Source organism: Stegodyphus dumicola, chromosome 7 (assembly GCF_044657685.1).
Source record: "Stegodyphus dumicola isolate Sdum_Otavi_A_Nest chromosome 7, ASM4465768v1".
Lineage (NCBI taxonomy): Eukaryota > Metazoa > Arthropoda > Arachnida > Araneae > Eresidae > Stegodyphus > Stegodyphus dumicola.
In genome coordinates, this window is record NC_140774.1 from 107,797,071 (window position 1) to 107,869,159 (window position 72,089).

General features: G+C 32.7%; 1 protein-coding gene and 1 non-coding gene across 2 annotated transcripts; one reads left to right on the forward strand and one right to left on the reverse strand.

Moving 5' to 3' along the window:
* Positions 1-22,119: 22,119 nt before the first annotated feature.
* LOC118190435 (uncharacterized) lies at positions 22,120-49,985 on the forward strand. The gene is made up of 2 exons (XM_035361144.2): positions 22,120-22,276; positions 47,067-49,985. The coding sequence occupies exons 1-2, from the start codon at positions 22,265-22,267 to the stop codon at positions 48,969-48,971; spliced, it is 1,917 nt and encodes a 638-aa protein (XP_035217035.2). The 5' UTR covers positions 22,120-22,264; the 3' UTR covers positions 48,972-49,985.
* TRNAI-UAU (transfer RNA isoleucine (anticodon UAU)) lies at positions 41,014-41,105 on the reverse strand. Its single transcript is given in 2 exon segments — positions 41,014-41,049; positions 41,068-41,105. It is a non-coding gene; the product is annotated as a tRNA-Ile (tRNA).
* Positions 49,986-72,089: the final 22,104 nt, after the last annotated feature.

Here is a 72,089-nt window from a genome sequence, read left to right on the forward strand (position 1 = left end):
AGTACTTTAAGCTATCTAAGAATCCACGAAAAATATGTTTTTACATCTTCATCAATTTCGTCTTCTGAAGATGACCACGTAGATTTTGTTTTAGTTTAAAAAATAGCCAAGGTCACGCAAAATCAAGAGAATAAGGTGGACGCGGTACCAGTTTGACGTGGTTTTGTTAAAAACTTTCAACTTTCAGTCTTGATGATGCATTATGATGTTGAAACTTGAGTATTCTAATATGAAGTTTGTGAAACGTTTCTATAAGACACCTAGCTGTGCCAGTTAGCTTTAACTATCCTCCGTCCCTTAAAATTGATAGCTTTAACCAGCCCTAAAGGTTAACCTTGAAGTTTTAAAGAAGACGGAATACATTGCGTTTTTCATTGCTCGTTGTCTTTTCTTCTTCGTTGGTTAGGGATTAACTTCAAAGACCTGAGGCGAAACACACAAAGAAAAGAAATTCGTGTGTGCGATTCCTTCAAGAGTCGTAGCTTTCGAGCTGTTACGAGGCGTGGGACGGCGTGCTCTAACACTGCATGAGCAATAACGTTTTCAGTAAAGCCTTCATTTGACATTACAAAAGCCAAAGTTTCTCGGCCAGTATCCGGAGATTTTAGCGATCTGCACCGGGACTGTCATCGAAGTTTCTCGATTTGAGTGTATCTGATGGACCCATGATCCTGTAGATCAAGATCAGGGATGTCAAACTCATAGGTACACTTGGGCCAAACAAACAAAGTTTAACTTTTGGTGGGCCGCAAAAACAAAATCAATATTCATAGAAACGTAGATTTATTTCGAATAATACAATAATAAACATATATATATATATATATATATATATATATATATATATATATATATATATATATAGAAAAGAACAAGAAAAATTTAGTGTTTACGTCCTGATACTTGACATCTCTTCTCTGCTATTATCTTTCCTATTTCGGGAGAAATTTTGTTTGCAGTGATAACTTTCAACGCTGATCCAAGGTGAGCATCATTAATACGGTTTCTAATAGGAGACTTATTACCTTTCATGACTAAAAATAACTGCTCGCACCGATAAGTGCTACCAAACATGGAAATAATTTCATATGCGAATTTTCGAGTATTTTCAAACCTGGCTGGTAAATATTTGTAAAATTCAGGCACGCCCACTTCAATGAATTTTGCTTTCAAATTTGAGTTGCATTGAATCTCGATCACCTCCTTTTGCATATGGCTGGGTACTGAGTCAATACTTATTGAGAAAATCGAAGAAAACAAAAAAAAAATTTGTCTTCGAGGGAACTAAAATCATTAAACCTCGTTTCAAATTCAGTTGTTAAATTTGAAATTTTTTCTGCGCATTTTTGGATACGAACAAGTATCATCTAAACTTGATTTGTTCATGCTGCACGTCGGGAAGTGCGTCAAATCTTCATTTTTAAGTTGCTTTTCCCAAAGAACTAGTTGACATTTGAATACTTTAATTATGTCAAACATGTTCGTAATGATATGATCTTTTCCTTGTAACGATAAATTTAAATCGGTTAAGTGTTTGGTTATATCAACCAAGAAAGATAAATCTTGTAACCATATTGGATCGTAAAACAAACTTACGTTTTGATTTTTCGTTTTTAAAAACTGACATATTTCTTCTTTCAAATCCCAGAATTGTTTGAGAATCTTGGAGCATGATAACCAAAGTACCTCGGTAGAGTAGGACAAACCCGAATATTCACTATCTAACTCACTTAAGAAAGCAGTGAATTGACGCTGATTTAAACCTCGAGATCTTATAAAATTTATAACTTTTTTATATATGATAAAACATTCTCCATATTTATTACTTTCGTGCATAGAACTTCTTGATGTATAATGCAATGCATATGATGAATGTTTGAACCGTTAATTTCACTAAGTTTTTTTCTTAGTAATGCTACGAAGCCCTTGTTTTTCCCGGTCATTGATGGAGCGCCATCTGTAGCTACAGAATTTAATTTTGCCAAAGGTAGATTGTATTTCTGCAGAAGTCCAAAAACACAAGTAAATATATCTTCTCCTGTGGTAGTACCAGGCATCGGTATTAGTTCCAGTAATTCCTCAAAAATGTTAAAATTCTTGTCACAAGAACGAAGATACACTGCTAATTGAGCTTTTGAGCTTTGCCACTAATGTCCGTGCTCTCGTCACGGGCAATGGAGAAACTTTCGAAACTAGATGATTTTGCTTTGATCTGATCACTTAAATTCGCGGCTAAATCAGTAACTCTTTCCGCAACTGTATTTCGAGACAATGAAATTGATGGAAAAGCCTTCACATTTCCAGGACAAACAATTTCTCCAGCTGTCATTAGGCATTCCTTGATGAAATCACCGTCAGTAAAAGGCTTCGAATGTTTAGCTATCAACTCGGACAAGACGTAGCTTGCATGTACCGCAGCTTCACTTTCTTGTAATACTTTGCTAAACATGGACTGTTGCTTTTTCACTCCTAACTTGAGCTCTTTCAACTTTTCTTCTCTCATTGATCCTTCGTAATTGTTATATTTCGATTTGTGTTGTTCGTAATAACGTTTAATATTATATAACTTTGGTACATTAATAGTATTATTACATATCAAGCAGATTATTTTATCTTTTATTTCACAGCAAAAATATTCTAATTCCCATTTTACTTGGAATATTCTATGTTCGTCAGCGATTTTTCGTTTAATTTTACTACCACTTGGTTTTGATATAGACAAACTGAATACAAAGGGCTGGAATAAACACGGTTAACGTTAAAAAGTTAACAAAAACTTATTCTTTCCACAAGAGATAAATAAAAATGCTGAAATATTTCTTCAAAAATATTGTAACAATATCACAAAATGTCAAACGTTTACCAAAATCAATTCAAAACAGAGAAACTAATTCTATCTCACAGCGAAATCGCTACAAATCAATCACAGCATTAAGTAAACCAAGGAGGTTAGAATCTATTTTAACCTCCTTGAAGTAAACAAACAGTTCGCTAGAACTACAGCTACTACTGAGATGAGTTGTTTGTTCTCGGCTTTTATAAGTTTCATAATTAATTTCTGGAATATACTGGAAACATCTATAAATATCTGGATTTTTGTGGATGGCAACAGCAATTACGAGATATTTATTTATTAGGTATTAAATGCACGCGCTGTTCTATTTTTAACCTTCCAACGCAGCTGTCTTTTCAAAAATCGTCTGCGTTGCTAAGGCAGCGTGAAGCAAATCTAATTACAATTCTAAATTAAAAAAAACTAACTAAATAAATAACTATGAAATCCGTAACAATATGAATTAAGTAATAATTAATAATAAAGCAAAGTGCATGCACATGCATGCACCAATATATCGTACAAAACTATGATTGGAAAACTGAGGCCATGAGTTCGGCCACATTCGGCTATCGGGGGATGCGTACAAGTTCTGAGTGCACGTGTCCCCCAAAAGCCGAAGGTAGCTGAACGCAAGCTACTCACACGCATTTGTAATTTAAGAAGTGTGTGTGTCAGCTCGCTGTGAGTAATCTAACAACACTGAACAAATTATCGTTAATTACTTAGCAGTAAACATTTCATTTTTTTCTTCGTCGATATGTTATTTTATTATTATATATTATTATTTGCCGATATATTGGCCGGGCCGCAAAAATATTTGTTGTGGGCCGCATGCGGCCCGCGGGCCTCGAGTTTGACATCCTTGCTGTAGATGTTCTAATATTGGCTTCGACTATAACGAATCAAATGACCTAAAACACAACCAAAATATTAAAAAGGCGTGACTAATTGAGTCTGAAAACCGTTTCATACAAAGGAAAATCACAGAATGCTCTCAACAAGAGAGACTTTGGCCGTTAACAAGATCCTCATATAACGAGGAGAATAACTTAACCTCCAAATGATTTATTCCTGTTCTTTCAATATTAATTGTCAATTGACTAATTGTACTGTTAATTAAGCGTTTCGCAGATTTATAATAAATGTGTGTTTAGTTATATATGCAGTAAGTAATACGGAACCTAAGCAAAACGCAAATCAACCAACTACCAATCATTACTCGGGGCCCTACCACTAGTGCACTATCACGCCCCCAGACTTTCTTGATGTGTTGGAACGTCAAAGAAAAATATATATGTTTCTTCATCAGTTACGATTTTAAAGAGAATGGTAGTGTCCACCATCATTAAACAATTATAGGGTTTCTTTACTGATTCTAACACGTTCAAGGTTTTGGTGTTCTGTTAACTCATGGGATCCAAGACAAAATAATTTTTTCCTATATACTAATAATAAAGAAATAAATTTATGCATACTAGCTGAGGATCCAATGTTGAGATCTTCCTGTTTCATTTGGCAGTTATAGCGATTATCACCGATTAATATTTTTCGTATGACCGACATTTTTCTGTGACTAAAAGTTGGCAAAAGACTTTTTGTATATTCTTCAACAGAAAGAATTTCAACTTCTGTGACATTCTGTAAACTGTAAACCGTCTCAACACAGTGACACTATATGGAGCTTCATTTGTATGTGCTAACTATCTGTATGTGTAGATGTTAAAGACAATCTTGTTGATTTAGTTCAATGTTAAAAATCATAGAAAATCATACCGCGATATCGCTCTCATGTCTCCTCGATTTTTATTTTTTTCAAAATTTATTCTGCGATATATATATTGCAGCTATTATCTTTTGCGGACATAAAAGAGTTCGTATTTACAATATATCATGACAAATTGTTTTTAGCGCATATTGTCAGCTTCTATAGAGACATTAGATTAGTAGGAAAAACCGGAGAAATGAAAAATGAGCAATCGCCTTCGCATGGAATCGAACCACGGAACTCTGGAATACCAGCCCAGCGTGCAGACCATCAAACCAAGAAGGCACACTAGGAAGGCGGGAGAAATGCTTTATACCTCTACTTTCAAAATTTCCGAATTACTTACGTGCTTTTGTTAGAAATGAAGAATCCAATCCACAAGTAAATAAAATAACGGAATACTAATTACATACTCCTAGTATTTATGAATTAATGCTTTATAATGTATTTTATCTATTCCCTTTCGACATTTCTTACTACAGCCTATGAAAAGGGAACTTTTGAAATCCAGTTGCAGCGATGGGCCAATCTTTAATAGGATTTTGGTGGCCTTATCTATAGTGTTCCTTCATAATGAAGGAGGAGATATATTACAACTATCCCACCGAATCATGTTGAAGTAGTCTATTACTTCGAAGTTGAGTTTTGGCGTGGTGAAGTTTCGAATAGCCTTTCCCTTGGAAAAGTGATTGAGCTTTCAGTAACTGGCGCAGCCCTAGTTGTCTGATGTGTCTTCGTTCATTCGGAATCATTACAAGGATCAAATTGTCGGAATGAAGAAAGAAAGCGTTCCTCTGAATTACTGGATGATATTTTCAGTAAATTTTGAGTCAGATATCGTAATGTTCTGATGGTTTAAAAAACTGCCTTTGCACCGTCTTGAAATTTTTGCTGTTTTTGATTTTGAAACACAGAAGCGTGCACCTAGCTATTCACAATTAAATGTATCCACTACCTAATTCCATTAGTTTGTTTTTCTATGCTTACGTAAAGTCTGAGAACTTGATTGGCTGTCATTATAATTGTGAAAGCGGACCTGGAGCTGTGAGTATGGTTGATCTTTGATCAACATATTCCTGTCAACTTGAAGTATAGAAATTCAACACGTTCAGAGAGAACCAATGCGAGGTTTTTCACAGCCAAAGAGTTTTTCCCGATCGGTCCACTGAAGAATTGGGCCTTGTAGGAACACAAGTTATGAAATAGGTGACGGCATTTTTCAAACGAGTATTAATTACAGTTTCATTGCTCTCAGTCACATCAAGGGAAATCTCCCGTGTAGTAAAATGGAAAATGTGGTAGAAGATATTTATTTAGCGAGTCGTGTAGAGGGAGAAATATGGATGATATATTCTGATTTGGTTCTTTTATGGGGAATAATAGCCCTCTTTTTCTGTTCTTGGAAAAAGTTTTTAATCTGTTTCTTTAATTACTATCGTGTCATCTTTTCTTCTATTAAAGTACAGACCACGTAGTATTTCCTTAATAAAATGATTATGCCAATCACTTCTGGTATAATGAGTTTTTCTCTTATTTTGTTTTTATCAATGTGAGAATTGTACTAATCAGTTATCGCATACTTAGTTACATAACATTTACAATTACGCCATATAGTTACAAAATAATTAATAATTAAAGTCACTATTTAAAAAGGTTTGTAGTAAAAATTACGAAATATTGCTGAGTTTACAAAAAATTGTGCTTTCCGAGCTCTTTGCGCAAACAATAAATAATTCGAAGTTACAGGTTTTGAACTTTTTTCGTGTTCCTCATGTCCCAGAATTCACATTATTACCTAAAACATTTCCTTTCGATAGTTGTGTATTTAGTAACTGCAAAAAAGTGACGAAAAGCATAAAATTTCTATATTTTACGAAACTTTGAATACGATGTGAGAAAGACCAATATAATTTTATTTGAAAATTATATTTTTAATTTTGCTTAGATAGGCGATAGACAACTTTTCCCAGGCATAGCGATAGAAAACTTTAAAAAAGTTTTTTTTATCGGCCCAGCATAATGCACATCCTGTTAAAAATTAATATACAAGTAACGTGTCACTACAGCATAAACTCTTCAAGATATATTCTTCTCTTCGAGTTTTATAAAAAGTGATTAAAGAATATTTTATTTTATATTTACATTAAAAAGCGTTCAAAACAATCTATGGCGTCTACATTTGCTGTGAAAATATGAGCCCGTTTTCTTTAAAAGCTTTTTCAGATGTCTTATTCCAGATGGATAATTCTCAAGTACTATACATTACTAGTTTAATAGGTTAAAAAATTCTAAACAAAATTATTTATTATAAACAAAATATATAATTATAAACTGAAGATAGGCAACTATTATATACATTTTAAAATTAATTACTTACAAATTAGTTTAATCGGAACTAAGACTGGAATGTAAAATCATGTGTATATAATAAATATAATTTTTTATAACTATTTCTCGTTATTATGGTGATTAAAAAAGTAACTAATCTGTAACCAGTATACATAAATTTTCTAGTATAAGTTATTTCTCCCGCCTTCTTAGTATGCCTTCGTAGTGTAGTGGTCTGCGTGCTGGGCGCGTATTCCAGAGGTCCGCGGTTCGATTCCCCGCGAGGGTGTTGCTCATTTCTCATCACTCCTGCTATAAAAAATATCCTAATGTCTCTACATTTGTACTAGCCGTATTCCATGTGAAGTGATAATGGAAAAAGATATATTCAAGGAAAACATTCAAATGTAAAATAAATTATTAAGGAGAATTTAATAGCATCTTCATACTACGAAGATCTATACTCAAAGTAAAAATTTCAGAAATAAATTTATTTTAGTGTGGCATCCAAGGTTTATATGTATGTGAAAGCAAATTTTTAGGTTTGTTTCAAATTTGAATAGTAACACATAATTGTATTTTTATCTATGTCCAAAAGAATTTAATAAGAAATTAAAATTCCAAAATTTTAAACAAATACAAATAAATAAAAAAATTTAATAATAAATTCAAATTCAGACTACTCACTAAAACCAAACGAGTATAATTCAAAGTAAATAAATATTTTCCCCCAAAAAAATTTGGTGGATAAAATTTTACTGCTGGTTGCACGAACGCAAAAAAAAAAAAAAAAAAAAAAAAAAAAAAAAATGTTTCTTTATACTTTTTTGCTAATTTCATTATTTTTTTATGCTTCGACACATTGAGGTGATGCTAATACTTACAAATGTATACTCTGTTTCAGATTTTATCTTATAGAAAAGAGATTAATCACATGCAAAAGAGTTTTTATTTGTTTAAAGTCTGCCAAAAATTCAGGTTATGACAATAGGTGTCAGTTTTAACAGAAACGGAACACTTTTTTATCATTTTGAAAAATGCATTTCCTTTGCCTAATTACATATGTATTATGGATACTTACCACTTCGAAATTCTTCTCAGCTGTGGCATGCGAATCGATAAGGATGATTATTCTGTCTTGAAAACCAGATCATAAAGAATAAAGATTCTACTTTTCTCATCATAGATTAAACATTTCCCATTGCTATACTCTTTTAATTCTTCATGCTTCCTTAACATACTGTCAGGGAAGTTTGGCAGAATCTAAAGATGAGAGAACAATATAAATGGATAATTAGCAGGTCCGTTCATTCACAATTGTCTAAGATATGCATGAATTTACATACTGGTGCGTTTTGAAATTTGGCATATTTGTTATAAGCGATAATAACGTCAAATGTGGTTTGAGCACTTTGTTAAAACTACTTGAAAGTATGAACGATAGCTTTTCCCCACTCGTTTGCAATGAAATAAAGGAAGGAAAATTGGTTGCTATAAATTAAGAAGTTCGCCAAGGGAATTATTCTTGGCGAAAACTGAAAAAAAAAAAAAAAAAAAAAAAAAAAAAAAAAAACATTAAGATATATTTTTGAACTCCTTAAACTTGAACCAAATTTTACAAAATTTAATATTTACGCATAATTTGAGTCATAGAATCGAAATATGAAAAAGATTTGGCATGTCATTTCAGAAAAAGCCCTATTTTGTGTCAAAATAGGAAGGAGGAAAATAGAGGAATTAAAATAGGAAATTAGAGGGATGCTATGTATATAATATATATCCTAAGTCGCGCTTTCGATACATGGAAAACCCAATTCGAATTTCGTCAATCGGAGCAGTAGAACAAGAGATATAGAACTGCCCCTTTTTTTGGTTAATAGTGTACTTCCTCCTTTATATGCATTTAAATATATAAGGTTTATCATCCATTTAACACTTGATGGCGCATCTAATTTACAAACAAGCCCACCAGCGGCTGAGCGGTAAAATCGCTGAACACTGGTAGTTCGGTCCGAGATTCGAATCCCGCGAACGGGCTGGCTGCATGGGTGTTTTCGTGGTTTTCCCCATGTGTAACGTGTATACGAGCCAGTTTCCCTTAGAAAGTCCTCCACGAAGGCATCCCTCCCCGTAGGCAGATAGCCCTCGAGGCATTGCCATAATCACACACACACACACTAATTTACAAACATTCAGGCATATTAAAAAATGCTGTTCATCGACTTCAGTAACACAGAAATCGTACCTTATATAATCGCATATTAAATCGTATATATAATCTGCATATAACTACGTTTTGTGTTCAAACTTTCATCGAAACGTGATATAAATATACATCAACGTAGATATCATTCTAGCAATTAACTTTTTATTTCCCTTATGCTCTACAAATTTTAATTAAATTAGAAAGTTTATTTTAGGAATATTCTGTAAGATTTATTCATGTATAGATTATATAACGTCAGAATGTGAAATTTGAAATAAAATGCTTTTAAGGGACTTGACTATTGCTAGAGGTAAAGTATAATATTTTAATACTGAAACAGATTTTTTTGGCAGTAATTTGTTTTTCTTTTGGAAATTAAATTAAGAAAAATATTTAGTAAAACTAGAAAAGTGTGTCTGGATTCAGCTTTAAAAAGAATTTAAAAATAATTTAAACAAAAAGAATGCACAATAATTCCTATTCATCGTAAATAAAACACGATAAGAAATTCACGCTCCTTAGCTCTTACTTTACAATACTCATTTGACCTTAAGATTATTCAACTGCTATTGAATGCGGTTAAAATTCCCCATCAAAAAGTCTAAAGTACCTAGTTACCCATTGGAAGAAAAACAGCCTAATAAGAAAGACGTGAAAGTGTTTGACGGACAATCTTTCAAACTCAATCATAAAATGAAGCTAAGATTGTTCAAGGAAATCTGCTGAGAAATATAAGATAAATTATTAATGTAAAACCTTGGGAATAATCGCTTTGAAAAGAGTGAAACATAGAAAGGACTGAAGAGGTTAATCACCATAATTAGAAATGGATGTTCATGATGTGGAAGATCAATTCAAAGCAGTTGAGAAATCTTACATCCTCCTCGAAGAACAATGTTATTTCTCACCTTGACTAAACACTTTCTTAAAGTAAATCCCTAATCATTTAAACAAGGTCAGATCAATTTCTTTGAGTCTTTTGTAATTTTATTTCCGTTATCATCAAAGAAATATGCGGCACGTTTATCAATGATTCACACTTTTAATCATAGCATAGAAACAATTTACTTATCATAGGTGAGATTAGTTGGTATCTCGAAAACTTACTTTACTAAATAAATGGTAAAAATGTTATCTGAATAAGCACTTAGAATACAAAAAGAATTTTACTGGAAAACCTGGTTAACAAAGTCAAAAAGCAATTATAATTTTATATCTATTATTGTTGCTATTATTTACATAAATTATTGTTTGCTACATATACTGTAAAGACAGCGAATTTTAATGTATTCTATGCCCATGTGGGCAGTTATGCCTAGATTTTCTACGTTGTTGAAACCAGACTACATGGCTAAACGTTCAGAAATCATTGTTCTATCCAAGTCTTTACATCACAAGATCAGTTGTGCATTTTCCATTATGCGCGAATACAAAAGGGGTGCGAGCACTTGAAAAAGAGGTTTCTTTCTCTTCTGGAGATAACTTTACCTTAAAACGAGTTCCCGACGAACTCCGTGATTTGACAGTGTGTGATATGACAGCGTTTCTTTGATGATTTAGATTGCAAATAGATTTTTTTCGTCTGTATTGTAATCCATAATATAGGTTTTTAGGCCTTTAACCTCGCAGCCCTAATTGCAGTCTGTGATACTGCAATACATAACAAATAATAATAATAACACACACAAATATATCTATGTATATGTATATATAATTATACCTAATTGATATGAACAAAATAATTTTTCTTATATTACATAAATGATTGCAAAAAATACATCAAATGATTTTATACTAAATAAGAAACACATATATGAAATAAATTAAAAATATCTATATTTATTTAATACCTATCTGTATGTAATACTTCGTACTTTAATTTTCATTCCGTGATTCGAATGATTTATTTTCACAAATTCACTTTAGTGATAAGGAATCATTCAGAAATGTTCTACTTATCAATTCAATTTATAAGTACTATTTTTCATAAAGGGCTAAATTCAACATAACTAGCACAATTAGTGATAGTATGTGTACATTATTGAGTGGACGAAACTTCCTTAAAAATGTATGAACTGAATTTATTTATCAAAGCTGAAACGGAAAAACACACAAATCTTTCTTAATAATGGAGTGCTAATACAATAAAGACAGTGATGGTTATTCTCGCAGCATATGACCAAACACTCTCCTAGTGACCTACTACCGATGAATTTTGAGATCGAGTCCACCACAGTCAATTGGAATGCCGATTAAATTGTTATACAACATACACACTACATTTCTAATATTCGTCTCTGATAACGATTGGAACAATTCAATCAGCTGTATAATATCTCTTGATTAAAGCAGTCTAATTTCATATTAGTTGATAGTCTATTATATTTCATTGTATTGTATTTTCACAAATAGCGTCCTGATACGTATTTAGCCACCCAACCGGCGTAGTGGTTTGTGACGCTGACTGCCGTACTCATGTGCCTAAGGTCGAATCCCGGAGAATACTTGTAAATGTACATAATCTGCGACAACGGGGCTTCAGAATGTACGGCGGCGAGTCAAAAGTCATTGCTAGCCTCCGAAGAGGCTAGCGGTAAGGCAAAGAGGGGTGAGAGATGCTCCCCGGAGGTGCTCTACGCCAAATCGGGCAGAACTGTACAGTCAGTGCTGTGAGACTATATCTGTACAGCCAAATGGTGAAATTCTGGTGTCACTTCTACCTTACCCATGTGTACCCGTTCAGACCATTTTATTATCCTAGAGAACACCTGTAAAAGCATTTATAAATTAGTATTTGCTCAGTATATGTTCAAAGTATGGATTTCAGATCACTTCATTATCCTAGAGAACACCTGTAAGAATGTTTATAACTCAATATTTTCTCAGTTTCTCTTCAGCGGATTTTAGATCATTTCATTATCCTAATATAAGTCAGGTTGTTTGAATACGCAAAGCTAATGTAGAGTCATTATAATGAGCATCAAAACAACCTATAGGTTGTTCTGATGCTGGATACGTGAAAAATGAGCAATGCCCTCGTCGGAACTAGAGCCTGGACCTCTCGAAAACGCCCTGGAAGACTTTCTGAGGAAACCTGTATCCGTATTCATGTTAAACTCAGGGAAAACCACGAAAACCAAACATGCAGTCAGCCGTTAGTGCCACCCAGATGGTACAGTGGTTACGACTGCAATACCGATCGCGTTCAAATTCCGAAGAAGGCATAATTATAACTGTCTGTCCGTTTATAGGAGGCAACGGCGGCCGCCTATTAGGTGCCTCCACAATAAAATGGTCACACTTCCTGCCTTAGGAGTGGCCAATGTTGAAAAGGCATGCACCCGCCGCTGAAAAAAAAATAAAATCAACCGTTAGTTTACGTTTGGACTCAAACCAAGTCGAACTACCAGTATTCAGCAGTCTTTACCACTCAGCCACCGGTAGGCTTCCTTATACTATAAGACACCTGTAATGAAGTCTATAAATCAACATTTTCTCAGTTTCTGTTCAAGGTTATGATTTCAGATCTGTTAATAATGTTAGGGAATACATGTAAGGACATTTATAACTTAATATTTGCTCAGTTTATCTTTAAAATATAAGTTTTAAACAATTTTTTTTTATCTTAGAGAACACCTGTAAGAACATTTAAAAGTGCTTATTTGTTCAGTTTTCTTCAAAGTATGGATTTTAAATCATTTCATTACCTTAGAGAACACCTGTAAGGACTTTTATAAGTCAATACTTGCTTCGTGTCTCTTCAAAGTATGCCTTTTAGAACATTTAATTACTCTAGAGAATACCACAAGTCAGATTATAACTCAATATTTTCTCCGTTTCCGCTGAAAGTATGGATTTTAGATCATTTCATCATCTTAGAGAACGCCTGCAAAGACGTACATAACTCAATATTTTCTTAGTTTCGGCTTCAAAATATGGTAATGGTCAAAATTGTATTTCGAAGCAGACCATTTAGTAAGAAAAAAGAATAATATCATACTAATATATATGAACTAATTTTAAATATAATATCTTTTCCATAATAAAACATCTTAAGAAGTGATTGCGTTCTTTTAGAAGTGACATCGTTTATATCCAAATTAGGATAGCATTTAGTACGTAGGCTTTCCTATAAGTTCACATGATGTACACTGCGTAAAATGAAAAAAAAAAGGAGGGGGGGGGCAGTTTTATATGTTTCGTTCTACTGGGCCGATCGACGAAATTCAACTTGCGTTTCTCATGTCTTGAAAGCGCGATTTAGGTTATGTATTATATTTATATATAGAATTGTTCTATTTTGTCACAAAATCGGAATTTTTCTGAAATAACATACCATTTTTTTCCATATTTCAATTCTACGACTCAAATTATGCCAGACTGCCAAGTTTTGTAAAAATTACAAGAATAGATTTTAAAGAATTAGCTCTCGAAGTTTTAACTCGTCAATGTTAACTTAATTGGATATATATTTATTAATATATCTTTTTTTATTAAACTTATTCGATGCTTCCTTTCACATTTCGAAATTTAGGTGTATTCCTAAATAAATTCGCCCATTTTTTACGATTTATTTTAAAAATTTGTATTTTAAAATAATTTTTATAAATTTTTCGAAAACAATTTTGAATTATAATCTATAAAATTTTTACCATCATCTTAAAGTTGATGTATTTCTAGGCAGGTAAGGATCTTAAGTTTTACTAACGTTTATTTTATTTTAAATCTTTACTATCACTTCTTATTTTCTACTTCCGGCCAGAATTAAAAGCGTTAACTTATTTATGCAAAATTTGTCTGGCGAACGCCAAGTACTTAAGTTGTGGCTTTTTGCCAAGCGAGAGAGAGGAAGGAATTAGTCGAAGCAGGCCGCTTACCTTAGCAGTTTTACTCGGTTGCTGGTTGCCTTCCAGGCCAGAGGTTTAATCCTCGTGATAATTTTAAACGTATTGTAGTGTTAACAGTTCTCTGTACTACATACGGCTTCCTGTTAATATACGGCCAATCTTCCACGTAGGCCCTTGTTTATTATTCCAAAGTTAAGTTAGAGTTTAGTTAAATATTTTTATATTCTTACGTTCAAACCACAAGTAGTTGGTCTCTGTATTCCGAAGTACGGAAATTATTGTAAAGAGTGAAAAATAGAGGGTTTCGTATACCCTTCCTGTGTATCTTGTCTACTTCCCACATTTATTGAACATAGCTTTAGTAAGCTCCCTGTTCCGAGTCAGGGTATTCGCATGTTCCCAAAGAAAGTAAGGCGGAACATTGAACCTGATAGTGGCGCCTAACTAAACCATGGCCGAGTTTCAAGAAGAACCTGTGCTGCCTGCAGAAGCGGCTCAGAATCCAGAAATGCCAGCTGCCGCCCTGGAAGGATTTGGTTACATCGTCCAGACCATGCGCGCAGCGATGAAACCAGAAGCAACATTTAATGGAAACTCACCGGTTACCAGTTTTTTGGAAAAACTAGATGACCACTTCATGCTCTACCCCGTGCACGAATTTCAGAAAGTGACCTTAGCTACCAGCGCTTTGAGGGGCCAAGCGCTTAACTGGTTCAAATGTATAGACAGAAGTCTCTTGGGTCAAGCAGGAAGTCCCACCTATACTTACGAAAATTTCAAGACTGCCCTAGTAAAAGCCTTCCCTGTCGTAAGGGATCGTGCGAAATTAGAAACGGAACGTTTCAGCATATATCAGCAAAGAATCGAAAATCTCTCAAGCTTTATTTTAAGAAAAATTCACGTCTTCAAACTCTTGTATGGAAACCGTCCGGATCCTGAGATAATTCAAGTGATTTTGCCGAGGTTACTTCCCCAAGTGCAAGACTTTATTGAATTAAGGAATCCGACTACACTGGAAAAGTTATTTGAGCTAGCAATCCAGTTTGAAAGTAGAAGAACGGCGGACATTGAAAGAAGACGCCAATATCAACAACGAAACCAATTTGGTGCGCCAAGACCACAGCAAAGTCAAGCACACGACTACGAAAGCAAAGCGAATCAGTGGGCAAGGAAACCCGAGCATCCAAAAACAGCCGGCGAACGTCGACAGTTCAATAGCAATCCAGAAAAAAAAGTCTCAAGGCCAGTGGAAAAAGAAGGAAAGCATGGAAAGAAAAAAGGATTTAAACCAAAACGGATTTCTGCTGACGGGAGGGTGCGGAAATCCGAAGGCCAAAAAACCCCTCTTCCTTCAAGTTAAATACAGTAATGGTGAAAAATTTGACTCTTCCGAAGATTGAAGTGTTGGTGAATAATATCCCAGCCACCGCACTCCTGGATACAGGCGCGCAGTGTTCCTGTGTGGCAGAAGATTTTTTTAGGAAGTATTTTCGTAAATATCGCATATATAATTCGGATAATACGACAGTGTTAGCTGCGCAAGGAGAAAGATGTAAGTGCATAGGTAAATTACCGCTATACGTCCGTATCAAGGACGAACAAGTAAAGGTTATGTTTTTTATAGTAAAGAATCTGCAAGCACATATTATTTTAGGAATAGATTTTCTTTCAGAGGCACAAGCAACGCTGGATTTTAATGAAGCGTCCCTTAAGCTGACGATGAAACCAGTTCGAGAAGAAAAATCGGAGCCGCCGATGTTAAAACTTGACCACCTGCCTAATGAAGAGCAACAAAGAATCCGACAAGTGGTAAGTGAATTTGCTTCGATATTTAGTGATGTTCCAGGATTTACTCAAGTTACTAACCATAGTATTGACACCGGAGATTCAATGCCAGTTCGCCACCATACCGGTATGATAAGAATAAAGAAGAAATTATAGAATGGCACATCAGCGATATGCTATGTAAAAAGATCATAACGCCCATCTCAAGTAGTTATGCTAGCCCGGTGGTTTTATGTAAGAAAAATAATACTATCCATTGACACATCCAAAAAGGTGGCGATTCGCGATTGACTACCGTAAATTAAACTCCATAACTAAATATCCGGTATATCCGTTACCTATTATTGAAGAAATTCTAAGGAACATAACGTCTACCAAATATATGACGACTTTAGACTTAACGACTGGTTATTTTCAAATAGGGGTTAGACGGGAGGACGTGCCTAAGACTGCTTTTATAATTAAGTCTGGCACTTATGCATTTCTGCGTATGCCCTTTGGCCTTTCAGGGGCACCGGCAACATTTCAGCGATGTATGGACATTGTGTTAAGGCCTGTTCTTGGAGAGTCCACATTTATCTATTTAGACGATATCATTATTACTAGTGATAATCTCGACCAACATGTACAGGATTTAAGACAGGTGTGTTCATTATTAAATGAGGCCGGTCTAAAAGTTAATGTCGAAAAGTGCAAATTTGCAGCCCCTGAATTAAAATATTTATTTTCCAAAATATCTCAGAAAGGAATCGAGACAGACGAATCAAAAATAATCGCTGTGGAAAAGTACCCGCCGCCACACACGGCGAAGAAGCTCTCTTCTTTTCTAGGACTTTGTTCATATTATAGGTCCTGTATAGAAGATTTTGCAGCTATTGCTGAACCATTGTTAAAATTAAAAAGGAAAAAGGCAAGATTCTCGTGGACGCCGAAGCCAATAGTGCTTTCGAAAAATTAAAACAAGCATTAACGCAAGCCCCTGTGTTGAAATTTCCTGAAAAGGATGAAAATTTAGAAATTTCAGCGGATGCTTCTGATTATGCGGTAGGAGCGGTACTTTCGCAAAATCAGCAGCCCGTGGCATTTTTAGTCGAACTTTAAATCAAACAGAAAGAAACTATTCCGCGACTGAGAGAGAGGCACTTGCAGTTCTGTTAGCAGTGCAAAAGTTCCGAGTCTATTTTGGAAAGGCGCCAATAACAGTGTATTCTGATCATGCGGCGGTAACTAGATTGTACTCAGGGAAAAACTTATCCCCAAGGTTAATACGATGGGCACTCAAGCTACAAGAATATAATTTGGTAATCAAGCATACCCCCGGAAAGGAAAATATCGTAGCAGATCCCCTATCCAGAATTAAAATAGATAAAGAAGGTAATACTGTAAAGGTGGCAATGCTCACAGCATGTACAATAAATTCCCGAGAAACTGTAATAACCGAACTGGGTAAGGATCCTGAGTTTGGAAGCATTTATGAGCATTTAAAGGATCTTGAAAATTTTAGCCACCAAGATATTGTGGCGATAAGAAATAGGGCGGCCCATTACGAACTAATAGATGGTCTATTATTTTATACAAAAACTACAAATTCCAACAACGAATTTCGACCTGTTATCCCAGCTAGTCTTAGATTAAATATCCTACAGGAGTTGCATGACAGCCCTTTAGCTTCTCATACTGGTATTCGAAAAACTATCCAACGCGTACGCGAGGCAGTCTATTCCTGAACTGCAAAAGTTAACAAGGGCGTATGTCCAACATGTCAAGCAGTTAATTATATTAATTTCCGCCTGGCCGGGTTTCTAAATAGTATTAAATCCGAATTTCCAAATGAAATAATTGGCATCGATTTATTGGGCCCTTTCCCCAAAAGTCAGTTAAATAAAAGTCGCTATCTCCTTGTTATGGTTGATCATTTTAGTAAGTGGACCAAAATTGTTCCCTTAAAACGAGCCTCCGCGAAATTAGTTACTGATTCTATTTTAAATAAATATATTTTAAAATACGGGGCGCCTCTAAAAGTTATATCGGATAATGGTCCTCAATTTGTAAGTAATATATTTGAAGACATGTGCCAAAAACTGGGCATACGTCATTTAAAAATGGTCCCGTATCGGCCGCAATCAAATATAGCGGAACGGGTCAATAGAAATATAGTGAAAATTATCCGTAGTTATGTTAAAAATTTTCATAAAAGCCGGGATAACTATGTCAATGAATTTGCTTTCGCCCTTAGGACCGCAAAACATGATACAACGGGCAAAACTTCTGCTGAGTTATTTTTAGGCAGAAAGATTATAACGCCGTTAGATAAATTATTTTATGTTCAACAAAGAGCCCCAGAATTTAAAATGGGTGATATAGAAAAATTAATTAAAGAAGCAAAAAAGAATACTAAAGTAGCACAGAGAAAACAGAAGCTGTATTATGATATGAAACGACGGGGAGTAACTTATAAAGTAGGGGATGAAATGTTAAAAATTAAGCATTCACTTTCTTCAGCACCAGAAGATAAAACTGCCAAATGTTTTCCACGATTTGAAGGACCATATGTCATAGAAAAAATAGCTCACGCTGTAGTGGTGTTAAAAGCCAGGAATGGTGAAACATGCTCCGCAAACAATGATCAAATAAAACCATATTATGATCGTAATAAAATGCAAATTTTCAAAGATCTTTTGCAGGATCCGGCACGGCAGGCACAAGCTCCAGAGGTGGAACAACGACAAGTACAAGGGCAAGCCATTAGGAGGCAGGAGCAATTGAAAAGAAAGTTTCCCCGCTGGGAAATTGAAGGTAACAAGAAAAAGAAGCCGTTCCACCGTCCAGAAAAGAGAGCTCACGACCACCCCCAGAATGAAGAAGGGAGAAGTACGACGAATGCAAAGAAAGCCAGGAGAAATAACGGCAACTATAACCCGGCTCCCAAACGGAAGATCTACTCATCGGACAGGACTCTCCGCAGCAAATGTCGCCGAACTGCGGAAGGGCCACTAGCGGCGGAGGAAAAGATACAAGGAAAATTTGAACGGCCAGCAACGAGGTCCAAGCAGGAACGAGAAAGAAGTGTCCCGGTTCCCCCAAGACCAGCTGCTATCAAACGGCCAGGACCACAGGCAGAGGCGAAAAAGAAGGTATTCACGGGTTACCGAACTGGAGGGAAAAGAAAGCTTCTAGAGGAAGGCACTGAAGGGCGAGCCCGCACAAGAAGGAGGGTAAATCAAACTAGAATCTGCGCTACCTTCCAAGACTGAGCTGAGAAAAGAATGTCCGAATATCACAAAGATAAGTAAAATTTTATGTTACTTTGCAAACATAAGTTAATCTTTCATTCTTACTGCAAGTGGCAGATTTCAAGAAGTTTTACCTCATGTGAGGTCTACCTTTATCGCCAAAAAGGTGAGAAATGAGTAGTTACCGATTTTGGTATTATGTTTTTCAATTACTCGCGAGTAAAACTAAAGTTTATGTATAATAGGAATGTGTAAATACTTGAATATTGTAAAAGTTATTGTATAAATTTTATTTAAAACATTCTGGCAAGAAAGAAGTTTTAGTCTGAAAGACTTTTGAAATGTAGTATTTGAATGTAGAAGAATTGGCACTTGCTTGGAAAAGAATAGAAGTTAACAATGTACTACTAATGTATGTTTTAAAATGCGTAAAATTAACGGCATGTTAATATGTTCTTATATACAATGCGAACTGTTATTTTAACTGTTAAGAAATACTGTGATATGGTAAAAGTGAGAGTAATGCAAAAAAATTTTAAACTTATTCGTGTGACTGTAAAAAGACCAAATTATGGTGATTATGTGTTAAAGGTTGAATGAATGTAGTTAGGCTCTCTGACGCTACACTTAACAGTTAGCCACTTTCAGAATAGTACCTCAGGGTTTAGAGTTGAAGATAGGGTGTGTTACGAGGTCTTGTTATGTTGAATTTTAACACGTTAGTGTTTTGATTGTAGGCGGCAATGTTGAACACGTATACATAAACACATTCGTGTTTGGTGTTTTCTTTTACAACACATGTCAGAGAGCACGGGGAGGGATAATTAAAATAAAGTCATGAATGAAATAAGAATGTTAAGAGAAATATAAATATTCATGTTACTTGCCATTTCATTGTGTAACATTTCATTAAACTAGTTTTCCTTCCAGATCTCTGGAAGGAACCAGATTTGAATAAAAGCTCCTGTTTAAATGCAGTACAGATGAAAAATTGGTTGTCCATGGAGCTGATGTTGTAAAAACAATTTTTTTTTTAATTTCTAGTTTCTAGTGAGAAATGTTTGTAAAAGATTGGCCTCGCGTTAGATTCTAGAGCTAAAAGTTTTCAACAAGGTCGTTTTAGACCTCAGTTTCAAACTAATTAACTCTGTCGGGAAGTATGTAAGGATCTTAAGTTTTACTAACGTTTATTTTATTTTAAATCTTTACTATCACTTCTTATTTTCTACTTCCAGAATTAAAAGCGTTAACTTATTTATGCAAAATTTGTCTGGCGAACGCCAAGTACTTAAGTTGTGGCTTTTTGCCAAGCGAGAGAGAGGAAGGAATTAGTCGAAGCAGGCCGCTTACCTTAGCAGTTTTACTCGGTTGCTGGTTGCCTTCCAGGCCAGAGGTTTAATCCTCGTGATAATTTTAAACGTATTGTAGTGTTAACAGTTCTCTGTACTACATACGGCTTCCTGTTAATATACGGCCAATCTTCCACGTAGGCCCTTGTTTATTATTCCAAAGTTAAGTTAGAGTTTAGTTAAATATTTTTATATTCTTACGTTCAAACCACAAGTAGTTGGTCTCTGTATTCCGAAGTACGGAAATTATTGTAAAGAGTGAAAAATAGAGGGTTTCGTATACCCTTCCTGTGTATCTTGTCTACTTCCCACATTTATTGAACATAGCTTTAGTAAGCTCCCTGTTCCGAGTCAGGGTCTTTGCATGTTCACAAAGAAAGTAAGGCGGAACATTGAACCTGATAGGCACACCTGCAAAAAAATACAGTTTTTAATTCAAAATTTCTTAAGAAATACGTGAATTTATATATTGGCGGGTTTTAAAATTTGGCATAATATTTGTTGAAAGCGATAATAATATAAAATGTGGTTAAGGCACTTTTTTAAAATTATTTGAAAGGAGGAACGATATGACATTTTTTCCGCTCATGCACAATGCAAAAAGCTAGGAACATGTATCTTTTTTTCCGGTCCTGCACTATGGAAGGGAAAGGAAAATGGGTTGCCATATATTAAGAAGTTCGCCAAATAAATTAATCTTGGCGAAAACTGAAAAAAGTAATCCAAGATAAATTTGTGAATTTCTCAGTAAATTTTGCACCAAATTTTATATTTAAGCATAATTTGAATCGTAGAATAGAAATATGGAAAAACATGGTATGTTATTTCAGAAAAAATCCGAAAAAGTCGGAAGTCGAATTCAGAAAAAGTCGCGCTTTCGAGAGATAAAAAATGCAATTTGAATTTCGTCAATCAGTCCAGTAGAACAAGAGATTCAGGACTGTCCCAATGTTTTTTTCGCAATGTGCATTCATAACTTTATCCTTTGTAGTGTAAACCTTACGAATAAACTCTTCCATAGTTCATCTGCGTAATAAAATGCATTTTCACCATTTGAAGGAAAAAGCATTTATATACATGTAATAAGCTAAGTAGAACAGAAAGCTGATATTCTGTTAATGTCTTAATTACAAAATAATACAAAGAAAATTATACTTGAACTCGCTAAACAATGCTAAACAATGCATTGTTTACTGGTCTAGATAATAGTAACATGCATTGTGTATTTATTCCTAATGAAAAAAGAATTTAAGGATTTCCTGTTCTTAATAAAAATGTCCCCAGAAAAGCAATTATAAATATAAATAAAACAGTATCAATTTCATTGCAATGATGCATCACAAAGTTCAACTCCATTGCACTCGGAAACAAATGCCATCACGCTTTATAAATATGCATCTAGGAAACCAAAGCAGTTAAATATATCCCTTAGCAGTTACCTCTTGATTGCCTTCTATAAGCGATATAATCCCTTTTTTTAACTTTCGGAATAACCCCTTACACCCAAAATACCTACCTATTCTTCGAAGATGCTCTCAAATAAAAAGTAAAGAAAGAAAGAATGAAAAATCATCTCTACAAGTGATGACTTCGATGATAGTCATTCTTTTCTGCCGCATTAGGAGAGCTACCGATAACGGCCCATCTTTTCCAAAGAGACCACTTTTTCCTCTCTGGCCGATGTAGAACAAAGGTCAAATGAAAAGGTGTCTGGGAAAAAAGGAAGAAAAGCTACTTCTTCGGCTCGTCTCCTTCGCTCAAAAGTCCATTGTTGCTCTTCCAGGTCATCTTCCACGTGACGTCACACGTCGGAGGCGGAAGAAACGGATTTGCTTTTTTAACTTGTTTTCAGTTTTAGTAAAGCACAAATCTGGTCTGAGTTCAGTTACTGGAGGATGCTTCCAAAGGAATTAATATGATGCTAGTGGTGAGTATTTTCCCTTAGCTAATCAGTGATTTGAATGGATTGTTATAATATCCCACTCTTTTTTCCTTTGATTCTCCTAATTACTGCAAATCTACCCAAATAGCGCTCATTGGCACAGTTATATAAAAGTATTGTAAGCGCCTATTTAACGTAAATATTCCTCAGTTATCTGTAATTAATATTTTATGCATAGTTTTGCAATTTATCCCGATTTCATTCTTTACAGTTAAAATTATTAGCATTTATATGAAAATGAAACCATGCTTTGATAGATTTAAAAATTCTGCATTTTCCCTGTAATGTAAGATATTCGTACATTTTTGAAGGTGATCATGAGGGGGAAAAGAGTTTGCACAAAAACGCAGTTTCAGGTTGAAGAACTTCATGTGCAAACTTCTAGAAGAAAGATGGTTAAAATATTTCAGAATTTTGAGGAAAATTCAATAATTTTCTTTTCGTTTAATACACGAAATTTGATCTTTTACAGAGGAAAACTGTTCAAAATTCTGATGATGTGAATTATAGTAATAGAGTTGTAAAAAGTATAACTATTAATTATAGCGTAAGGAATATAGCTATTTTATTTTCTTTATCAATATGAGTGTAGTACTGAAATTATCACAGGTAAAAGTAGATAAGAAATTCTGTGTTTTATTATATGTTGATTAAAAAAACTAATAGCTTAGTTATAAAAATTTTATAAGTAAAGTTTATTGAATTATTTTCTTCCAATATTGCTCCTCTATTAAACACTTAGATAATAAATAACATTGTAAATACTAAAATATTACATATATAACATCAAGTGCTTCATATATCAAACTAGAAAGTAAGTGATAAATTATCCTAATATATTTTATAATGCTAATCAGTGCATATAAAACAGACACTATATTCAAAGAAGCAATTTAAAAGGGAAAATTATTTGCTTATACTCCAGCGTATAAGCTAATACGTAGTAAATTTTATTACTCTTAATTTATTCGGACTTTGCTTTATGTTATTTGCATTACGTGTCTTAATAAGGGCTTTAATTTGATTATCTTCCTTCCTGTTATTGTAATGAACACGTAGTTTGATTTACTGCGGGGTAAAAGGGTTAAAAAGTTTGCTACACTGACAGACGTAAGCAATATATTTATAGGAAATATAAATTTGAATTATAAAACAGCGTAAAGCGGATAAAGGGACCTTTATTAAAATAACAATAACTTAGTTATAGACTATTTTACTAAACCATTTCCCATTAAATTTAGTCAAGGCTTTTGCTTCCAGAATTTCCAGCTGCAAAATTCGCGTTACTTTACCTTACCTAACGTTTATTTTCAATAGCTGAGGGTTTGATTGAATATTTGATTGTTGCAAAGCACACTAGAGCTATCTCTCTGCCTAGTGATGGCTTGGTTGAGAATTATCTAAAAGAAACCGATTCCTATTCAGATTACACTTCGCCATAAAAACGTCTATGCAGTCAGCCAGTTCGTCGGAATTCAATGCTGGATCGAATTATAACTGTCATCTGCTTATCTACTGGTAGAGCCTTCAATGGAGAAAGGAATTCACTCCATAGGATTTCTATATATTGTAAAATTGAATTAGTATTCGTGAGACTAGGGTCCACTAGCGGCCAAATAGTAAATTTATTTGACACTGTAGTAGTTCGCAAATTGAAATCTTGGAGAACAAGCTAACTACATGGGGTTTTTATGGTTTTTCCATAAGACATTTCTTCCGTTAAGCAGGTAAGCCTTGTGTATTTTAGCCTCCTTCAAATAATCCATTCCAATTCATAATACTAGAATGTCCTTTATCAGACAATCCTTGCGAGTATTGCTTTAAGTATTAAATTTTACTTCAATTGTTCATTCCAGCTAAAATAATTTACTTTAATTTTAATAATTAAACTATTACTTTAAAATAGGATTAGAGGTTTCTTTTGCTGTACATTATCTAAAATGTAATTTAAGAAACTGCATTGTTTAGAACTTTTTCGAATGAATTGTGGAATCTTTTAATTTTTGCTTCCAGTTTATTATTAACTTATTCTTTATGTCTTTAGAAAAAGATTTTCTAAAATGATAAAATATATTAAGACACAAAACTGCATGAAGCTTACAAAAAATTCCTTGTTTAAAATATTCACCCAGGAAGTGCTTAACGCAATGGAATATCAGAAATGTACTTTCACTAAGATGCATATTCTTCTTCTCATGAATAATTCTGAGTGTTGGTAATTTCCTCGTGACTGCGAAAAAAAAATGTTTTTTTTTTTAATCCGTATGAAAAGTTTCTAAGCTGCTTAAGCCTTTTCATGCAATCATCACTTTGTAGTACAGATAAGTTAAACAGTCATTTGGAAAACTACAGAAACTTATATCATTACAATGTAAAAGTTGTTTCTATGAACTATACAAACCGTACAAAAAGACAAGAGTGTTGAGAAAATTCCTTAAAACCCCGAAAATATATAAAACTAGATTAGAAAATAATGTTTATTCAAATTTTTATTTATTTATATTCGCACAACATTAAAAGCTTCAACCGCAATCTAGAAACGATTCGGGGCCCTGTAATGGAACGATTCCGAGGCTCTTTAATTAATGTTTAAAATGTAAAGAGTAGTTTTTTAAATGTTCGATCTGAAGGCCTGTTTTCTGGACTATAAATCTGAATCATGATTTACAAGACAGAACGTCCTTTCTCAAAATTGCCGTGAATATTGAATTTCAAGATATCAGAAGCACAACAGTCCATATGAGAAACGTCCGGGGACTTTGTAGGAGTACGTTGAAAATGTGAATATGCAACACTTGTATCAGTCTTCACTTTGGAAGGAATGCACTAGTATTTTTCGCAGCATGAACATTTGCTTTTTTTTTTTTTTTTTTTTTTTTTTGTGTGTGTGTGTGTGTGTGTGTGTGATAAGGTTCCACTCTCTTACACTGAGACGAAGAAATGGACGTTGAATTGATTTTTAATAATTTTCTCCACTCTTCCTATTTTTAATTTCTCAATGAAAGATAATTCTATGACAAATACAAACCGCTTACTGAAACTTTCTTTGCATTGATGCAACCAGCTCTCTAAATTTTTCGTTTCGTTTTCTATAATAAATAGACTTTTCTTGGTTACAGTCCCTTAGGTAATCCCAGGATTTATCAAGAGTCACAATGTATTTTCATTTACCTCCTGTTGAACAGTTTTCATACAGGGTTCTACAAATTGTTCTGAACTGAAGCTTAAGTTGTTAATCTTGTCTTATTATTTTGTTTATTGCTTGTTTACATGTGACATTTTGAAAGCAAAATAAATTTAAAAGTAGCAGAGGATATTTCTCATTTAAAATAATAAGATACTGCCAAAAAAAATTCATTTCAAACATTTCCTTTCTTTTTAATTCTTTATCAAAAGCCTTCTAAAAATATGTATTTCAGATATTTGGGCTTATATTTGTGGGGTTCCGCCCTTTTATCTAACATTTAAATGAGTATGGAGGAACCTCGTGAACAGCTAAGCGAATAATTGCTTAAGTTCAGTAACAGAGGGGAGTAACAGCTTAGAGAGACGTGGCCAAAAGGCAAACGCGCGCTAGTCAGAAACTCCGAGGCTGTCTCTCGAAGTCAGTGGAACTTAAATACTACTTTTACTCATTTGCATTAATCGCGATTCTTAAAACACATTCCGGTAGGAAATTGTGAACTAATATTAAAGGAGCGTTAACTTAAAATAACTGTTAAAATCAGGATAAATCTTACATATTGAGCAAGATAACATACAAAAATGCCTTTCTTCCAATCTTATTGGCAAGTTTCTGTTTCAAGAAAGACATGATGTTATTGAAATTATTACTTTTAGCAAATTGATGCTGAGTTCTTCAACCTATTTCTAACGAGAGCAAGACCTTATGTGTTGGCCTTGTGCAACATGAAAATAGTTTTATCTTCGTATCTTTTATGGGGCATTTACCTATATTATTTCTGTTACGATTATGTTTTGGGTCATTTATTGGAAATGCTGAAATTTTCTTTATCGGGAAAAGTTCTAGAAACCTAAAAGAAAATGTATTAAAAGTCAACACAATATTGTCAAAGGTTACTTCAAAAACTGCGGAAGACGTTCATAAAATATTACTACTCGTTTTATTTACTAAAATAATATGTTAAGTTATAGATTTCCAATAGCAAATTCCTTAAAATGAGGTGCAGAGTTTCATGAAGATTTTCAGGGAGAATGTGGGGAAGTTTCTATTAATATAAAATTAACTTTTTATACTATCCATAAGGAATAAAATTTCTGCTTACCAAATACTCAGTAGGCTCTAATTAGTTAAGAAACAAGAACTTCGGTTTTCCTATACTCTAAACTTTCAATTCGAGAACCATTTTGCAGATACTAGTCATTTACCCGTGCCTGCTACCAGCTTAATATTAAACTAATTTAAAACAATTTTATGCAGCAGCGATATAACAGAATTTTTGGGGTAAGGAAGATAATTGCTCCATCTTAAATAAAGCAGCATTAGTTATTAAAATTATCAAGATTTTCGTGTTTTGATGAAAATTTAAGATTTAACTTATATCTATTAATGTGATACCTAAAAATATCCGGTAATTTAACAGAAAAAATGCAAAAGCGTTGCATTTTATTATTTTATTTATAAATAAATATTTTAATTGCATTTTTATTTTAAGGGGGCGATAAAAATGTTATATAGTTTTTGCAGAGCCCGTCTCACTCTCCGTGTCGATAATTTATTAACAAGAGCGTGGGGTGCCCACGATAAATTTAAAAACGATTTAAACATACGACAATGCAATTAAATAAACAGAAAATTAAAAAAGATAATGCATCATACATTTTACATTATTAATGAATGCTATGAAATTAATTTGTCATTAAATTAATCGATTACGTTATTTAGCTATACCACGCTTTTATTATTAACGATGTAAAATTGTAGGTGAATAGAATTATTATTCCGATTAAAGTATATGATAAATAATGTTCCTTTTTTTAGCAATGCGTTACTTATCATACCGATTAAACAAAAGTAAGAAAATTATGAAATAAAGAAAAACAGCTGAACTTCATTTAAAGAATGAAGGAATCGCTTTTAATATTCTGTTTCGCAAATTGGATGTCATAACAATGTTGCCGCGAGCATTTTACTTGAAGCTAAAATAAAAAAATCTGATGTGTACACCACATGACTTCCTTGCACGGAATATTAAGTTATACGCATTTTTTCTTGCATTTCATTTAAACTTATTGGATTGAATTAAATCTACTTCGCCGACAGCGCATAAACTACAATAGAATAAATGCATTCTTTAAAATTTAGTCTGTTTTTCTACCATAGCGACACTCTGGCGCTAGATTCACTTAACAGTATTATATTGCGTTCATATTATAACTCAGAATGCACAAAATTTATATCATTTAAAGAATTATCTTATCGTTGCCACATGTTCTATTCAAATACTATAATAAAGCTAGAACGATGTATAAAAAAATTAAGCAAACAAAACAAAAAAGAAACAGTTTTTCACAGACGATTGAGTATTTCTCAGTCAATTAATTCAGTTCTCACTTCGCGACAAGGCAAAAATACATAAAAGCTCAAAATATCTGTATTAAAAATTACTAATTATTTAAAATTAAAATATTAAAAATTAAGTAAATCTTAAACAATTATTTTCTCTAAAAAATTCCAGAAAGGATTAAGCATGATTTAATTCGCAATAATAAATAAAGGCGTCATCTTTGTTGTTGCGAAGCTAAGTTTCTCTAGATGGCCAACAAATCCACTATTCCGCTGTTTCAAATGTAAACAAGCAATGGCCGCCATCAAAAAAAATATTAGGCTTAGCGGCACTTAAACAACTTTAAAATTGTTGATAATTCTAAAAATACTGCATACAGATTTACTAAAGGCATAAAAACCTCAACCGGAAGATAAGAACAACATAATTCAATCATTTTTAAAGCAAAAAATGTACAATTTACAAACATATAAGAGTAAAGAAACTGAGATCACTGAGCCGGGTAACAGAGTGGATATATATATAAATATATTTATATACGTTTGGCTCCGCCGATTGCAACCAAAATACAAGGTGCACATCTACATGTTATAGCAGTCCTATATACAAAATTTCAACGTTCTGAGGCTACTCGTTTTTGAGTTATGCGAGATACGTACGTACGTACATACGTTCGTAGAGACGCCACGAAAAATTCTGTTCAGAGTTCATTTTAAACCAGTTTTATAATTTTTTGGAGGGAAAGAGTCTTTTATTCTGGCCTTACGTACAGATATCAGGCAAATACATCGTTAAATTGCATTCGAAACGGTCAAAATGGATATTTTCTTAGAAATATGCTGCCTGAAACTTTTCACGATTACAATACTTCCTTTTTACTTCGTACAAGGAAGTAAAAAAGAACTTTGAAAAGTCTCTTAAAATTACATTTTACATTTCTTTGAAATAAAAAAATATGTTAAAAGTACAAGGCAATAAAAGCTTAATATTTACTGACTATTATAAAACATTTGTTATTAAAATTCAAACGATCATAGCTATGCGGAAAATAATATGTAGAATGAATTACAAATTGGTTTTAAAAGAATTAGTTGTAATAATGTTCTAAATTAAATCCTACAGAATTTAAAAAAAACAGTTTTGAAGGTTAATTATGCTTTAAATGTCATTTCCCCCTATAATGGATTTGAGTTTTTTTAAAGTTCATTTTTCTAATATCTGAATAAAATTTTTTTGTCATGTATTTAAGCAGATTAAGGTTTACTGTATAATATTTTCTTGTCAAAATATTAGCTATATACTATAAGAGAAAATTACACATGATAAACTGAAAAGTTAGAAACAGTTGTAAATAGTTCTGTATTGCAATGTAATTTAACACTTTATATTTTGTAATGCATAATAGATTTATGAAATATTTCATCATATGAGATATTTCATATATTTTATCATCAATAAATGTATTCTTTATGAATTTTATGAATACCTCTTTCACATTTGATGCGGAAAGGAAAAAAGTAAAAAGAGCTAAAATTAATTAATGAAACCTACTGACATTACCGTTTCTTTATTTTTGGTAAAGTCTTTAAATTTGAAGACATCAAAATATTTCTGAAGAAAATATGTAAAGCTAAATGTTCAACAAAATCAGAAATTTTAATTTTTTAACGGAAATGAAAGGGGAGAAAAGTAGGACCATTTTGCGAAATGACAGTTACGTAAAATAACAAAATATGTATTTTTTAGTCCAAAGGGATTTGAATCCCGAAGGACTATTAGTTTCATTTTGGCATTTTGCGTCGGACTCATAAATGTCGGTTCACTTTTCAAACTGTTGCCACAAAATGTTAAAGTCCTGCATTATATTTGAAGAAATTAAATAATGAAAAATCTGCATAAATGTATGTATATTTCTCGTATTGTGATAAAACAACGGTACATAGAGTCATCGAATTTTGAATAACGTAATCCTCCAACGAATATGAGCATGTGGAAGACCAAATTTGAAATTTAAAATTTGTTTTATGATCGATTTCCTATTTTTTAAAACTTTGACGAATTTTTGATTAACAAACTCAAGGATTTCAAAGCGAGCAATGGCAACGTTGTGCAGAAAAAACATTTTTATCTCCAGCGCGTGAGTCTCTGTATCGGAAATTCTAAAGATATGCTCGTTTTAAAACTATTTTGCGATATTGCTGTTGCACTGGATCTTATCTCCAGCGCGTGAGTCTCTGTATCGGAAATTCTAAAGATATGCTCGTTTTAAAACTATTTTGCGATATTGCTGTTGCACTGGATCTTATGGTTTAAGTGCGAGGAACATGATATTTAATAAAGAAAGGTAACACACAAAATGTTAAAAAACGCCCCTTTGGACGTAATTTAAAATCTGAAACATTTCAGATTTTGTTTCTTTTTAAGAAATTTTACCGACCTCATATCTGATACAGTTTTATCGACTCGCAGTTTTTTTTTTAAATTTAATTATACATTTTTAAAGCTAGGTAAAAACAAAATAATTTCGTCAGTATTATCAGTTACCTATCAGTTAAAAAGCTTTCTGTGCTGAACAATGCCGAACTGAATTTCACTTTCTTAAACAATTATTTATAGCACAAAGCCCGGTATTTAATTATTTTGATTAAATGGTACTAAATTATTAAATTATGATAGTAAATTATTTTTTAATTAATTAATTGCACTTAGGATTCAGAATGTTGCAGTTTTAATTTTTTATATGACTAAGTTGCAAAATTATTTTGAATCATCTGAAATTTTTTACATTTATAATGAAGGTTTCAATAATTTCACTTTATTTTCTTTAAATTAGTTTTGATTCTAAAAACTTTTTCGTAACGATTTTTTAATAAAATGAAAAACATCATTCAACTATTATAACTAATATAGTTTAAATTCAATTTATTCTTATGAAATAATATAGTTTAACTTTATTCTATAAAGAATGTAAAAATTAATAATTAAATTTTATAATTGTTTTTTTAAATGTTTCCATCAACAAGGGAATTTGGCATTTCATCAAAACAATTGTAATTCCTAAACCTCTACTAACTAACGCAAAATTAATCTGTCAGTATATTTTGTAATCCTAACTATTTACTCGTTCTTATTGACTTTTTTTGTTAATTTTATCGCTCGAAAATCAGGAGGGGAAAAATTATGGGGATAATTTAATTTCCGAAGAATGCAGTTACAGTAAGAACAAAACAAATGAAAAGTAGTCATAGACAAGTTATAGGTAAATATCACAATATCATTTCTTTGAAAGAAACCTACATTTTAAGAAGAATTCATTGTAATAGTAATACTACAGTACCTAATAAGATATTCTCATTTCTACTTTCCCATTCCATAGGCCTCAAATCCTGCATAAATAGTTAGAGAAAGTCAATATATATGCAGACTCAGAGAAATCGTGGACTGATTATCAGTTCGTGTTTGCTTCACTGTGATGGATCAGTTCTCATATTAGGCTGGCATAAAGTTCAACAGCTAGAAAGGAACAATTCGGCGTGACCTTCCTAGATAATTTGTGAGGATTTGCCTTTATTAATAAGACGAAAATAATCATTAAGTGGACGAATCTATTTTAAAATTTAATTTATGTCTTTCTCTGAATGCTCCGAAAAAATATAAACGAAATTTTTTAAAATTTTCAGAACAGGACGCTAGGGAAAATGTACGTGAGGAAATAAGGTATCTCATAAAATCTAATTTTTTTTAGACCTCCGAAATCTTTGAATACTACCAGTGCATCTATTATGAAACAATCATATTAATAAACTTGTAGATGTTTACCAGCATCTGCTCTCGGTTAATATGTGACTATATTCATAATTTCCTTTATCTCAATAATAATGACTTTCTGGCTTGCATTCATTGTAATGTATGACACAATACATTGCAATATTCCTTCCTATAAGCTATGGCTATGGAGAATGCTTGATATTACTTCGATTGGCAGTTAGCCCACGTTGTTCACAGTGCCTATCGTGCGTAATATCGAATCAAAGTTAAGATACTCTTATTATTACTTTGTTTCTTTTAGCGTGCAATGTTGGTCAGCTTCACGTATTAGGTATTTTTGATACTCTGGACTTTGTTAGTGATAAAATATTGAAACAACAGATGAGCTAGGCCATTCGGAGAATGTCTGATGGGAAACTGTCTAAATCTGAAACAGAATATATATTCTAGTGTTTGAATTTGATGTCTGTTTAAATTAATGTAAAATACTAGTGCGAAACATACTACAACATCATTCATACGAAACCATTTAATATTTCTTTCTTGTTGTAACATTCAAAATTTCAGTCGCATATTCAAATATTACTTACTTTGTTTCATGATATGAGTAATTTGAGAAACTATTAGGATTCCCATTCATACAACCTACTTACTGCAGTCTGAGACGCAGTTTTCTCATGCAGGATTGCTGAATGGAATATATCCAAAATAATAAAATTATACTTGGGGAATAGTTTGTTGTGCACTGATCTGTCACGTCGAGCTCTTCCCAGAATCAATCCTCTCTGAAAATTATTAGTATCTCTGAGAACACAATTAAATAATCACTGATAGTTTATGTTTGCTAACGGGATTGCCTCCACAGGAGACTAGAATCTTTTGAATCTATATGTAGTCACGTGTGCAAAATCGAGACAATTTGCCAGTTATGTCTATTTTTACGAAAAGTATTGAACCAAAGGTACTAATTATGCAAACGTAATGTCGAATACGCAAGCGTATACGTGCGTAGCTTTGGAACTGTGATTATAAAGGGGATATAAGCACAAGAGATATTGTCGTTGATTTATGTGGTCGTGCTCCTTCACGATATTCGGCATGTTTCTCGTAAGAGTTGGGTAAATTTTAAAAGGTATCAGGTAAAATGAGTAGCCACGAACACATGGATGACGCAAAGCGATGAAAAATTGTCGGTAGACTGGAAGCAGGCCAATCACAAGCGCAGTTGGTTACAGAGTTCAATGTAAGGCTCAGTATCGTCTGAAATTTGTAGAAACAGCTTCAGAACACTGGATCTATATCGAGAAAAAATGGGCAAGCTCGACAAAGATCCAAAACGATGAATGAGGATCGTTATTTGACACTTTCCAGGGCCTCGCAGAAGACTGCTATAGTTCTACAACTTTTACGTGAGCTGTATGTTACCATTGAAAGTTTCACAGTCTGCGGTTGCCCTGAGGCTTCATGAGATAGGGCTGTATGCTGGAAGACCTGCTGTTTACGTGTCCCATTCCCTGCAGCACACACGATAGTGATTTTAACGGGGTGCAGACAACATTCGCTTTGAATCAGACTTCACTGGAGTACCGCGCGTTTTGCAGATGAGATGATTCAGCTTAGACACTGATTCTTGACATACCTGCATGTGAAGAGAGCATGGAACACTATACCATTCCCCCTCATCAGAGGAAAGGATCATTACAGTGGCGGAATTGTATTGGTTTGAGCTGGTATTTGGTGCTGGACGGCCACACAACTCTGAATGCGTTTGTCAAAGGCTCCCTGATTGCTACGCGGTATAGAGAAGAGATCTTATAGTATTCGACATTTTAAGGACAGTGTTGGACTTGCGTTCCTGTTAATAGACGGTAACGCTCGTCCACATAGTGCTCAGCTACTCGAAGATTAAATGGAAAGTGAGGATTTTCGCCGCATGGATTGGCCAGCAAGATTTCCTGAACTTAAGCTTAAAAAGCATGTGTAGGATGCTCCTGGGAAAACAATTTCATCTTGTTATTCCCCTCCAAAAACCATTCCGGAGTTGACAGCTGCCTTGAATTAGGAATGGGGTTGGCTTCCACAGGGACTCCTTAGTTTCCTCCTGTCTAGTAAGCCATCAATTCTCTACCTGTCTAGCAGTGAAAGGGGAATATACCCCGTATTAGATTAATTTTATATTTGGATATCACGGAGCGGATTTCAGACTTCCGTGCACTATAATCAGTTGCGCACAAAATGACTTTTGAACGACTCATCTCTTTTTCTGTTATAAATAAATATTCATACCAATTGAACTATAATTTGTCCATTAGCTTTTACGACATAATGTGCAAATTCTCTTAATTTTCCCCCCAAATGTTTATATGTCTGGTTTGTGTTTCTATAGAGGGTTCTAGTTTGAGCTTCTGTTCTCAAGTGCTTCCGATGCTTCACATTTGGGCAAGCGCTAACTGGTATCAGCTCACTGACACACAAGAGCAAGGGTAGTTGACGTAAATAAGCTCAGTAACAATGGTGACACGGTAAAAGATTATGCTGCATTAAAGTATGTTATTGCTGTTAGAGCACATTAAGAAGACAAGCTTTAACAAAGAAAAAAATCCATCTTTGAGACAACAATGTAGATTACAGAAGGTTCTTACGTAAAGGAGCTTCTTGACAGATGTAAACGTTTGAACAACTTTCTCGATTACAGAAGATAAACATGGATTATGGTTGAACGGTTTTATGTCAGTAACATCGTATCACGGAGTGAGGTTGATTATTTTCTGTATGTCCACAATCCCATCAACTATGCTCATATAAACTCATAGAAACAACAAGAATGAGAATAAACTTTGAAAATAATTCTTGATGTATATATATTAATTCAAATTCTTTACAATATATGCATAATTTATTTACTTTGGAAAATTTTCGTCCAAGCATGCTGCATAGGAAATAATCGGTCTGCAGTAACGCTCTGTGATGTGGTTAGCTAAACCAATATTTTTCAGCCGGGTTTCTGAGCGAAGTAATGTATTTAGTAAACCATATATCTAACGAATCTGAAAAAAAATAATGCCCTTTTGGATTAAGAATGTTAACTTGTTAGAACTGCTTTGTAAGATTTCTAGTTTTAGGGAAAATATATAGATACTGGTTGCAAGAAAACAATCTGAGGTTGATATTTGTTATTCTTCACGGTTCAAGTCAACTGACAAGTCAATTCGGTTTTTAAATTCGAGGGAAACTGATTTTCAGTAGTCCGCACTAATTATATAATACAGAAATTTAGGATAAAACGTTCAAACCTTAAACCTATTATAGAGTAAAACTTTAATAATATTAATAGTGGTTTTTAATTTAGGTTAAAGTTAAGTACGAAGGAAAATACGAAAAAGGAACCTGCGCTTCCTGTGCCTACGCAACTGAATAATATTAACCCTTCGAAAACGGGTGTACCTCATAAGGCTACAGCATAAATAGAGCTTTCGAGTCTGATAGTGGTTTATTAAGACATCGTTTTGAAATACGAAAGATTTGCGGGGTTAGGAAACCGATGCTGCCTTGCTTTATTTAAATTTTTCCTTGAGTATAAAAACAGTAATTTTATTCGTACAGCCCAAAATAAGTCATGATTCATTTGAAACAACTGAAAGGTTAAATCGATTGATTTTGTTTATATTTTATTATATTCCAAAAATTTAACGTATTTTGACTATACTTTAATGTACTTAATTATTCTTATTTTTGCAGTGCATTTAGTCATAGAGATAGATAAGAATTTGTTTGTTTGTTGTTGTTGTTGTTGTTACTTACAGCTCACTTGCCTGACGTAGTTAGCATAAGCCCACGAAATTACTCGTGGCAGAGAGCTCAGGACTACGCCTGTCATTCGGCAACAGCCTTGAGCACCAAACAGAGGTAGTTCGGTGTGGGTTCTATCACAGACGAACGGAAAAGCTGTATGAGCGTTTCGTAGTTTCCGTTTATATAACATGGATAAAAGCCGATTTTGCTTAAAGTATTCCACGAAGATCTCATTCCCCTTAGGCAGATAGCTTTCACCTGCTTTTCCGAACCAAAGAAAGAAAACAAAGCTTTGCCTATAAGTTGGTCTAGATACACTGATTAACACAACAATATTCTGTACTCAGTAGAGCATTCACACCGACATTTTTATAATTGAATACGCAATTATTGTACACTGTTGAACTCCAACTGCTGTCATTAAATTATAGCAAATCATAATTAGTATTACAATTTTAAGTATAAGGACTTTCTGATGTCTGAAAATCACTTGTTGTGCTAGAGTAAAAGATGCAGAAAGGTCGCTCGGAAATTGCAGGGGCACAGATATATCACTGCTGATTCGAATTAAGTTTTGTCAAGGAAAACAAAGAATGAGTGTAAAATGTAAAATCTTATAATACTGTAGTAGCATGCGTATGGGTTCGTAATAGATTGAATGCACAATTCTGATGAAAAGTTAATAAAATTTATTCTTGTCACAAGAAGTAAAACAAAGTGCTGAAATGTTTTCTCACAGATATTCGTGCAATATCACAGTAGTTATATTTTAAACTACTGAAACGTTAAATAGAACACAATTCAAAGCGCAGAGAAAGTTAATCCGATCTCACTGCGAATTCCTTACAATCAACAACAAGAACTAAGTAAAAAAGTACAACTTAGTAAACAACTGAACTGAGATGTTTTTCTCCGGCTCTTTAATCCTGCACGAGAACACTCTGGTAAATCTATTTTCTCGAGGTTTCTAGAAAACAAAAGAGTAGAATTACAGATATGGCTAGTACACAATTCCATTTATTCATTTTAAATATAAATTACGAGATATCTATTTATTAAACGCACATGCTCCTGTATTTTTACTTTTTTTGGCGTAGCTTTCTCTTAAACTCATCAGGCGCTGCATTGCACGGGGAAATAAAACAATTTTAATTACAATGCTACTAAAAATAGCTAAAGACAAAATCCGTAACAATGCTTTCTCTTTTCTACTTCCCTGCACGAAGTAAAGGAAGTATTGTAAGCACGAAAAATTCCGGGTATCATATTTCAACGAGAATATCCATTTTGAACATTATCGAATGCGATTTAACGATGTTTTTTCGTGACATCTGTATGTAAGGACAGAATACAGAACTTTGTTTCCCAAACGAATTATAAACTGATTTAAAATGGATTCAGAAGCGATTTTTTTCCGTGCCGTCTGTACGTACGTATGTATGTATGTATCTCGCATAACTCTAAAACGAGTAGTCTCAGAACGTTGAAAATTTGTATATAGGACTGCTATAAAATGTAGTTGTGCACCTCGTTTCTTAATTGCAATCGGCCGCACCAAAAGAAAATATATCTATAGATATATACCCACTCTGTACTCGGCTCAGTGAGTTCAGGATTTTATTAATATATGTTATTAAATTGTGCATATTTGGCTTTTAAAATGATTGTATTATGTTGTTTTATCTTCCGGTTAAGGTTTTTGTGCCTTTAGTAAATTTGTATGCAATATGTTTAGAATTATCAACAATTTTAAAGTTGTCTAAGTGCCGCTAAGCCTTTTTTTTTATGGTGGCCATTGATGTTTACATTTGAAACTTAGCAGAATAGTGAATTAAGTCTTTCTGCACCTTCGGTGTCTTTTTGCTGTGTGGGAACAAAACGAAAATTTCAGTTTTGGGCACCGAAAAATCTGCAATCTCGCCTGCTGGCCGATTTGCTTGTTTTTGCGTAGATTTCAAAGAGAGCAATGGCAAGACTGTGCGGGGAAACAAATATCTCCAACGCGGCGAGAGTCTGTATTGGAAATTCTAAAGGTATGCTCATGTTAAAACTATTTTGCGATATTGCTCTTGAACTGAATTTTATGGTTTAAGTGTGAAGAACGTGATATTTAATAAATAAAGGTAACAGACAATATGTTAAAAAAACGCCCCTTTGGACGTAATATAAAATCTGAAACCTTTCAGGTTTTTTTAATTATTTTTTCTCAGTTTATATTATATCTACCTTTAATTTCTTAACAAGATGACCTGCACATTTTGTTTTCCTTTTTTATCGATAACCTTAAATACCACTTTCTTCGCACAGAAGCCACGTAAAATTTAACAGCAAACTCAGAAAATTTTTAAAAGCAGCTTATGTTTAAAATTCTCGAGACACTATTAAGTGTTGCCCTTCATTTTTTGAAAATTTTCTCAGTTCATCATATCAGTGCTTAGCTTCCTTAATAAGACAACTTACGCAATTTTTTTTTGTCTTTGCACTATTAACATTTTGCCTGTTTAACTGTATTTATTAAACATCATACACAAAATTGAAAGGCAAAATTACGAAATATTTAAAAACCGAGCATCTTTAGCTCTGTCTTTAGTTATTAGAGATTTCAGTGTTGCCTATATACGTACATATATACGTATATACTATATCCCCTATATCATTTCTTTAAAAATAATAACGGCAATAACATTTGGTGGCAACATCGTATTTGTTTTGTCATTCATTTTCTTATACTCGCTGTATTATTTCTTTAAAAATAGTGGCGATATCATTTGGTGATAATATCCTTTTATTTGAGAAATGATACTGTCACAAAGCCGATTCGGAGAAAAAGGTGAGGATCGAGACTAAAAGGCCCTTTTTAATGCTAATAAATAAAAAATTAACAGTCGAAAATTAATTTACAGAGCTTAACAAGTACAAACAATCGATAAAGTATGTAAGAAATCAAATTCCGCTAATTCGAATAATAATTTCTTTGTTTCAGTTGTCAAACATTTAATTTTGTAATAAATAACTTTTTTCGGGATCTGGAAGCTTGTGTAACAAAACTCTGTTAATCTGCAAATGATATTTGCGCGATTTACAATAGAGTATTTTTCTGCTGCAACTAATTTGTAAACTCAGAAACCAGTTTTAATTTCTCTGATCTTTCCACAAACTCAATTATTTCTTAACGAGGGTAAAGAAACAGCGATTGTTTCAAACAAAATCCATCATCTTATTAACATGTACTTCGTTTTATTAATCTGTGAGGCTTATTGCATTTCATTGCATGTGTAACACAATAGATAAAATCTATTTATTGTATCTATTGTGTTACACATGTGCATTTTAAGTATGTTACGAGTTTCCATATTTAAAATGCCTAGCTCGATAGTTTCTGCAACTAAAGCCGTATTCTGTTGTGAAATATGTATTTAATATTATGAGAGTTTTAAAATATAACAGAAATGTCTAGTTTTTCATGTAGTTTATTGTTAAGACGGTAAGCAAAGAATTTTGATAAGCTTTTCGTTTAAGCCAAAGAGGAATATTTATATTATTTAAACTAACATTTACTGAAAAGCATAAACATTTTGGATAATTATGTGGTATGAGATATACCGCTTTTACTTAGTTAATTATTTTTTTAGATGGCGGCCTTAAAATTGGTTGTCGTTTCTTTTAGTAATTTTAGCTCATTTCTTTTAGTAAAAATCAATTAATTAATTTTGTGAAGCTATTTATCACGAAAGTTTTGAGTTTTTTATAAAGCAACTTTGAATGAAAGAATGTTACATGTAATGATGCAATTTTAAAGTTACATAGAGTAAATTTATAACGCTGTAGCTTTTGTTGAAATATTTAACTATTTGATTAACGTTTGTTATTTCTTACAACTGGAACATAAAGTTTATTTCATTTTTCTACGTTGCAGACGCTATCCACTTTACTAATCAGTTACTATCCAGAGGACAATTCGTACCCTGAATTTGTTCACAAAGTGTTACTATGCCCGCTACGCGTATCTTTTAACCATATTCGTGAGATAAGAAGATAACTGTAAGTTCTATCACATAAACAATTAAAAATACTAAAACGAATAAATAATGCATTTTAAATTTTAAATACAGTACAATATAAATAAAAAAAGGATAATTAAATAAATAATTAATTTAGTATACAATATGTAATTGATTTGTCGTCTCTGAGACATTTGTGGTTGAGGTAATGCTGAGGTTAATAATTTTTACATAATTTTACATACAAATCAACGTTTGAATCGCCATCTCAAGATGCATTGATAAGTAAAGGGAAGATTTGTGATGAGGAACCTGTAGGAAAGACGGAAGGAGTTGTTATGTTAGATGGGCCAGCAGCAGCGATTTCTAAAGAGTCTATAGATTCTTGTTATCTTTGGTGGCATCCACTAACCATCTTTAGAAAGTCTATATGAGGACTTATCCTCAGGTCTTATAGAACAACAGACAAATTCCGAGGAAGCGGGTTAGAGAACCTTTTGTTCAATCACATAAAGTTGTACAGACGGCCACTTGGGCTTACATAACACAACACTTTTAGCTTAAATTAAACAAGTAATGCTGAACTTAAAATAAAATGTAATCAAAGTAGCCTAATGGCTCAGAGGATATTTAAACAGGTAGGAAGGCTCTGACTCGTAGAAGCCGGCAGAAACAAACCTAATAACTGGAAGCCCTCAACTCCGTAGAATTCCATCGCTAGTAAGTCAAAGTAACAATGTAGCCTTGAAGGAGGCGTAACGCGCTCTAAAAATCACCACAGATCATAGACCATAATTCGTGTTCAAGGTATTCGACCCTTGCTGGCCTATACCAGTTCCTATATCGTTTCTCTTCTTGGCTTAAAAAAGATGCGAAAAATTCAAATTCCAAACAAGTGGGAAGTCTTTTAGGCATGAGTCTTTGAAGAGTAGGCATAATATAAGTATAACACACATTGTAAGCAATTTTTTTTTTGACTAAAGTAAATCCAAACACACATTGTAGGCAATATTTTGGCAATTATAGGTAAATCTTGCGTAGATAATAATAACTTGAGTACACAGTAAAATAAAAATAAGTGAAGAAAAAATATAATATTTACAAGTACTTGCTGTATTTTTTGTTCGGCTGGGATCGAATCTGCACATCTAGAGTCCTGAGACGGAGCCTTTTTCAGAATCTCTTGGCTGTTGAGCTCTTTTCTTGAAATACGAATTTACCAATCACTATTATGGTGAGTTGTTCGGGGTCTCTTATGAGGTTGTTGAATAGTATAGTTGTAATTACCAATTTGTTTGATGACATCTTGAGTATTATTGTTACCGTTTTTGTAGAATTTACAAAAACGCGTATCTTAAAAATTAAGAGTCGATAGGTTTTATGTTCAAATCATTATGAATAAAAGTGTTTCTTGTAAACCAAGGGCCATTGGTGATAATTCGAAGTGCTTTATTTTGGAATTTGTAAAAGTAATATATTGCTTCTTGCACTAGCTGCAGGTGCTGCGTATAAAAGTTAAGAGAATTCTTTTTGTGTTGAGGTTAAGTTGGGAGTTTCTTCTAAATCATCGTAAATACACATCAGGGCTTTAAAAGCTTTGCCTCTTACATCATATAATATGATAAAATGCAACTTCCCCAGGTGAGGATCGAACTCACAACCTCCGCATTTCTCACATGTACTGTTTTATAAGTACGGCGCGCTAACCTGTTGCGCCACTGGGGACTTATAAGAATCATCTTCCAAATGTTTCGATTAAATAGCACTTCTTTTTCCCTTGAAAATACGCGCGTACTTATGCTACAGTACATGTCAGGAAAGCGTGGGTGAAAAGAAGAGTGGAAGGAAAGTTGCTTTTATTAAAAATTAACTATTAGTCCAAATAAATGAATCTCCACATGTCGTTTTTAAGAAAATAAGTATTTAAACTTGTCTGAACAATTTTTTTTTCATTCGTGAATAAGATTATAGCACTGTATGGCATCATTCAAGAGCAAACCTCTCAGAATTTGAGTTTTAGTTTTCCAAAATAGTGAAGCCTTCTTCAAACTTGGAAAACGCCACTGACATTAAATTTGCATCGAAATTTTTAATTGAGGCAGCCATCTCCTCTGTCCGTTGCTTTTCGAGATGCATCTGATCTGTTGATTGCATTTTTGACAGACAAGTATTGATTGAATTCGCACTGCATCTTCAAAATGTTCAGCTATTCGATTTTTTTTCTTAAGAATTATTCCGCTAGTAGGAAAGATTCATATTATTCGAAAGTGAGACGTTCAACATTATCTCATTACATTTCAGCATTTTCTAACAACTCATTTTATTATAGCAAGTTTCGTTTCAAGTGAAATAGTTTGTCGTCCTTTTGCTCTGCCACAATAGGCGCTTAATTTTTTTCTATTCACCAGCCATTTTTAAATCTATTAATATTCTTTGGAGTTGAAATAAATTTCTGCCTTTGAGAACAAGCTTGTTTCTTAAAGTGGGAAGCGTCTGTATATATTATGTATGAGAAAAAAAAACAGAATAATTTTTTAAAATATAAATCGTCTTTTCTTCTTTATTCTTTATGGAGTTACATTATTTGAAAACAGAAAGCAAGCATAAATTAAGTTTTTATGCTGAAACTCACTCATCTTCTTCTTTACCTTGGCATCTTCTTTACCTTAAGGAGGTCATCCGGTTAAAAGAATAACGGAAGCATCAAAGTGAAAAAAAAATTATAAACCAAATCACGATTTTGCTAGTCAAGCATGCGTAGCTATCGTCGCCACTTTCTTTTCCCGATTATTATATTTGTTATAGCACGAAGCCATCAAAGATAACTCTAAGCGTGACGGATAACCTTAGGGAAAATAACGTATTTTAAGGTTATTTGGGTGAAATAGCAATGATGACCTTGATCCAGGCACAATACTCTGCAAAACAGATATCTTAAAAAGTGAATTTCAGAATTGTTAATATGGCAATCCACATTATCGAGGTTATTCGATTAGGTTCGAATGATTTCTTTGTTTTTAAGGGTTATTTCAGCACTGCTTAAATTTCATCAGAAATATGTTTATGAAATTACGCAATCATTTAAACTGTTCCTGATTTACAGAAATCAGTTTGCAACAGTTTGTTTTATGAATTAAAGTGATTTCGAGATACGCTATTTTTAGAAGGAAGTTGGAAAGAATTCATTGCGTTCCACAGTTTTAGATGTTGAACGGTTTCATTATCAGGCTAAGCGTAAATTCTTTCAGAAACACTTCGATTCTCTGGCTCATACTTTGTTGAATAGCTAAGTTCACCTCTTAAATAAATTTCTGTTATACAAACCAAATAATTATGGAGTTCCAAGGAATAGTACATTTCTAAATGTAAAGCATTCCTATTTGAACACAATAGATATTTTAAAGATGTTTATGTAGTGCATTCTGAGAAATTAACATTTCTTCCTCGAGCATATCTTTCATGTTTATGATGAGAAATGAGTAATTTAAAGCAGTTAGACCGTAAATTCTTTTATATTGTACTGTTGAAACGTGTAACATATTTCCAACATAAAATTTCCTCAAATGCTATATTAAAAAGATATTATAATTAGTTGGTAAATTAATGAAACCATTTTTAATCAGCTTAAAAATATATTTTAATAAATATGAAATATCGCAAATATCATAATGCTAAAAATCCTACTTTTCCTATCTTAATACAATGTCTTACATTAGGCTCAGTTTAAAAAATAAAATGCTTCTATATGTAAAACATCAACAAAAGTCAGGGAAGCTGTTCATATTATGGTTGTGTAGGTCTTTTACGTACAGATTGCAGTATTCACAGCTTGTAGTATCAAAGTAGAAAATCCTCTTAAAATTCTCGCAAGTCAGAAAGATTATTAAAATACTCATTGTGAACTGTAAATAAAGTGCTTAATGCTGATCTTAATCTTCAAAAGGCGGAAAAACGTAATATCCATCGTCTTTCTCCACGACATATCACGGAAAGCAGAACGCGCAGCAGAATTCTCTGTGAGAAACAGTTATTCAGACAAAAATGGCAAAATGTTGCCACAATAGATGAATTTTGGGTATATTTAAGGTATCTGTTTCACTTAAAAGCAATTTTAAGTTGTCCGTTGTGTGCTTGTCTTGAGCGTTAAATTAATCCTTTAACATCCACATCATTGATCCACATCATTTATTAAACGACAGAGCATGTCGTTTAATAAATTATGCTAATTATTAGAATAACATATAGTTATTCTAATAATTAGAATTATTAGAATAACATATAGTTATTCTAATAATTAGCATAATTTATTAAACGACATGCTCTGAGTTTCCCTGCTGTAACTCAATTTTTTATAAGTGCATATATTTTACTCAGTAGAATAAGATTTTCAATATTTCTTCAGGACGATTTTTCTATTTCACAGTTAACAATATTTGCAGGAAACTTAAGAGAAAATGAGGGAAGTATGCTTAATTGTATGAAACGGTCTTAATTTTTTTCTTTTCTTGGGAAAAATGTGCATTAACTTCCATAATCCAAGGTCGTCTTATAGGACAGACGCAAAAAAATTTAGATTGAAATTTTTATAAATTAAAACAATTATAAAATAAAACAAATCATTTACCAATATATTTAAAATTCTGAAAAATCCTCACATTCACCATTTAATAGCCATTCACCACTTAAGCAAATAGCTCCTCAAGTACGTCCTGCCTTTTGTTGACAAGAAGCTCGTCGTGTGAGTTCCATTCTGCACAGTAGAATATGTCATACACTATGGTCAATTTCCGTTTTGTAATCAGTATCCGAAAACAAATGATCCTCAATGTCATCCATAGCATCAGTAATTCAACATTTTTTGAAGGATTTGTTCACTGTTTCAACTTTCACTTCTTTCCATGATTTAATCACGAAATCACAGACCACATCAAGTGATGAAGCTCGCATAGCTCCACCTTTCGTATACGACTTTTCGACACTCATCATCCGGTTATTCCATTGTTCACACGTGTTATCTTTGAATGGCTTTTTAAGAGAGATATCTAAAGGTTGTTGTATCAAAATTAAACCACCTGATATAACAGCAATCGACCTTAGTATTGTTCCGTGCTAAGCGATTTTTAGTGTTCTCAGTTAGGTGACTGCGAAACATATCCCACACTAAGAAAGTATGTTGATTTCGTAGAGCACCTTGTCGTCTCTGGCACACACTTTCTGTTTACACTATTCTCGTCCATCCACTCATTTGCATCAAAATGTACGAAAATGCTTTAAGAGAATTTTATTTTAGGAGTAGTTTTCCTCTTGAAAATGACCATGGATTTTAACTTTGTTCCATCATACATATTAATACTGTTGTAAACCTGTTCGTTTCATGGTCTGTTCTGATTTGAACAGATTTTTACGCTTTTTGTTTCCACCGTTCTATTGTTTATCAAATCGAAGTTTATCGGTGTGTCATCCATATTTCCAATATTGAATAACGAAAAGTTTTATTTTTGAAATCTCGTGACTTTATGATCAAGATTTTGTGGTAATTTCTGCGCAATTTTTGTTTTCTGTCATATTACCAGATTTTTCCTATTATGGAAAGACTGCACCAGCCTGCTGTTGCTTTAAATTCTTTGCATTGTTCTGGACTAGCCCGTGTCTACCTACCTGCATAAGCTCTAATCATTTTTCTTATAACAGCATAACAATTCTTCCTTTATTTTTGTACCCATTCTGCAACGTTATTTTCTAAATCTGGCCAGCAAAATAGCTCCTCCTAGCACAACATTTTTTAAACAGTATCTTCATTCTTTTTCTCAGTCTTTTACCATCTTCTCTGTTATATCGGAAGTCCTTGCTACTGACCAATTGCTCGATTCTTCAGCCTGTTTTATGACTTTGAACTCGAAGTTTGCTTCGTATTTCCTTCTTTTCGTTGGTTTCTTGATTACGGCCACACTTTACAAATTTTATGTTAATTTACACTTATAGTACAAATTGTTTCAACACACGACATAGCTTGCAATGTAACTTGTTAGAGGTACACGTGAATTCGTGATTCTGCATGTGATTCTATAGGTAGTGCTGCCAGATGCAAGGAAATAAGATTTGTTCTGGATGATGATCAGTGATCTAAACTAAATGCGTTGCTAGTTTAAAGATCATCTTGCAGGACAAATATATGCTAAAACTATTACCAAAATTCATGCCTCTTTTTATTTGAAGGGCGTCTTACCTGCGGAAATGCACCGTAAATTTTTTTCTGAATCTCATCTGAGTAAGTAAATAGTAGCAATATATTCTCATTGGGCTTACTTATATCTAGCAGAAATATTTCCTTACAAATACCTTACTTGTTTATGGTATTAAGCGGAGGGGACAAAATACAATGGAAACACCCTTAGCTCATTCTTAAAAACAGTATCTAAGCTTTCAAGTTAAAGGCAATATTCAAAAATAAACTTTAATCGTATGTAATGCGATTGTCCTCATCTTATAGTTTAATTAGAAATATTATTTCAAACCTAGTTTTAGATAATAAGTTTTATTTACAAAGTTACTTGACTAGAAACTTCATTAATAAGATAAGTTAATATTTATATTATCTTTTAATTATATTGCTAAACAGTATGGTGAGATTGGGAAAGATTTCAAAACTTCAGTGAACAACAGACAATAGAATATTCTATAATTTTTAAATCGAGGTTTACATTTTGAAAGTAAATATGAGTTTCTATCTTGAATACTGTTTGCATAAATAATGCTTAATAAATTTAGAAAAGATCACCAATAACTTTACCGGGAAAAAATGGGCTTCAAACCATTAATTTTAGAAATATTTAAACAAAGATCTATGAGAAGAAATAAATAAAAATCTATGAGAACAAGTATGATCTAATTTTAAAAATAATACCTTTTGTGCTTTTCTTTTAGAAAAGAATATTCATTTATTAGTAAAAAACTAAAGATAAAAAATAATTAGCTGTTGCGATCGATTTTGTTTACAAATTTAATTAAGCGAAATTCAACGTATTCAATAACTCTGGGTTAATCGATTACGAAGGAGGCATTGATTATGTGTAACATAACATTAAATCACAATAATGATACAATTCTGCTGCTGGAATACGATATGCGTGTAGATTTATAGGAATTATGACATGACAGCCACGTTTAATCAACAGATTTTTTTTATTGCAAATTGACGACACTTGAACTGGAGGCTAATATATCACATAGACGAGAATAATACTTTTTGAAATAAGAGGACTTGTTAAAATTTTCACGATGCTCTTTTCTCTGCCGTGAACTAACCATCTTAGAGTCACAGGATTCTACTGTAAGACAGAAAAAAGATTATTTTGGCTGAATATTAAAATGCTAAAACTTTGGGATATTTAAATGATTGAATACCTTACAAATAAACAGAAATTTAGGAAACATTTGCACAAAAAAGGTTGAATATTCACTGAGAATTGTTTAATACGTATTTTGTTTTCAAATAAAGTTTCTGACCAAACTGTAGGTTGCTCCCAAATTCTGCTAATTATTATTTAACATAAAAATGCATTAAGATTAAAAAACTTTAATAATATTTAAAATCTTAATATACTTTTATTGATTCATTTTATGTTGTACGTAGATATTTGGTATATTTCGAAATGTTATTCATTTTTCTGTTTTAATATATTACAGCACCCAGTATTACTGGGTTTCCTTTGGTCACTCTTGATTCAAGCATCGAGTGGCCAATCAAGCAGTGGCGAATCCAACAAAGTATATGCTTATTCCTACCATATTCAACATAATGGCACAACAAATTCCAAAGAAATACTAAGGAGCGTTCTTGGCGAAGATCCAGACTTAGGAATTGAACCACCAGAAGGCAGAAGCATTGTCAAGACATTCTCGAGCCCCAGTATTCGCGGCTTCTTCACCAAAGGAGTGCTACCCGCTGGCCCAGTGAATCGTAATTATAACCGCGGCTTTTATAACACAAATTCGGTGCTAGATGGGATTAAAAAAGTTGTTGAGGATAATCTGCAACCTCCCAGTCGCAATATTGCCACAGGTTTATTGCCTCCAATTTCGCCAGACATAGCTCGAGAATTTCCTGGAGACTTCAATGCAAATCATTTGGGAAATACCTTCCAAAATCAAGATGATTTCCCGAAAATACCTCCACCGCCACCACCAGTGATTAACAATAATAATGGAATTTCTAGGGTGCAAACATTTTCTAGAAATACTCCAGAAGGAGGACGAATTGTTGGGCAGCTGGAGACATTTTCATATAATCCACCACCAGTAACAAATACTAATTCTAGGTATCAGGAAAATTCTGAGGGATTCCGCAGGAAGGAGAATGTATTAAATAATAACCAAGAAGTCACTGGACACCGAACACAAACTTATTTCAGACAACAATTTCGAACTGTCACTCCTAATTTAGACAATAACCTACATCAAAACGGAATAGAAAATAGAAATGTGGGACACAATAGTAATAATAATAATAATAATAATAATAATAATAATAATAATAATCAATGGTGGAATGTAATGAGCGTACTTGGTAACAACAACAATAATAATAACGGCAATACTCGTAACACAGCAAACTTTAACCAGCAGATTGATCACAATATTAACCAGATAAGGAATAATTTAAATAATCAAATAACCAGAGAATTCGGAAGTAGAATTAATGCTTTTAACAATCGGCAAAACTTTCAAAATAATCATCCAAATAACAACATTCAAGGAAATTTTATTCCTGGTAATACAGGTTATAGGAATCCAGTCCAAAATATTAACAGCCAGTTGCCTAATAATATTCCTTTTCGTAATCATCAAAATAATGCTAAAACTTTCTTTAACAGTCAAAGAAATAGAGCTAATGCCTTTACTAATCAAAGAATTAACTCATATCCTCAGCCTTCACCAGTAAACAGTGCCTTAAGTAATCACCAAAACACTCAGAATTTTAACAATCAAAGAAATTTCAATGCTGCAAACAACCAGTTTTTAAATGACGACACTGCGAAAAAAGTTTTAAATCTTATTAACGACGTAAGTACTCATTTGAACAATTTAAATAATCAAAATGAGAGACAAGGCGTTAATAACATTGGATTAACTTGGGATGATGACATCACACCTAATGTGAATAATGATTGGAGCAACAGACAACCTCAGTCGAATGGAAGACCATTCTCAAACGCCCATTCAGGACCTTTACCGAATCCAGTTGAACCTAAGCCGGTTGAAGCCCTGAAAACAAAGATTGATGCTCTGATGGCTGGAAGAGGCTTCCAAGTCCCTTCCATTCCAATAAACGATAATCAGGGAGGAAATTACAGAAATGTCAATGGTGGAGGTGTGGAGAAATTTTTCGGGTTTGATAGAGTTATTGAAGGACCTAATTCTTTCAGCAGAAACCAGAGAAGAGGCTATGAAAGGAATGTGCAGATAAATTCTGACACTGGATATCAGAGGTCCAACCAGTGGTCCACTAATACTGTAAGGCGTCTGGATGCAGAAAGCACTAAAGCAAATTTCAGCAAAGACTTCATTGATGTATTCAGAGATGATTTCTGAACCAAATACTTAACTCCTGAATTGTGCAATATGAGAACTATAGTGACAAAAACTTTTTAATAATTTTTAATGTTTCATTTCTGTTTCCTGAGCAGGCAATAGGTAATTCTGATAAAAAGGAAAATATGCATTTTCTTGAGACTATATATATATATATATATAGTATTTATAATTAAAAGTAGAAACTCAGAAGCATTATTAAAAATTCAATGAAGGCTGAAAAATGAAATGATGTGAGTTAATTCAATTTAATCAATAACATATATATGAAAATAATATTTTGTTAATGAAGATAGTCAAGATCTTTGTGAGCATATATGAGTGAATCTTACTATGTCATGTAAAGTAATGAATTTTAAAATTTATACTTTCTAAATAATTTCTATAAGTAAACATAATTAATGGCAAAAAATTGTTTACGTAAATAAATTTTAAATGAATTATTATCACACTATTTTCCTATCATCCCTTTTTGTGAATGTGAGATAAAGAAGTCAATTTTTTCGAAGTAAATACCTAACCGAAATTAATTGTATTTCAATAGCTAAAGATGATTACAAATATTTATAATTTATTAAGTTCTATATTAATAAATATTGTGATGTAATTTGCGTTACTTTAAAGATAATACTGTGTCTGTAATACGGAATAATGAATTTTTAATTGTATAGTAAGACAGAAGTGGAAGTGCAAAACTTTAGAGTCTTTTATGACTAAATACTCAAAAACGAGTTTCTCAAAAGTTATTCTGTAACATTTCTTAAGTTACTGGGGAAAGTTATTGTGACACATGAACCTTTGGTGACGGTTTTTACAAATCAACAAAACCGTAATACACACAGGGTGTTGGTGGATGTTAAATTTGATTTTCTTCTGAATATTGCAACTTCTTAAGACTGCGCTGAAACTATGTTTTCTGTTGTAATTGAAGATATCATTTGAATTGTTGTTGTTGAAGATCGAAATTATCGATCATTTTATTAAATAAAAACTGGTTTTATTGTCTGTTTTAAATTCATTTTCATTGATTATATAATAACGCTGATAATTTAGAAATAAATACATTGCCAAGAAAAGCAACGATTATTTCGAGAGTTAATGGTTTGGTGTTTACAATAAAAGTTTACGCTTACAGTACACTTTTCGAATTATTTCGCATAAAATCCAATTTCACTTCTCTCCGTTCCAACTCTTCTCACATTCCTTAGCTGATGTCTGTGCGAGGCATAGGAATGGAGAAATAATTTGAAGAAAACAGCGTATATTACCACATTCTTCTAATAACTTTAATTTCGATGGAGTTTCTCCATAATTTTGAGAACCTGAACTAAGGAATACAAAAGAATGTTACGGAGTAAATATTACATAAATAGTTAAATCTGCCGAAATACTGCACATTTAATGGCGCAAAGAACACTCCAAAAGCGTACATTTAGTAGGCTTACTTATTTTTATTTCTTCTCCTATCTTCTAGTGAGTTATCACTTCAGAAGTCTACATAATTTTGCAAATAAATATAATAACTTACATTTATTTTAGTTCCAATTTGTGGTTTACAAACATTCGAAAAAAAAAGGTTACTCCATCTTCTGCAGTCACGCATTAAAGAGCAAAATTCTGTCTAAACTATTTATAATAACAATAAAAGACTGAATTAAATAATAAGAGAATCATATACATATTTAGCTTGTTAAGAGAAACATTTGCATATTTAGCTCGTATGGTTCCACTCTACTCTAATAACAAGTTCTAGAAACGGACAGATGACTTATTAGCAAACTCTTGCTTCTAAAAGTAAAGTACGTTTAAATAAACTCAAATGAAACAGTAAAATAAACTGAAATGTGCAGTAAAATAAACTGAAATGAAGGCTTAAAATAGCCTTACTTATTGAATCGTTAGTATGACTGTTATGCAAGGTAATCAATAACATAAAAGCAAAAATCACTACTTGTCGAAAACATTGAATGAATATTCCAGTCAAACCGAAGTATTAAATACTAAGTAACAAGTGTTTGAGTAAGGTTTGGCTCAGGCTTTAATATTTGCACGAAGCAGCATATTAAGTAATTCATTCACATGGAAAAGTAATAAGCTGGTGGTCAGCGGTGATTGCCAAAGTCTCTCTAAGCGAAAGAAATCTAGAACAGCAATCCAGTGTCTAGGGCAGTAGTCAGAGACGCGATGCAGGAAATGGAAACATCGCAAAATGTAAAAAGATCATAAAAACAGAAAAATAATGCACGTTTTCATAGACATGGAAATAAGCTTTGTGCTGTTGGAGAATAGTTTCTACGTCAACTGGAAGCTTCGAGAAAATCGGTTGTAGGTCCTCGAAAACGTGTTTTCTTGAAGTTTCGAAAATAGCTCTAAGTTAGCGAAAAATTGCAAAACGTTGCCAACTTGGAAAGTTTTGTGCCAAAGCCCTTTAGGAGCATTGAAAGATTAACAACTCTAATCGTAAATTCAATTACAAACAAAATATACCCTAAAAGCATTCTAAAAGCAACAAAAAATACGCTATTTTACAAAAACATGCGAAACTAACGATGCAATCAAATTGACTGAAATATTTTCAGAAATGTTTGCAGCGATGTGAATGCGATATAAAAAGCATATCGATATTACACTTATACTTCAAGAAATATAGATATTTATACCTTGTACGTTTTCGAAGTAATATAAAAGAGGGCTATGTGCGTTTGTTTAATTGCAACAGAAAATAGACTAAAGCAGTTTCTTTTGTGATACATCTATTTTTTAATACTATTCCTCCGATGTATGACTGAAAAGAATTTTGATTTTAACTGAATGTGTTGGCTCAAAATTAAAATTTCTACTCGAAGGTCAATGGCAAAAGTTTTGAAAGCTTTATCTGAACCTTAGGTTTTTTTTTTTTTGTTTTAATATAGAAAAGGCAAGAAGGCTATCTTCCTGAGAGAAGGATGCCTTCGTAGAGGATTTTGTAAGTGAAGCTTGCTTTTATTCACGTTACACATTGGGAAAATCACGAAAACCATCCATGCAGCCAGATCGTTCTCTTGTGGTTCTAAAGCAAGTCGAACTACTACTATTCAACGGTCTTAACCATTCGGCCCCTGGTGGAGCCACGTTATTTGAACAAAGCTTTTTAATGCTATTATTTTTAATTCGTAATGTTCCTGCCTTTGTAGATTTTTAAGGCTTCGTAGATCGCCTTCCTGTGAGAAGAGAAATCTTCGGACAACCAGTTCATATCCAAATCTTATTTCTTCATAAGTTAAATTTGCTATGGATGAATATGGAACACCAGTACTCCATTCCCCAAAATTTATCCCCTTTCCTCTCAAAGAGATTTCCTCTAGGTTTTCAAAGAGAAACAATTCACTTTGAAAATTTTTAGTCTTGGACAATTTATTGTTAGTGTCAGAACGTTGAAAAATTATTAAAAAAAGTAAAATTATATAAGTATTTTAGTATTAGAAAACTACAATCTGATACTTCAATTTCAGTTTAAATCCTGAAACAGTCTGAAGCTAAACGACTAAGAAAGGCATTGTAACAGCTTTAAATAATATTAAAATCTTGTAGATTAAATAATTTAATTAGATGAACATTGAGGTATTTGTGAATGGCAATATTTGAAACCAGACTCGAGTGCCTCGTGCGACTCCCGCACGAAGAATGTAATTTATTTTTAAAAGAATAGAATGTGTTTTCTCTTCTTGTTTGTATGTCGCCATTTTTTTGAGTGTTAAATAAAAGTTATTGCTGTGTTCCATCATTGGAGTTGCTTCATTTCACCAAAGAAGTATTACAGTCTTGAGTTGCTTCATTTCGCCAAAGAAGTATTACAGCATATTAGTTCAAGAAATTATATTCCTCAAATTCAATATGTAACGTATAAAATCACATAAATTTTAGTCCAAAGGTGCTTTGAGCCTGACGGACTATTGTTTTCGTTTTGCGATTTTGCGTCGATTCACCACAAACGGCGAATCCCTTTTCAAACTGTTGCCATAAAATATTATCGCCCTGTGTTATATTTAAAGAAATTAAATAATGAAAAATCTGCATAAATGTATGTATGTTTCTCGCATTGTGACAAAACAACGGCACATAGAGCCATCGAATTTTGAAAGACGTAATCTTCCTACGAATATGGGCATGTGGAAGACCAAATTGGAAATTTGTTTTATTATCGATTTCCTATATTGTAAAACTTTAACGAATTTTTGATTGACAAACTCAAGGATTTCAAAGCCAGCAATGGCAACGTTGTACAGAAAAACATTTTTACTTCCAGCGCGTGAGTCTCTGTATCGGAAATTCTAAAGATATGCTCATTTTAAAACTATCTTGTGATATTGCTGTTGAGCTGAATTTTATGGTTTAATTGCAAAGAACGTGATATTTAGTAAATAAATGTAACACAAAAACTGCTAAAAAAACGCCCTTTTGGACGTAATTTAAAATCTGAACCAATTCAGATTTTTTTTTATATATTTCTTTATCTTTTTTCCTAATTTTCGCCCAGGCAGTATTCACATTGCTGCAGGGAATCCTACTACGGTACCGAAGGGCCTGAGTTCGAACCCCGGAGAAGACAGGGATGTTTGCAAATGTATAGGGTCGGAGAGGCATGGCGGATCTCTAATTATGCGATGAGCCGAAAGTGCTATCGCTTGGATTGATGAAAGGGATGTGGGGTGGGAAACCCCAGGATTCCCCCTCAGGGTGTTCTATCTCAAAATTGGGTTGGGGAATAGAAATTCAACCTCTCTTCGGAGGAGTCTGTGGCAACCATTGTTTATGGACAAAACAATAACATTTTTTAAAATTAAGACCTTTTTTAATTTAAATATTTTAAGTTCGTTTTTAATTTAAACTATATTCTCTCTCATTCTCCGCTTAGTTCGTCAATAGTTATTACGGGAGTTTGCTCCACCAAGGTATGCAGGATGTCCTCGTCGAAATCTACAGATCTTCCAGAAAGAGAAGTAAATAATATAGTATATAGTTTTTTCTAATCTATAGTTTTCAGTTTGGAATTTCTGGAACCAGAGATGAAGCTCGATTATTATTCGATCCCATATCGCATCATTAATCTTTCTATTAATAATTATTTAAATATGAACTCGTAAAGTAAAATAAGGGCGAATATGCTGTATTGTCACTTTCATTTGCCTTTGAAATAATAACGGTTAAAATCGAACTGCACTGCATTCTTTAACACTTGAACTAAAAACAAAGCAAAATTACTTCCTGCTCTCATAACAAATTGATGTAGGTAGTCTATCTCAACCCCTTCCAAATTTAATTCACTTGTTAATACCGCATTATTTATGAGATGACCCATAATTCTATTCACCTTTCAGCTCGTCATATTTTACTTTTCTTCTGGCTTTGCTACATGTGTTCATGAAAATAAAAGTCCCATGAGCATCAACATATTCATTTTATTAATAATAGCTAGCAAATGTTGTCTACAAATATCATTGTCCATGCATGTAAATGAAAACTTTCTATAGGCCATTTATCCAGAGACTTTCTTTTCCTATTAAATTCATAGAATTAATAATACAATTTTAGGCAAAATTATGCTATATTACATATTCGTATATGAGAATTACGAATCAAAATTCATTTGGTTTATGAAAAATACTTTTTGCCACCAATAAATAATTTGCTTTTTGGAATATTTTCGAAACTAAAGAAATGTGTTTACAGTTCAGTTAACAGTTGCAATACGTTCTGTAAAATAATACAAATGAAATACAAATGCTTTTTTTATTAGCCCAAAGGGGAGTTAGACCAGAAGGATTATTAGTCTCTGAACGGCATTTTGCGTCGAATCACCAAAAATGTTGAATCACTTTTCAGATTTTCATCACCAAATATGCCCTATATTATATTTAAAGATCTTAAATAATGAAGAATCTTCATGAATATATATATATGTGTGTGTGTGTGTGTTTCTCGTACTGTGAAAACACAGCGGTACCTAGAGCCATCATTTTGAATAACATTGTCCTCCACCCGAATATGGACACGTGGAAGCCCGAATTTTGAATTTAGAATATGTTTTATTGTCTATAATGAATTTTTGATTGAAAAGCTCTACGATTTCAAAGTGAGAAGTGGCAATACTTCTACTACGGAATAAAACATTTTTACCTCCAGCGCTCGAGAAAATTCTAAAGATATGCTATTTTTAAATATTTTTGCCCAAGGGAGGGTTAGCCTAAATGCTCTCGAAACGTGTATGTGTGTAAAACGTCCCTTTGGGCGTAATATAAAATCTAAAAACTTTCAGATTTTTTTTCGCTTTTGGCCTTAATGTTCCTGGAATTGTAACATGGAACCGTTCATTATGGCTCTCAACATAATAACAATAAGTTAAATAAAAGTCTTCTGCTAAAGATTTGTGCCGTACTTTCAGACGAATGAAACATCATACTTTCAATTTCTTTCTTTCATTTTGAATACAGAATTTGAAAATGCTGCTTCTCTTCCTTTTGTAGTTTTCGTATGTCATAGAAGAAGAAAATAGACATTTGTAAGAGAATTCGTGACAATATCTTGCCGTGATTAGTAATTTGAGACAGAAACTGAGACAAAGACTTATTTCAAAGGAAAGCATACATGTCCTAAAGAAATCACGAAAGAAATGAAGTTCAGTGTACAAATCCATTGTTTCTCTTTTTTCTAAATTTAGTTTAGTGTTAAAATGAATTAATTTCAGAAATAAATTTGGAAGTTTCAAAGAAAATAGTTTGTTTTACATTCATGGAAGACATATAAATCTATTTTACATTTAATCCTGCTGAACAGCTTCGAAGATTACAAACTAATTTCGAATGTGTTCAGCTACAGTCGACAGAGGGCGCCATTATTGACTACGAGTTTCGTTTCTAAACTTTTTCTTTCTGGCACGTAATCGTATTAGTAAAGGCTTATTAGCGGACATTTTTGCTCATTGTTTTAAAATTCCATTTTTCTTCAATGCATATCTTTTTTCCTTCTAATTTACTGTATCTGCTATTTTCAAATATGTTTTCACCCATATGAATGAGCAAGATGATGTATATTTTCGTTTTACATTTTTGTATCTATTTTCAAGTTGAATAGCGTCATAATCTTTTATTTATAAAATTACTAACAGGACTATTTTTTCCTTTAACTGAAAATATCTTTGGAACATCGAAACACACTTTGTTGGCCAGTATTTATTCAAATCAGCTCCAATAACACGTGTACACAGTCGTCGAAGAACTACAATAAACACTCAGGACACGATCAGCGACACAGCCGTCACACTATCAGGCTATAACGGTGGAGACAGCTTCACGGCAAAGCACCAGAGTAGAGCGACCGCGTACTCTCGAGACTCTCCACGCTACAACTTGCGATGCACTCGACGAGACACAAGAATACAGCTCTCGATTCAGCACACTTTAAGACAAAACTCGACGATGCACTAACTCGCGATACATTAAAAGACTCTCTCGATGCAGTCGACGACCAACTCGGCGCTAGACTTCGAGACACTCTCTCAATGACTGATTAGCGACCCGCTAGACGAGGCATTACCTGACTGACTAACTCGATACTAATTGACTCTCCGCGTACCAGCAGGGTTTATCTAGCTTTTGGCTTGTGTTCGAGAACATCCTGGGCTAAACCAGTGAGAATTCGTTCCAGAAGGTTCTCCATCCGTCTATGGCATATCGCCAATTTTGTGGCCGAATGGGCGGTTTTCCCTGTAACCTTATTTTTTCGACACCTTTCATGTTACATTATACAAAAGATGCTACAATTTACATGCAGTTTGATGATGATTTACATATATACAAAATTCGCAATAGCATGTTTTTTAAAAAAATAAGCAAATGTTTGAATTGAAATTTTAGGAGATGTTACAAAAAAATGACGCAAAATATGTTTCCGTACGCAATACCCAAATTAATTTTGACGTTTCCTACAACTGGCTTTCAGTAGATTTTCGAAACTGGATGTATGTAAGCGTTATAAAGACATGATAGCAACAACTGTTTAATTCTAGCTTTTAGCTGACTGTCTTAAAATGGAAGATCCTAAAGTTAGTTGTCAATTGGTCATTCAGTTATGAAATGATAAATTACCTAAGAAAAAAATTGATGAAATCGGCAATAAATCAGTCGGCAGTACGATATAATACTGAAAGATTTCGTAAGCTGCAAGCATTGGAGAACAGAAGAACAAAGATCGGTTCAGAAGACAGCTGCATAATAGAAATGTGCACCTCAAATCGCAGCTAACTTAAAGACTGATAGCAACATTGAAATCTCAGCTCAAACGTAAGAAATGTCATTAAAAAGCAGGTTACAGAGGACGTGCAACACTAAAGAAACTTTTTTAAGTCTCTGTAACAGAAAAAGCGCCTCGAGTTTGCAACAAAGCATTAAGTAAGCTTTTATCGTTCTAGAAATAGGCCTTTTTTATTAGCATCTGTTAAATTTTGGCTAGAAGCCAGAAGTCAGATGATCTAGTTATGGTCTGGAGAAAACTAAATAAACAGATGCTAACAAAGAATTTATGTGTAACTGTCAAACACGGTGGCAGAAATTTCATGGATTAGGATTTGTGAGTGCTGCTGGTGTCGGCATTTTACGTTTTACGGAAGAAAATATGGATGGGTACATGTACTTTAACTTCCTAAAGCAAAACATCTTAATCAGTGCAAAAAAATTGTTCCTTGGAATTTGATTTACTATCCAAAAGGATAACGATTCTAAATACTTCACCAAGATTTGTCAAGAATGAGACCTCTGTGATTTTAAATACCAGTTTCATAATCCCCCCCCCTGTTTTACTATTTAACTATCATTGAATATTTATAGGAACAAACTGACGTGAACTTAAAAAAATGACTTCAAAAGAACAAAGTTGAACTAAAAACTGTCATTCAGGTGAGCCAACAAAAAACTCCTAAGAGTCATGCCATAACGTTTTAGAAAAGAAATAAAGGCCAAAGAAGGGCCTACTGACGGTTAAATATAATTTGATTAACAGAAAAAGATTTTTCATAAAGTGTGTAAATACCTTATGGAAACATTTTTTGTTCTTCATAAGTGACCTTTTTTGTTTCTTTGTATTTATTTTTTTAGTTATCTCGATAGTTTTTCTTTATAATATAATAATAAACAATATATGCTTATATTGTTATTTTCCATTTTCTTCACAAAGATTTTGTTTGACAAATTAAACTTTCATTATTAATTATTAAACTTATATAAGGAAACATTGTAGGGTAATATAAAATAAATAGCTGATGCGGACACTACATGACTTCCCCGTAATGCCTATTAAATTATACAGGTATTTTGCTGCACTTTATTTAAACGTATTTCTTCGAATTTCATTAGAGATATATTTCTTATTCAATCAATTCAATTCACACTTCGCTTCAAGGCATACATAAAAACTCAAAGGATCTTCATAAAAATTGTCAAATACAGAAAAAAACTTAAAACACCAAATACAATTAAAAAATAGTTGAAAAAAAAATTTGCGAAGAAAATTAGAGTTTCTGCTCTAAAACAATAATTCGGCCAGCGGGTAGGGAGAAAATATTTTCGGTACACAAAACGTTTGATATCACTGGGCAAAAAGACACCGAAGTTGGTACAGCAATTGGCTAAATTCACTATTCTACTAAGAGCAAATGGTAGCCTCGTTGCACTTAACTCGCCCCTTAAACTTTTAAATTATTGATAATACTGCAGCTATTGCATACAGGTGAGCCAACAATTTATTAACTAAAGGCATAAAAACCTTAACAACAATATAACTCAATAATTTTTCAAAGCCAAAAATGCATAATTTACTAACATATAAGAAAAAAATATTAAGTTCACCAAGCTGGGTAACAGATGGGAAATATATACATATATCTATCTACCTATCTACCTCTCTGTCTCTCTCTATACATATATATAATTTTTTTTATTTATATACGTTTGGTGAGGCCGATTGCCGCAGAAACAGCAGGTGCACAACTACATGTTATAGCAGTCCCATATACAAAATTCCAACCTTCTACGGCTACTCATTTTTTAGTTATGCGAGATACATATATACGTACGTACAGATTTCAAGAAAACAATCTCTTCTGATTCCACTTTAAATTCATTTTACAATCTGTGTTACAAAATGGTAGCCTCGTTGCTCATCTAGGGTCCTTAATTCTGTGCGTACGTACAGATATCACGCCAAGACATCGCTCAGATGGATTTGATAGAGGTCGAAAAGGACATTTTAGTTGAAATATGATACCCGAAATTTTTCGCTATTACAATTCTTCCTTTACTACGGACAACGAATTAAAAATTGGCTATAGGATATTTTTACGTCCAAAGGGGCGTTTTTTAACGTTTTGTATGTTACCTTTATTTATTAAATATCATCTTCTTCGCACATATACCACGTAAAATTTAATTCAACTGCAATATCACAAAATATTTAAAAACAGCGTATCTTTAGAATTTCCGATAGACAATCTCGCGCGCTGGAGATAAAAATGTTTTTTTACACAATGTTGTTATTACTCGCTTTGAAATCGTTGATCACTGAGAATCAGACGTTAATTAAAAACTCGTTAATGTTTTACAAAATGTGAAATAGATAATAAAACAAATTTGAAATTTAGAGTTTGGGATTCCAGGTGCTCATGTTCGGGTGGAGGATTACGTTATTCAAAATTTGATTGCTCTAAGTACCTTCGTTTTTTCTCAATGCGAGAAAGATCTACATTCTCGCATATTCCCCTTTACTTAATTTCTTTAAAAATAATACGGAGTAATATTTGGTGATAACAATTTGGGAAAGTAATTCAGGCTTTTACAGTGATTCAACGCAAAATCCCGTTCCAAGACTAATAGCCCTTCTGCTGCCCTTCCTTTAGGCTAATAAATAAATTTAAAAAAATTTTAACCGGCGTATCGAAAGAGATGTATTAAGAGCCATTTCTTGAGAGATCCTGCAAGTTTTTCCGTTAAATTTCGTTCAATGATAAATTTTATAAAGCAGTGAAGTCAAATGATTACTATGTAACGAGTTAGAAAAAATGCATGGCATTAGAAACAGCTTTTGTTAATTGCAGCAATGCAGAATATCTTCATAAAAACTAATACTTCAATATATTATGAATGTTATATTAATTAAAATCATAATAAGTTATATCAATTAGATACGCTACTAAAAATAAAATGAAAGTTCAAATAATTAGAAATACATGTATTTTTTTAAGTTTTTCAATTTTCTAAGCCAGTAACACAATTTTAAATTTTAAAGTAAACAGGGTACACGTCTTACGCCCCGTGGAATAGTAATTCACTGAGAATTAGATGTTTTGTTAGATATCGTGGATATTAAACTGAAGTTCAGAAAACGAAAAAGAGTAATCAAATTGCCAAATGTTTAATCATTTCATTCCTTCCTTCTCCCTCGCGTCAAAATTAGCGGGGTAAGGTTTTCTCTCTGTATTTCTCTTGCCCGTGAGATATTTTGGGGGGGATTACTTTAAAGAAACTTCCCAAAATGATTAAAAGCAATCTTAACCTAATTTTTTCTGATATATTTAGTTTTCTTCATTTCAAGTTAAGAAACTTTCCAAAACAAAAAATAAACAAATATGTTGTTCATACACTTATTTTTAAGCAACTTTCTTGAATAAAAAAGCAGTCACTTTCTTTACAGTTTTCTTGAAAATTATGCGATCTTAAATGAGTTAATCACGTTTTTGTTTGAACTTCCTACGTTTGCCACCAGAACACATGTCTAACGATTAGAGAAGGGCAAACAGCACTTTAAGCTGTGTAAATAAGATGATTCAAAATTTTCTATTCCATTTTTATCCTATATTTTTTTAACTAACAGCTGTTTCCTCGATTTATATTCAAGTAATATCGAAGCTGTGTTCGTCGGTCACGTGTTTACTCAGATTATCAAATAACGTTGTTGTATTTGATACTTTCCACTTCCTCGCTTCCTGATTCTCAAAATTGTGCAAAGACAACATCTAGTTATCGTATAAAATGCTTTCGTCAGAGGCGACAACAATAATTCAAAACAGACCTTTTTAAAAAATACTTGTACTAAAAATTTAATCACAATAATTGTACGCAGTTTGCGTTCTAGAATTCAGAGTCAAGCAGAAGATAAAAATTTTTTAACATAGTATATAATAACTCTTAACACAAGGTGTACATTTTAAATTTCTGAATAGTTTGCGTATAAATTAGACCTATTGCACTTGTTTTAACAGAAAAAATAAAGGAAAAAAAGCATTTTAGATATTATTCAGCTGATGCCTAAGCAAATATTAGTTGTCGCACATGAGTAACAAACCAGCAGCTTTTTCACAGAATTTTTGCAAGTAATGTTATCTCTGACTTTTTTCAATAATAAAGAATTATAATTCCGAATTTGAATTTTTGAATCTAAAAACAGCACTTCTTCCTCCTCACCCCACCGCAGAGGATAAAAGAAACTTTAATTCAACTGAAAATTTCATATCACAATTTAACACTTCAGAAAAGAATTAGCATTATGTTTTTTAATTTAAAATATTTTAAATATAAAAATTGTTCAAAGAGGTGCCTTCTTTTTTTATAAATAAAAGTAATGTAGACAATTCATAAAACTAAATCTTTGCTACTCTATAGAATTCAAACTAAGCACCTGAAATGAAAAGCTAAAAGCTCCCTCGTCTGATACTGTCATTCTTACTTAAAAATAAAATTGTGTGAAACGAAAGGAATCAAAATATTAAAAATATACGTTACACCTTTTTCAATAAAGTTAATCTAATATATGTAAGAGGCTGCAAAATAAAGTGCTATAGGAAAACTCTATCAATTTTTAGAATCCCTTTTCAAAGCATGCAAACATAAATAATAATAATGCATTAGAATTAAAAACATTGCAGTCAATCTGTTGCAGTGTTAAGAGACATATTTTATTTTCGACAGTTATGGTATCTAGTTATCTATATTTTTGAACTCTTGCCCCGTTCAATGAAGAGCACTGCGGAGAACAGATATGATATAAAGTAACAAGACTTACAAAATATTGATAAGAAGCTTAGATAAAATGCTTAGATAATAATTTAAAATAATTAATGTATAGCTGTCTTGAATAACGCATTTTTTGTAGTATCGAAAATAAGTGAAAAATCTTAGATAACCCCCTTGAAAAAAATTCAGCAATTTATCTGCAGAATAATAAAACTCTTCAATGGCCTTTAAATAATTTCATACGTTTATAGTGGCAACATGGATCCAGCATATGTAAAACACAAATACATGTACCAGAAAGAAAGTGCATTAAAATTTCAGCAAGTCATTGTTCAGCTTCTCAAATGAGAATGAAATGGTTCACTTCATTTGCAACAAACTCTGAAGCATTTGAATGCCTGCTGTGTAAAACAATCGGAGTTAGCCATGGTTAAACACAGCTTTCAACTTGTGAAGAGATACAAATTAATTTTTTCATATAATAACAAATTCATTTGTTTTACGCTTTGGTTTAAAGATAACATTCTGATTTGCTTGAATAAAAAGGAACGAAGCTCCGTATTTGAATACCTTTTGTAACAAAACAATACGGGTTTCGTAATGTTAGGCGGAATAGAGAAAGTGAAGATGAGTTATGGTGTGCGATGACGAAATGCATACTTGACATTTCTGGGGCGAAATAACACAGCTGCAATTTGCAGGTTAAATGAGATGCCTTCGAGGCTGAAGTTTGTAAAGGATAATAATGTCGATGAGAGCGATAAGTAGTTGCTTATCTTGCTCCCCTTTACACACTGTCATTACAGAAAATAAGATTCAAATACTGAATGGAAGTGAAATTGAAAGCTTTTTGAATGCAGTTATAATTAACGGAGAAGAAATGGAAATCCTTCTCTTTCCATTGTTAAGATTTTAAATTATTCCAGAAATAAAAGTTTTAAGATTATAAAGATACTTATTTATATTTGTTATCGTATCGATTGCAGAGATTATTAGAGATTCTCCCTTTTATTAAGATTGTGAAGATTGTTCTTTTCGGAGCAAAAAACACGAAACATCAGGCCTTGCGGGAATGTAACTTTCAATGCGGTCTCCAGGTTTCTGTAATTGTACTTGGAAGTTTCCTAAGTGTTAAAAAAATAATGTTATAAGAAGTTTGAATCCTGTTCTACAAAAATTAGGCGGGATATTTAATTTCAAAATTTGCAATTTTTGATGTCATTTGAACTTAGCTTGAGAGATTGGTTAATTAAGTTAGATTAATTTGAGGAAATAATTTCAAAAGAAGTGCTACAAAACTGTATGTGATTTAATAGGTTTGTAGAGTCTTCTTTATCTTTTCGAGATCATCAAGGGTAGACTCTGTTGAAAAGACTGAATAGCGAATTCTCGCTGTCTTTGAAGAATAGGTAATGCAGAAGAAGGTTTAAGTAACCTTTTTATCTGAACTAAACAAAAATTGCACTCACTTGGTTTTCACAATTACCACCACTTGTGGCTAAGTAACTCGAACAGAAAATAAAAAAAAAGTAAAATCACAATATAGTAAGACGGACTACTCGACTGGCTCCTACTCACACAGCAAAGTCGAACCTAGAATATCAATATGATCTAAAGAGAGTGGATAAGCACCAACCATTCACGTACAGGCTACTTCAAACATCCGGAACCAATTCGAAACTAACTCCCCTACTCCCTGTATTACTCTTAAAACCGCTGCTTAAATACTTATTGCGAACTCACTTAGATTTACATACCATGTCATTAAAATTTACACTCTAGCAGGAAACTGAAATCGAAAGAGAAAGGTAAGTTTTATAAACTAAAAATAATTAGTTAGAATAAAATAAGGTCTTTACAGGTTGTACAAATAAGTCATGTGGTGCCCAAGTCAGATTTTGTTTACTAAATTGAAATTTGAAAAGGGAAATTATGCCAATAACTGCATTTCAGAAAGACGCGGTTGCTAATAACCAACCCGGTAACTATTAAAACATAATTTCTTCTACTTTACTGTAAATTTAAATCTCGCCCGTTCTTACTGTTGTCCCTGTTACTTAGGTTTTAAATAATACATAATAATTACAATGAGTGTGAAACCGACTCTGCTAAATCTTAGACTGGATGTAATTTCGTGTTTGCTTCGCTGTGAACGGTCAGTCCTGGACTAGTACAAAATTTAACAGAAGACAAAGGTTTGGCTTAGCTTTCGCAGGTAGTTTGTGAGAGTTTTTCTTTGTTAGCTAGATGAAAACAATCACTACGTGGATGAATCCATTTTAAAATTTAAGGGAGCTCGCTCTTTGAACGCAATAAAGAAGGAAAAAATGACTCGAATATTATTTTAATTTTCTGAACTTGGTGTTAAAATTCTGAGTGATGGAGGCGAGGAACTACGGTATCTACTATTAAATACACCACTTATTGATACTTTTGTTAACTAGTATTAATTAGTTTTTCGGAGCATTTAATTTGTTACGCCATTATGTGAAGCGTGAAATTATCTTACTTGCTTGCCATAAAGCGAACTTTCATATCTTTCTTAATAGTATCTTAATTTAGCTCTCACTCATGCAAAAGATAACTTCAAACAATATTGGTTGAAAGGACATTGCCATTTACATCCGCAAAAATTCAGTATACTACAGCAAACGATCTAAAACCTAATTTTCGAAGATCATCATCATCTAACTTTAATACATCTTTAAAAACCTCAATTGCACTATCTCCATTTGATTAAGATGTTCCGTATAGTATTCTTTGTATCGAAGCTTAGGATTTTTATCTGGTTTCAAAACTGGTTTACAACATTATTTCTGTTCGAGTAGAATTTGAGGTCTAAGTTACGAACTCATTCATTGTTCGAAAGATGAAACACAAAGAAATGGTGATATAACAATGACTACTACATCAAACACTGATCACGACCTTTTACAAAGTTTGTAAATTCGTATTTGTTTCAGCTTTATTCTCTATATATTTAGCGGTGATTTAAATATATCTTTTTAAGAGCAGAAGTGGAGATAACAGGCTTTAAGTGCTTTATTTAGAAAATCGTGATTGCTTTTTAATTTCAGTTATCACTGTGAGCTCCTGCCTATATAACATAAAAAATAAAAGAGGGTCATTTTATTGCGGTCATAAATAATAATTAATATTTCCTCACAAGGAATAATGAATGTAATTTAAAATTTAATATTTAAAATTATTACATACATGTATTTTTCTGTCATGCTGTTTTCCTTTTCTTTATTTCTGTTTTAAAATAACCTTAATACTCTCGTTAAATCAATAACTTACTTGAAGAAACTCATCTAGATGGCTAAATAAAGTTTTAAATTTAACATTATATACTCTAATTTCGAAATTCGTCTAAGATTTTTCTTTTTCATTTTCTGCTTTATTGCCAGGGAAGAATAGCAATCCCAAAAAGTCTCTAATGGCTTAAGAAGAAATAACTAGTTCTATTTCTAGCTCATTTTAGACTTATATTCTTCACAAACTACAATAAAAGTGATGCTCCTAGAATGTGCATGTGTGATAGTGGAACAAAAATTATCCGTTACGTATTTCAATATATCTAAGCGTAGCATAAGCTTAATAATTACAGATTTATATTAATACCTTTCTAAATGTACATGAAACACAACACGAATCTGAAGTTTCGTTTCAAGCTTTCTAAATATGTGAAAGAAAGTCATGATATTCTGAAATAAATTTAGTTAATTGGAGCTGTATTTTTAGCGCATTTATGAGTGGTTTAAATGATTTCAGGACGGTTGCGATTCCATTGAAAACACTAAGTGGTAGTTCTACGGTTTCTCGTCATGGCAAAACATTGAAAAGGGAAGTTGTTAGCCAGGAAATGCAGCAATGAATACTAACATAACAAGAACGTTTGGGCAAATTTATTGTAAAGGATCCGTCGTATACGTCTAGAAACGCAGAGCAGGGCTCTTGGACGATTCTCCGTGATAAAGTCTAGTTACGTTCGGTTTCTGACGTGAAACAGTTAATGACCTTTAGAGGAAGTGTAACTCTCGATCATCCACCACATTCATCTGATCTTACTTCAACTGATTTCTATCTCTTCCTGAATTTGAAATTAGTCTTAGAAGAACAATGATTTTCGGATGTTCTAGACATTCAAAGACGAGTTTTCTCCTTGAAATACCGAAAGAGGTTGTTAGGTTATTTTGCAGCGGAAGATATGAAAAATGAGCAATGCCATCGTCGGGACTCGAACCTGGACCTCTTGGATATGCGCAGAGTCGGCTACCGTTACACCACGAAGGCATGCAGAAAGGAAGGAGAAAATACCTTATAAGGTCATTTACCACAGATTTTAGGAACTGTACATTCGTTATCAAAAGGACACAGAAAATGACCGACACTACCGTAATGAAATTAGATATAAGTATTTTGTTTATGGGCACATTTACCTAACTTAATTATTATACCATGTATTAATGTCTTGAAACACTGGATCATGTGATAACGAAATATCAGAAACCGGTTGCACGTTCTGTGTTAGTGAATGACTAAAAGAAAATTTAGCAACTTAACGGCGATATTGTTCTGGGCGAGAATCACTAATATAGTTCAAGTGTTTAAAATGGTATCTTGAAGAAATACCTGATTGAATTTAAAGCTGCAATTTAATAGCACTTCAAAACTTGTCTTTCCTCTTTTTTTATTTTATTTTCATTTATTTTGATCTCACTGAATTCAAATAGAATATTAATTTTTATTATCACCCATTGTCTTAAGAAAAATAATAAGCTGTATAAAATTAAAACATCATTAAAATTCATTACTTGTTCAATTTTAATTGCAACGAGCTTTTCAAATATGGAAGTTTAATTAACCGAAAATTTATGCAGTTCACCTAATTATAAAAGACATCTTATAACTATGTAAATTTTATTTTTTGACTTTTTCTTTATTAGGCTCTAACATGGGTCTGTCATAAAATAATCCAATGAAATCAGCTATAACATACAGTGAGACTTTTCATGAGTAATACTTCGCATGGATATTCTCCTCTGATAAGAAACAGTATTTCTAAGAACATAAATAAACAGCAGTATTAAATCTTACAGTAAGTTATCTCTATTTAACGAATACTCTGTTTTATAAATACTTCTATTTAGCGAATTTTTTCACGGTAATTTGTACGAGGTCTGAGTATTCTTGGATAAAATAACAGAGTACACTCTGTATTTAATAAAGGCTTTGAATGGATGATTTTTCAGGACTTCTCTTTCGACTTTAAAATTATTGATTTATTTGCTGTGACCCATACGTGCTTGCAGTTGCAGTTCTAAAAAAAGGCAGGGTACTCGCTATCTATTCTCACATTTCATTCTCTGTAAGGCATGTAGTGGAGGGAAGAAGATTCTCTAAACAACATTTACCCACCCTATTGTTAAAAATTCCTCAACCAATTCTCTTTCGCAAATCAGCTAAAGGTTAAGCAACAGTGGCATAATTTTTATTTCTGCTTTTTGTGGTTTCATACGATAGATCCTATTAAATGTTAGTTGTTCACTGAATGATAAAAATACCGAAACGGAAGGGAATTTGAAGAAATTGAAGCATTTAAATCCAGTATTTGAAGAAAAAATGCTGGTGCTCGAAGAAGTGAGCAAATGTGTAAAGAAGAAAGACATTTCGATAAAATTCTATATTTTGCAAGATAGTTTCTTGACAATCCTGAAAAATCGGTACAAAATTAGTATGCCATGAAATATTTTTCCAGACAGTCGAAACAAACTAAAGTAACTAATTGTTTGGGAAATGAATTAATGGATTTTCATAAGTAACTTCGATGGAATGAATACCTTAACGTATGTAATTTTGCATTTATATTTCATTTTACTATTACTTTATGTTTAAAATTTAAAAAGAAAAATCATTTTAAACAGTGTTTAATTATAACCTCCGTTTTTGCTAACTCCTTCATTTAGCAAAACTTTCCATGGGAATCTATGGCTTCGTTAAATGGAGGTTTGACTGCATTCTGACCAGCATTTCAGTGACCAGAGTTGCTGGGAACATAAATGAGCGCCAGCTTTAATAATATTAATATTATTTTTCTAGAAAATGTTTCAGCAACCAGTCGTCATGAGAATATAAATAAGCACCAGTATTTATAATTAAAATATTGTTATTTAAGACGGTATCTTCCTAATTCGACTGGAATCATTACTTATGTACAAAAGCGACCACGAAAATGTCTCATTTCGAATATCTATCAAATATAAAATAGCATTCATATAATATTTATGGTGCAAAATTTGCACCATAAATTTAAACTTCACATTTTTATTTAACATACTTTTTTTAAATGAAAACAGTAATTCAATGTTCTTTTGAAACATAAGTTTTATCCTATCAGCGCATCAAAATTTATCATACATATTGATATCCCGTTTTTCCGTACTTTTCATACTAATTTTTTTTTATTTCCTATCTATGCATGTGGTAACGTCTCTAAATTAACATTCAACTGGCGTATATGTCACTGGATTTATCATCAGTGTTAATTCATTATGTCCTCTTTTGCATACAAGTAAATTTTAATCTTTATATTTTGGAGATTTATATCATTTAAACTTAAATACCGGCGTCGTGCAGTGACTACTAGGATTATTCATCACTAGTTGCATGAAACTACAAATAATAAATTTTAACTTTCACCAACAATACAGACGAACTAGATGAACTAGCAGCTAGTTAAGTACTGACATTGAAAGAACTTAATTGAGACGAAGTCAAAAAAGTGAAGAAAACAACAGAAGTGTAGCTTCCTGGCAGTAAACTATTCTTGAAAAGCATGTCCATGTTTCTGCTTCTAAAATAATGAAAAAAAAAACTCTGATGGGGGAAGAAGGAGGAGATATACCGATACTTCCTTTAGATAAAGTTATAAATTAAGTTAACTTATTATCTAGCAGTATGATAAATGATGATTTCCTTTTTAAAATTCAAACTGGTTTAGAAAAGTAAGGGGTTAACAAAAAGATGAAATAGAATGAACAGGCTATACTGGTTGAATAGTATTGCGGTAAATATAATTGTAGTCACAAAACAAATTTCATTTTCTTGCAAAAAACATGCAGCAGGTTTGCTGCATGTTTTTTGCTCTTCATATAATATCTATTTTCCATATTTTAAAATATTATTCACATATAATACTTTAAGGAATCAAATTAATTCTTTTCGCAGTTTTGTTTGTGTGTTACATTATTTGCTATTAATCTTTAGAATTAATTATAGGGTACTATTATTATTATAACGAATGGTATTAATAAGCGGATATAAAACACTTCTACTTCAGCACATTCTCTGACCAATTCTATTGGCTTAAGTAGGGTAAATTCACATCTAAAATCTAAAACTGACATCGTCGATAGTCATCTGCTCTATTTACGATCAAGAAGGATCATCTTATTATGCCTAAATATTAAATTTTGTTAAATTCGAGGTGAAATTTATAAAGAAATTTAAAAATTTATGTTGGCGCATTTTTTTTCAGTTTCCAAAATCGCCCTTGGCGAACTTCTTAATATATGGCAACCAATTTGCCTTTCCATTTTTACATTGTGCCTGAGAAGGAAAAAAGTCATAACGTTCTTACTTTTAAATAATTTTAACAAAGTACCTAAACCCCATTTGATGTTATTATAGCTTTCAACAAATATGCCATATTTCAAACGGGCCAATATATAAATTCACGCATATCTTCGAAAATTTTGAATGAAAAACTCTATTTTTTGCAGGTATGCTTAGAAATATATCTACTTTAAGATGATGGCAAAACTTTTATAGATTATAAACCAAATCTTTTTCGAAAAATGTATAAAAATTATTTAATAAAAAAAGAGAAGATTTATAAATTATACCAAATTCAAATAAATGAACATTGAGGAACTAAAACTTTGAGAGCTATATTTTAAAAGAGCACTCGTGAGATTTTTATAAAACTTGGCAGTTTGGCATAATTTGAGTGGTTAAATCAAAATATGGAAAAAAAGTTTAACATGTCATTTCAGAGGCAATATTTTGAATAAATGTTTACCTCACTTAAAACCAAATGTTGCTAATCTGAATATATTTACATTAGTACTGTTTACTCGTTACAGTGATATAAAACTTTACTGTTACAGTGATATAAAACTTTGAGATAATTTTAATTTCTCATAGTTTATTCCTCAATCTTGTTTTCTTTTTTAAATATTATATAACTATATTATTATTATTAATATATGTATTACATTTTTCACAACAAATGAAATATTTCTGTTGTAAACAAAAGAGAAAACACACTTATTTTTACAAAATTGAATGATGAAACTATTTTTTATTTGCGCAAGTTTACAAATACAAACTGAAGCAAAACCGGTACTTGTGCATTCAGGTATACATATTAGCTACGAGAGATTTGGTAGGGCAGCTACGACAGAGCCAGGTTTAATTGCTAAGTTTCCGTTCTGGATGGAATTTGGAAGAAGCACTTCCCAAAGAGCAGACCAAGGGTCTCCCCCTTCTTTCCCTACCATGAACCTCTCGAAACGATTTCAGTTTACATTTTATTTTGAGAGCCTCTTTGCTGCACAGACACGACATGCATACAAATATTTATGACTTTTACGGGATTCTCGCCCGGGCCCTTTGGTAGGACAGTCATCATCATTAAACATTATCCCATTTAGACTGTGCGTAAGCATACAGCCCTTTGGTTTTCCGAATTAAAATAAAGCAAAATACAGAAGAGCTCTTACATAAGTCTGGGAAAAAGAAACCACGTAACGGCGCCTCAGTATTTAGAAAAAGAGAAGCATTTATTATATAATTAATCGGTACTTATGTATCAGCGCAACCAACTTGTAAAAAATTGGCGATATTTTATAGATGAAAAGTTACTTACCGGTGCAAACTGTGGTTCCACTAATTTTTTTAATAAGATTTCGGAACTATTGATATTTATCGTAGGGTGTCAAATAAAACCACCATATGAAAAGTCAACATACTTTAGCAAAAATTAAGTTTCAAATTTTAATTGTTAAATAAGGATTTTGTAACGCATTAAAAAATAAAACACATTCGTCTTCAAAATTTTCTGTTATTTTTTATGCTGTATTCTTTTCCCCAAACACACAGCCATCTGTTTTTGTTTAAAAAAATCAGAGAATTGCAGAGACTCGGAATAGCGCAAACTTTGGCAACAGTCGCTATCTATTAAACTCATCTCCTCGTTGTTTTTTTAAAGATTTTGCGGCAGAGGTTTTGTATTTCTGCAAAATGTTTTTCGCAGTTTCTTTTATTCTGGTAAATTCCATAAACGCCGATTTTAAAATTAAGTTTAAAGAAAAAAATATTACGGTTTGTTTAAAAAAACAGAATATAGAATAAACAAAAAGAAGGCATACAAAATTGAAGGCTTAATTGTTATGAGAACGGTTGCTTGAAGAATGGTTGCGTGCGTGGTTGCCAGAGTTTGAAACATTCTATAAATCTGACGATTTTTACTAAGCTAGTTGCTATGGCATATTAGTACCAACTGATCAATAATAACCGGAACAAAACAAGAGCAAACCTTTAGAGAGTATAGGTTATTTTCATGTGAATGATACTTTTTTATCGAATGATGTTGAGTGAAATATTATAGAATTAAACGTACAACAAATGTGAACGACATACATTGAATCATTTTCATCGTAAGCATTGAGAATGCTATGCATTTCATCTAAATTAATTTTTAATTTCTTAAAATATATTGGCCATTCACATTTAATTCCGAAAAATTTAAATATAATAAAAAAGCTTGATTTCGGTAAATTAACAGCGAGCTTAATTTTAAATAACTTCATGAGAAAAACATATGATTTGATTTTTGGAGTTTTACTATAATATACAACAAGTTCTTACAAGAAATCACAGGCCTTGTGTTACTGCAGTATAGTGGTTAACATAGCCAACCATCAATTGGAAGTCTGGTGTTTGATTCCCTAGCAAGGCATAGTAGTTTTCTTGTGAGTTCTTACGCCCAAACACTCAGTGACTCTATAGTACTGCT